This window comes from Beta vulgaris, chromosome 5 (genome assembly GCF_026745355.1).
Source record: "Beta vulgaris subsp. vulgaris cultivar EL10 chromosome 5, EL10.2, whole genome shotgun sequence".
Classification (NCBI taxonomy): domain Eukaryota; kingdom Viridiplantae; phylum Streptophyta; class Magnoliopsida; order Caryophyllales; family Amaranthaceae; genus Beta; species Beta vulgaris.
Window position 1 is genome coordinate 33,436,553 of NC_079206.1, and position 62,523 is coordinate 33,499,075.

The 62,523-nt window shown below is 36.0% G+C and overlaps 1 protein-coding gene and 2 long non-coding RNA genes across 5 annotated transcripts; 2 read left to right on the plus strand and 1 right to left on the minus strand.

Annotated features, from left to right (window-relative positions):
- Positions 1-4,631: 4,631 nt before the first annotated feature.
- LOC130591507 (uncharacterized) lies at positions 4,632-5,049 on the plus strand. The gene is made up of 2 exons (XR_008969258.1): positions 4,632-4,806; positions 4,998-5,049. It is a non-coding gene; the product is annotated as an uncharacterized LOC130591507 (long non-coding RNA).
- Positions 5,050-5,591: 542 nt separating this feature from the next.
- LOC130591561 (uncharacterized) lies at positions 5,592-6,809 on the plus strand. Its single transcript, XR_008969344.1, has 2 exons — positions 5,592-5,690; positions 6,615-6,809. It is a non-coding gene; the product is annotated as an uncharacterized LOC130591561 (long non-coding RNA).
- Positions 6,810-32,323: 25,514 nt separating this feature from the next.
- LOC104893771 (chaperone protein dnaJ 72) lies at positions 32,324-46,480 on the minus strand. Of its 3 annotated transcripts, XM_010679907.4 has the most exons (3): positions 45,723-46,432; positions 39,698-39,767; positions 32,324-32,957 (listed from the first exon to the last, which is right to left on the minus strand). In XM_010679907.4, exons 1-3 carry the CDS (start codon positions 46,148-46,150, stop codon positions 32,895-32,897), a joined length of 561 nt encoding a protein of 186 aa, XP_010678209.1. In that variant the 5' UTR covers positions 46,151-46,432; the 3' UTR covers positions 32,324-32,894. The 3 variants fall into 3 exon arrangements, with proteins under 3 accessions (XP_010678209.1, XP_010678210.1, XP_048500547.1); XM_010679908.4 differs by lacking the exon at positions 39,698-39,767 and having other exon boundaries at positions 45,723-46,475; XM_048644590.2 differs by lacking the exons at positions 32,324-32,957; positions 39,698-39,767 and adding an exon at positions 40,317-41,626 and having other exon boundaries at positions 45,723-46,480.
- Between the last annotated feature and the right edge of the window lie 16,043 nt (positions 46,481-62,523).

Sequence of the window (62,523 nt, forward strand, 5' to 3'; positions counted from 1 at the left end):
ATAGTGGTGTTTCACTTGTGGCGTCGTCTACACAATATGCAAGCTCGAAAGATAAGTCGCCTTTACATGCTGAAAGCAACGATTATGGGTGAATACAAGAATTTGGGAGCTGGACTACTGTACTTTTAATATTTGCCTCTTGTGTTGCACGTGGGTTGACAATAATCGACGTTGTGTAAGAAACGATGATCCTTGCGGTTTCACTCTTGTTGACCTTAGTCGTCTACGTGAAACTGAGGAGCCATTTGTAATTGCATCACAAGTCAAGCAAGTATTTTTTGTAACTGATCCTGCTGATCATAAGTGGTCAATTGTTGTACCTGGTAAAAGGAGTATCCTCGGTATTGGTGATGTTGATAATGAGGAAGAATATGATGCATTTGAGGACCTCCCCCCTTTTACCTATCCTGAAATTGTGTGGAAGATGATGTAAATATGTCGGAGAACTATATGCGTGTAGATCACACGGAAGGGATAATGTACTTGAGGATCCTGTGAAACGGCGGAAGTCAATAAATCATGAGACATAAACTCAGGTGTGTAATTTCTCCATTTCGGCCTATTTTGGCCTTTTCGCTCCCAAATCGTACTTATCGAGTGATTTAACCCCAAATTTTCTTTGAACATGATTATATGATGTATAATGTAACTAGTATGTAGATTTTAGGCTTAATTTGTTGTTGGTTGCATTTCGGGAACGAAAAGGCCATTTCCGGCCTATTTGCTATTTTGGCCTTTTCGCTCCCAAATGTACTTATCGAGTGATTTAACCCCAAATTTTCTTTGAACATGATTATATGATGTATAATGTAACTAGTATGTAGATTTTTAGGCTTTAATTTGTTGTTGGTTGCATTTCGGGAACGAAAAGGCCATTTCCGGCCTATTTGGCCTATTTTGGCCTTTCGCTCCCAAATGTACTTATCGAGTGATTTAACCCCAAATTTTCTTTGAACATGATTATATGATGTATAATGTAACTAGTATGTAGATTGTTAGGCTTTAATTTGTTGTTGGTTGCATTTCGGGAACGAAAAGGCCATTTCCGGCCTATTTGGCCTATTTTGGCCTTTTCGCTCCCAAAATGTACTTATAAAGTGATTTAACCCCAAATTTTCTTTGAACATGATTATATGATGTATAAGTAACTAGTATGTAGATTTTAGGCTTAATTGTTGTTGGTTGCATTTCGGGAACGAAAAGGCCTTTCCGCCTATTTGGCCTATTTTGGCCTTTTCGCTCCCAAATCGTACTTATCGAGTGATTTAACCCCAAATTTCTTTGAACATGATTATATGATGTATAATGTAACTAGTATGTAGATTTTAGGCTTAATTTGTTGTTGGTTGCATTTCGGGAACGAAAAGGCCATTTCCGGCCTAATTTGGCCTATTTTGGCCTTTTCGCTCCCAAATCGTACTTATCGAGTGATTTAACCCCAAATTTTCTTTGAACATGATTATATGATGTATAATGTAACTAGTATGTAGATTGTTAGGCTTAATTTGTTGTTGTTGCATTTCGGGAACGAAAAGGCCATTTCCGGCCTATTTCGGCCTATTTTGGCCTTTTCGCTCCCAAATCGTACTTATCGAGTGATTTAACCCCAAATTTTCTTTGAACATGATTATATGATGTATAATGTAACTAGTATGTAGATTGTTAGGCGTTAATTTGTTGTTGGTTGATTTCGGGAACGAAAAGGCCATTTCCGGCCTATTTCGGCCTATTTTGGCCTTTTCGCTCCCAAATCATACTTATCGAGTGATTTAACCCCAAATTTTCTTTGAACATGATTATATGATGTATAATGTAACTAGTATGTACATTGTTAGGCGTTAATTTGTTGTTGGTTGTATTTCGGGAACGAAAAGGCCATTTCCGGCCTATTTCGGCCTATTTTGGCCTTTTTGCTTCCCATGCCCACCCCCCTCCCCCACTCTACTGCCCACCCCCTCCCCCACTCTGCTGCCCAACCCTCCCCACCCTGTTGCACCCCTCCCCCACCGCTGCCCCCCCTTCCCCCCTCCCCCACCCTGCTGCACCTGCTGCACACTCCCCTCCCCCCTGCTGCACCCCCCTCCCCCACCTGCTGCACCCCCCCTCCCCACCTGCTGCACCCCTTCCCCCTTGCTGCCCCCCTTCCCCCCCCCCACCCTGCTGCACCCCCTGCTGCACACACCCCTCCCCACCTGCTGCCCCCTCCCCCCCAGCTGCACACCCCCCTCCCACCTGCTGCACCCCCCTTCCCCCACCTGCTGCACCTCCCACCTCTGCCCCCTTCCCCCCCTCCCACCCTGCTGCACCCCCTGCACACCCCCCTCCCACCCTGCTGCCCCCTTCCCCCTGCTGCACCCCTCCTCCCCTGCTGCACACCCCCCCTTCCCCCCTGCTGCCCCCCTCCCTGCTGCACCCCTTCCCCCTGCTGCACCCCCCTTCCCCACCTGCTGCCCCCTTCCCCTGCGCCCCCTCCCCACTGCTGCCCCCTTCCCCTGCTGCACCCCCTCGCGCCCTAAATGTTTTTTTTTTAATTAATTCGTATTTTTGTACAATTTCAGGGACATGGCGGAGGTGCATACGGATACGAGTGCGGAACACACTACCGAGGATGAGTGTTACGATCAGAGAAAGGAACAGCGGCAATTGGTTATGGCTCGCCGTGAAGAAAAAGGTTTGCAAAAGCCAAGTAAGAACTTGGACACGAAAAAGAGGAAAGGAAGGGGACCTACAAAGTCACTAGGGAAACACACCCTAATTACTTTGGATTACGATATTTGGGGAACCTTGTGGAAAGTGGCGTCAAAAGTATGCCATGCAAGTTGGGATTTGCATGCATAAGCTCTCCATTCTCCACTCATGGAAAGAGGTCCCCGAGACTTTGAAGAAGATGATTTGGGAAGATACTATGGTAAGATTCGCGTACATTACGTTTAGAATCTTAACACTTTAGTTAAATATACTATGTAATATTTACTAATTTGTGAAATGCGTTCTTTGTAGAATCAATTCATATTCCAAATGATGAAGCGAAGAAGGATTTGTTTCTATCCGCGGTTGCCCAGAGGTTCCGAGACTTCAAGGCCAAGCTAGTGTCGGGGTGGATCACGAAGAGGAGAAAAGTCGGGGAACAAAGAAGAAGAAGATCTACGACGGGGGACAACACCTTCTTCTGAGGCTTCACAAGGCACATATTTGAGGAGCCCTCCAAGCTTCCATATCAGATATGGAGGCATATCACAGCGAGGAGTGGTATGCATTTGTCAAACAAAAAACAACCCCAAAGCTATTGTAAGAATTTTTTACTAGCTAAGATTAAATACTTTTAGATCCAATATTATTGTATAACATCATATCTAACCTTTGTTTATATTTGTATGTTTCAGGCATATGGTTCTAAAAATAGCGCGAATGCAAAAGCTAGGAAGCACTATCACCATCTGGGTGCTCAGTCGTATGGTCAGGCGAGAGAATCGTGGATGTACAACCATTACCCCACGATTGCGTCGACCACGACATCGGGCACTAGCTCTACGACGACAGTTGCACAGCGGCAACCAGATAGAGCGCTCGATTGGTGGTGTTCCATGCATGGGGTTTGCAAAGGGACAGAGAGTCATACCTGATCCCGCAACAAAACAGATAGCTAATGCCATTGTAAGTACATATTATAAGTTTTTGATAAGGTTTACATAATAATATAACTTGTGCGCTCACGAGTATTTCTCTCTTATCCTTATGCAGATTGGCTTGAAGGAAAAGGAGGCAACTGTGAGTTCACTCCTAGAGGACAAGTTGATGCCTTACACGAGACTCTAGGACGGGACCAGTATGGACGTGTGAGGGGCGTAGGAGGTGTCCGCCTCGGGGTGAGAAAGGTGTATGGTGATCAATACACCTCTACGTCAAGATCCAGTGCCTCTAGTGTCAATTCAGCAGCTGCCATAGATGTGGAGGCTATGAAAGCCGAGTTCGGGAGGAGCTGAGAGCGGAGATGACTCAGAATTTCAACGCCATTTTGGCGCAGATGGGCTTACCGACTTTTGGTGCTTTCCGCAGGGCGGTGTTCCTGCGCAGCCTGTTCCTACGCAGCCTCATCCATATCCGGAGTTCACGGTAATCATTTAATATCACTAGTGTTCTTAAATATGTTGTTTCATAGACTAACTATAAATAGAGTTTTTTTTTAAAGGTAGAAACACCATGTGAGCTACTAAATCAAGGAGATGGTCATGGTAGTTTCATTATCGTGGCTTATGGATCTGTACAGCCCCCTAGGGACCGGGTACGATTGCACAACCAGCCAGTCGCTGATATTCACTATGTGGTCAGCGTTTCAGACATTGTGCCGGTTTCGAAGCATTTCCTCTTCCGCTGCCGAATGCAGGAGTTGTGTACAGTTATTGTCTGATGCCCTTGGCAGTTATATTCTATGGCCGCGTGCATTGGTGCGGTTATCAGATCAGGTACAATGTCTAACATAAGTATATACATATAGTTTTCTTTTATAGTTCCTATATATGATTGTCAGTAATATATTTTAATTTAACTAATTACTAGGGTTCGGGGAAGGCCGACAGGAAGGGAAAGAAGGTAGCTTCACCTCAGGGGGCCGACGTGCCCAAGTAAAATGTTTCTACGGCAAAGTCTCCACTCATTACGGATATGGAGGTGGTGCAAGGCCTTACTCAACCGTGCTTCTGGCTACATGAGTGCGTTAGCGATGCAGACGATGAAGCAATGATTGAGATTAAGTTGTCGGACCACCAATTCCACTACATTGAGGAAACATCGACCTTTATTTCTAAGGTTGATATTAAAGAATTCTTACTTGGGGACGAGTTGAATGTTTCCATGATACAAACATTCATGAGGTAATACTTTATTAGTATATTTAAATTAATAAATATACATATATGCCTTAATTAAGTAGTATTCAATCCAACTAATAATAACTTCTATAATAAGTAAGTTTTATTTGTATCAATATGAATTCTCAGGCTATTATACAATGATTTGAGGCGATCTAGTCAGCCAATGTTTGGTTGGTTATGTCCAAGCTTTGTACGAGACGAAGAGGAGGTGAAAGCATATCTCAAGGAATCTTTGAACGCATGTTCTCGTATTGGATATAAGATCATTCTTCTTCCTTACATTGAATCGTATGCTTCTTAAACTCACTTTTTAATTAATTAAATTGACCTACCTATTAGTTGTTCTACGATAAGAATAACATTTTTATTGTTGTAGGAACCATTGGACACTGATTGCAATATGTTTGTCACGTAACGAAGTCTACCACTTTGATTCTTTGCGTAAAGGAACAATACGGTCCTTACTAGTCAAATCATTGTTAAATAGGTAGCCTAATCGAAACTATATGCACACTTAGCTTATTAAATATTAAATGTACATCTAATCTTATAATAATCTATTGATGTAGTGTGATGAAGAAGGTAGTGCATCTGGACTTCGACAAGGAAAACCTCCTGTTTGGATTTAGTCGAGGTAGCATGAGTAATTTTTTGCATCCAAAATAGAAACACATAATACACATCTAACATGTCATTTATTGCATCTTTGGTGAATTTTAGTGTCCGGTACAAGAAGGTGGACTTGCGTGTGGGTATTACGTCATGAGGTTCATGCTCGATATCGTCAACTATTGCAAAGATGTTGGTGATCTTCGAAAGGTATGTAACTTTTAGGTTTCCAATTGTTGTTTGTTGCATTTCCGGCCTATTTTGACCTTTTAGGCCTCAAAATGTAGTTATGAAGTGATTTAACATCAAATTCTCTTTGAACATGATTATGAGGCATAATATAACTAGTATGTAGATTCTTAGGCTTGCATATGTTGTTGGTTGCATTTCGGGAACGAAAAGGCCATTTCCGGCCTATTTTGGCCTATTTTGGCCTTTTCGCTCCCAAAATGTACTTATGAAGTGATTTAACCCCAAATTCTCTTTGAACATGATTATATGAGGCATAATATAACTAGTATGTGGATTCTTAGGCTTGCATTTGTTGTTGGTTGCATTTTGGAACGAAAAGGTCATTTCCGGCCTATTTTGGCCTTTTCGCTCCCAAAATGTACTTATGGAGTGATTTAACCCCAATTCTCTTTGAACATGATTATATGAGGCATAATATAACTATATGTAGATTCTTAGGCTTGCATATGTTGTTGGTTGCATTTCGGGAACGAAAAGGCCATTTCCGGCCTATTTTGGCCTATTTTGGCCTTTTCGCTCCCAAAATGTACTTATGAAGTGATTTAACCCCAAATTCTCTTTGAACATGATTATATGAGGCATAATATAACTAGTATGTGGATGTTTAGGCTTAATTTGTTGTTGGTTGCATTTTGGGAACGAAAAGGTCATTTCCGGCCTATTTTGGCCTCTTCGCTCCCAAAATGTACTTATGGAGTGATTTAACCCAAAATTCTCTTTGAACATGATTATATGAGATATATTATAACTAGTGTGTATACTTTTAGGCTTGCATTTGATTTTGATTGAATTTCGGGAAGGTATATGTCATTTTTAGAAGTACTAACTATGGTAAAATGATGAATTATTATATGTATGTTTATTCCTTGATTGTTTTGCAAGGTTTATGCGAATTCCACACCACATTTGAGGAACTTCACCAAAGAAGAAATTGATGAAGTTCGGGATAAGTTGGCGTCCCACATTACCGATGATTGCTTAGGATGAGATTTAGCCCGAATGTAAAAGTTTCTATCAATCCTATGTACACTTTTTACATTATTAAATATATATGAAGTTAATTATTACCTTTCTCCACTTGTCATATATTATCGTATTTTAATTTCGCTTTTTTTTTGTCCAAGGGAGGTTTTGGGTGGGGGTGGGGTGGTGGGGTGGGGTGGCTGTGGATGGGGGTGCAGGGGTGGGCAGTGGGTGGGGGCTGGGCAGAGGCAGTGGGGTGGGGCTGGGGGTGGGCAGTGGGTGGGGAGTGGGGTGGCAGTGGGTGGGCTGGTGGGGTGGGCTGGTGGGTGGGGGGTGGGGGCTGGGGGTGGGGCAGTGGGTGGGCTGTGTGTGCAGGTCTGGAACAGCATGCAGCATGCAGCAGGGCTGTGTGTGCAGAATTATATACAAAAAAAAAAATAATAGGAGAAGGGCTGCGCTAGTTTGAAATAGCGCATCCCTTCTATGTAAGAAGGGCTGCGCTAGTTCAAACTAGCGCAGCCCTTCAAGTAAGAAGGGTTGCGCTAGTTTGAACTAGCGCAACCCTTCTATGTTTGAAGGGTTGCGCTAGTTCAAAAAGCGCAGCCCTTCTTTCATAGAAGGGCTGCCCTTTTATGAAAGAAAGGTTGCCCTTTTATGAAAGAAGGGCTGCGCTAGTTCTAAAAAGCGCAACCCTTCTTTCACAAAAGGGCTGCGCTTTTTAGAACTAGCGCAGCCCTTCTTTCTTGAAGGGCTGCGCTTTTTGTCAACTAGCGCATCCCTTCTTACTTAAAGGGCAGCGCTGGACTTGCGCAACCCTACTTGAAAAGTGAAGGGCTGCTATGGAAAGGGCTACCCTCAAAAAGCGCAGCCCTACATGCCATTTTCAGCGCAGCCCTACTTCTTTTTTCCACTAGTGAAACTCCATTAAACTAATGAAGACTTAATGGTGAAGAATACTTGGGGAGCAAGGTCTTCTAGAAGCCTTGGAGAGCAAGGAGATGAAGCTTGAGGAAGAAGATGAAATGTGTGGTCATGGTGATTTTTCATATTTAGGAAAATATTATAACTATACACTATATTATAATAAATAAAATATTGCACAACATTGCTTTTGAAATAATTCAAGTAACTATCTTTTAGAAAATAATCTTAACCATTATGGTTACGAAAAAATTTAGGACACAATTAAGCTAATAAACATAATTAGTATCTAATAAAACGAGATTAAGATTCGGGGTATTACAAGAAATTAACCAACAAATCAAAGAATAAGGAAGAGGAAGGGGCCGAAACAAGGAGCAGCACGCTGGCAACAATGGCGCACAAGGGGAAAACGTGATTGAAGAAGAAATGTTACTTGAAGAAGAAGAAAGAAAACTTGAGAGAGAAAGGAAGAAATCACGTGGAAGAGGAGAGAGTAAAGCGGGTCGGCTGGTATGAGGGAGGAGAGAGAAAATAAATCTTTGTGTTGTGAAAATAATTGGGTCTAAGGTATTTATAAAAAGGCTTTTCCTTTTTGGGTTAGGAAAAGGAGATTGGGTTCAAATCGAGTTTGATGATGAATATGATTAATGAATTAGAACTCCTAACATCAATATAAATCCTTTTCCTAATCTACGTAGAATTTTGGGTTTCTCAATCCCATTTAAACTTCTTTTCCAAATCAAATTAGTATTTCAAACATTTTTCAAAGCATGCCTAAACAAAATATTTTTAACTTCCTTAAATCTTTAAAATAATTCCTTTGACTTTCAAAATAGTCAATCCTCTTTAAATAATTAAATCATTTCAAACTAAATTATGTTTAAATATAAATATATAATTACTAAAATATATTTATAAAATCCATAAATTACAGGGGATTACAAGCAGAGTACTACATGATAATGCATAAACTTTCCTAACATGATACTAAAAAATAATATGCAGGAATAAATAATAATATAACAATATAACATTCTGAAGATAATTTCACTGAACTAAACTTTAACCATCTTTTTATTACTTTAATGGAATAGTTATTTGACCGAGTTGTCTAACTAAACTTGTTTTCACATAGGAAGACGAAATACGGGGCCGACTCCGTATTCCCGAATGACCTGCGATATCGAGGAACCTTTGAAAAATAGGAAAGGTGATCAATCCGTCAGAAAAAGCCATGGGTTACCACTATGTACTCCAACTCCTGATTGTCCAACTCTAGACGTGCACCTGTAACAGCCCTCCCTAGTTACAGGCTTACTTATGACTAACTCTAATTAATTAAATGAATAAGCTACTAATCAGAGATGCTGTTAGTACAGATTCCTAACCCCCTTGCCCTTGGAAGATTAAGAACCTGCATATATCTGAGCATAGTTTATGAAAATCCACTTAATATACTTAATTATTACATCGCAGTCTAAGTAGTTATAAGTTGAGTTCAAAATATAAGTTACATCCCATAATTAATTTATACAGAAACATCACGCAGCAGCAAAACATATATCACGAACTTTCCAAACTAAGTTTATCTTTGACCTTCAGCTTACTCCTGCAAAACAACTGAATCTGCCCCCACCCAGACAGGTTCAAAGGAACAAAAACAGTCAGCTTATGCTGGTACACAAGTCCCACTAGTTTACAAATATTAAGGTGGCGGAAAATAGACTTTAATGTTCAAATAGTATCATAATCCATGAATCTCGATATTTATTTGCTATAAAATATTATAATACTCCTCCTTCGTAATTAAGTAGCATAATGGCATTCATACAACATAACAAATAACTTTCCAAAAACAATACTTATACTTTTCCAAAACTCACTTAAATACACCGATACAAAATTCAAAATACTTTTAATTAGGGAAGGAACATAAATGGAACTTTTGAGGGACGTCTCCCTACTTTTATTTACTTCTCCTTGCAAGCCTTTCTAGGTCATGACCCTATATAACAGAGCAATACCCGCTCCGGAGCAATACCCGCTCTAATAACTCAAAGAGCAAACCCGCTCTACAATTATTGTTCATCACTACCAATGCAGTTACTTCCCTTAAAAATAGTCTTTAACTTTATACTTAATTATATCCAAAAACTTATTTTCCAATACTTGATCAACCAACTTAATAATCAACTTAGCTTAGTTATCAAAACAAGTTTCGAAAACACACTTGCTATGTCAAGTTCCGCTATATTTGGAATGATGACTTAACAACCATGAATCGAAATGATGTGATAGTTAAACAAGGTGATTAAAGGATGGTTTAACAAGATATGACAGTAGGTGAAAGGTTTGTAAAGTACTCTTAGCATAAGGAAGATTACTTCACACAAATAGAACATAGGTCCATTTAGATGGTTCTCGGTTTGGTGTTATTAACAATGGTCAGGCGATGAATTAATAGGACTTCTTGATTTAGCCAAGGTTTAGGATTCTCACTTATATATAGGTACATACAGTAGGGATTCATCAAGAGAAACACATCGAAAGGGTTCAAAAGCACAAAGGTTTACAAGTCCAAAAGTTGTTACGCGAATAGTTGAGTTTTTAGGTGTAGTTTTCTTCTCAAAAGAGGTTAGATTTAATCTACGAAAAAGATATGTTGCAAGGTCATTAAGCAGAAATATAAGTGTATTTACAGTAGGTTATCATGTAAGGGTAACAACAACGGAACCACTTAATACCATAACACAATCGAAATAGAAACACGGTTTAATCGGTTTTTAAGAGGAACTTGACATGCAATGGTTTTTGATTCGAAATCATCAATCATAAAGTATAATTAACATATTAAAATCACTTACTTATAACTCATTACCAATACAGTAAGTTCTCCACATAAAAACACATTCGTAGCTCAAAAATTTCCATAAACAAGTATTATGACAAAAATATAGAAACTAAGCTTTAACGGTGGTTCTTGTGTACCTTAATTCGGTATTTTAGGAAATTAAACCTTGCTTAGAAAATCGTACTACTCCTCCAGCAATCTTCTAAGACCTTAATATAAACATTCATCATCTTAAAGTTAGTAATGAACCCAAAGAAATCACATTTAAAACTGATATACCTCATGCATGCTGAAAATCAGCCATATCTCACCTTCCTTAGTTTTTCTTTGGCTTACAGGGATGAAACATCAAAACTAACACTTGCCCAGTATGAAGGACACCTTGAAGAATCTAGGGAAGTGTTTGCATGCAAAAATCAGAGCAAAGAACCAAGAGAAACAAGCTGCCAAAGAGCTCCCTGCTGGACGCCAGAAATGGCGTGAGGAGAGAGAGAAAGAAAAAGATGTGTTTTTGTGTTTGTATGTGGAATGATGTTGATGATACTGAATGAGGACCTTCCCGTCTCATATATACAGAATGGGTAAGGGTAAATTTGTCATTTTCGGTTTAGTAATAGGGGTAAAATCGTCCTTTCTCTTACTTATGCACTAATCAGATTTTTCTAAAGCTTCAACTTGGATTTTCTTCCTTAATTCCTACCTAATCCTTAATTATTCTTAGCTAAATTTCTCCAAAGTATACCACATATCTTAATGAAGGTATCTTAATCTAATCAACTCCTTAATCTTACTTCCTCGGCTAACACCTCGATATCAACTACTAACACAAATCCTATAATTCCGAGGCAATATTCAATGTTCCTATCATAACTCATAAATTACTTAATTATCACATAGCTCATGTTATCAGTTAACTAATAAACAAATTATCCACGTTAGCAACAAATTCATATAACATTTATTTACACTTTTAAAATTCGGAGCGTATCAATTACAATTTACTTAATCGTCATTAACTTACTTAATTACGGATTATTGATTCTAATATTAGCTTAATAATTCAGGCTATTACAGCACCAGTCTAAAGTTTATTACTATCCGAATTACACTTGACGTGATTTACAATTTATCACTTGTTATGACATACAAGTAACACAGAAATACAACATCAAACATTCACAACTGAACTTCGTTTTTATCTTAGGATTTAATAAGTGATCACACAACTTACAATCTAAGATTACTTCCTTTAATTCCAATTTTTCTTATTTGTTGAATCTAGCCAACAAACAATCTTACCTTTCAAAGGCATAAATCATCAACTTACCAAATAAGACCCACAGTTCTTATAAAGTTGTGAGATTAATAATATCAGGGAACACATGATTCAACATGCTTCAATCTCAACAAATATATTAATTCCTCATCTGAATTAATAGCTAAAGTTCCCAACCAACATGCTTACATCAATATTCCATACAAACATATAATAATCAACTCAAAATCATAATCAACATTTTTGCACACAGGCATAAAACATGTAAAATCTAATCATAATATAAATCACATATGAACTTACAAAGTCCCTATACATGATACTACAACTTTTCCTTCTTAAAATCATGATACTACATCACATAACACATAGGTATGTACGTACCTTGTGTAACTTTAATAACTTTAAAAGTCATCAACTAAATAATCTCCGCCTAAAACAACCAATATAATTCAAAGTCAATACTCTAAATAAAATCCAGCAACTTTAAAATACTTTAGATCCTCTTTAAAAATATTTAAAAGTTGTGGTTACCATTAAAACTTCAATTACTTATTTTACCTAGCATAGTACCACTATACTAGTAATTAAAATCCATAAAACTCCATTATTAAAACCCTTTCTAAAATTCCAACAACTTATGAAATTATAAAACTCTCTTTAAACATACGTAAACATGCTCAAATTCATAATTTACACCAATTGCATAGTTTATAACATGCTACTATGATTTTTCAATATTTAACACCCTAAAATCCATGCTTTGATAATCAAAAACTCAATCTAAAAATAATAATCAAATCTGAAATTTTATTCTTTTAATACATAATATATATAATTCAAGATTAATCATTAAAATAGTAAATTAAAGTTATCAATCATGATTAATTAGTACTAAACTAAAACATAAAAACATGATCTTTAATTAAAACTTGAGGAGGAAGAAAATAATTTTACCAACGAATCCAAGAACCAAGAGGGACAAGGCGCCGAAAAAGGTAAATCAGCACCGGCAGCAGTGGCACACAAGGAAGGACGATGGTTGTTGAGGTGTGGTGACGTTTCTTGGCAAAGAAGAAAGAGTTACGTGAAGAAGAAGAAATAAAAATCATGGGAAAAAAGAAAAAGTCACGTGGAAGAGGAAGAGAGAGAAAAACCGGCTGTTAGGAGTTGTGAGGAGAGAGAATAATTTTTGTGTGGTAAAATAATTGGGTCTAAGTATTTATAAAGAGGCTTCTCCTTTTGAGCTTAGGAAAAGAAGATTGGGTTTAAATAAAGTTTGATGATGAATAGGATTGATGAATTAGAATTCCTAAGATCAATAGAAATCGTTTTCCTAATCCACTTAGAATTTGGATTCGTCAAGCCCATTCAAGCTTTTTTTTTCCAAATCCAATTAGTATTTTAAACATTTTTCAAAGCATGCCTAAACAAAATATTTTAAATTCCTTAAATCCTTAAAATAACTCCCATGACTTTGAAAATAGTCAACCTTCTTTAAATAAATGAATCATTTCAAACTAAAATGTTTAAATATAAATATATAAATACTAAAATATATTTATAAAATCCATAAAATTACGGGGGATTACAAGTATGGCTCAAAACTTGAAAGAAAAACCTATATATATATTAAATTAGTTAATATACTTTAAAATTGTATAAGTATAAATAAAGATTTCACAACATACATATTCCTCATACAAATTATTTGTAATCATAGTAGAAGCGGATGATTAGAAGCATGTATCTCATCACGAAATAGCCGCATTCATCTTCTCCCGATTGTTGAGCACACTACACCAAATTTAAGCTATATATTAGAATAGGAAAAAAAATCCTAAATAGAATTATAAAATGTGTATCAAACACAAAACCACGAGAGTTTTACCCGCTTAATTATCCAAGTCAATTTAGTTCCTTTATTGGATCCTTCAAGGCGCGTGAATATGGTATATGAACTAGATACAAAAAATTTGCAATAATTAATTATTATAAACATTTATTAATTATTTTAAATATCATAAAATACATGTAAACTTATTAACATGTATATACAACAACTATTAACTTACGTTTTCAGCGGTATCTTGATAACTAAGGATCTATCTCTCTGAAGCGAATCAAATATATATACCGCTTTCTTGGATAGACAAATCATAAGAAGAATTCAATGTTCCCCAAAGCATGAAGCAAAATGTGATGTTCATATATATATAACCACAAGTTCATAAAGATAAAACAAAGTAAAGATTAATTTAACTAACATACTTTTAAATGTACGGATATATGATGTAACGCATATGTCGATTCGCTTTCATTGAACTTGCCATGATCACGACATCTGGTTGATTGCGTAGCATGCTCGCCAAAATCATACTTGAACACATGAAACCAATATTATTATCTTCATTCTCCTCAATCTCCTCTGCCAAGTACCTACACTCCAAATACTTATAGTTAGGAGAAACAATAAAAATAAATATCAATGTTAATTAGTTTAGAGTTTGATAAATCTCACATCATAAATACTTGTAAAATGGATCTATTAAGCCATGCTCCTGTGAGAAATTGAAAAACATCTTGTCGCGAGAGAATGGTCATCAGCTCACTATCATTGTCGAAGACGGTACCCTTCATAAATTGCATACTAAAAGGCTCACCTGAGGGTTGGTTGCAAAATATTCGGTGCATATCCTTGGCAATATCAGCCATCTCCTCTAGTGACAAGTCAATAAAAGGATCTACTTGCCTACGTGCAGACTCATCGGTGCAAAGATCACTACCAACTATTTTTTCCTTCTTCTTCTTCTTCTTCTTCTTCTTCTTCTTCTTCTTCTTCTTCTTCTTCTTCTTCTTCTTCTTCTTCTCTTCTTCTTCTTCTTCTTCTTCTTCTTCTTCTTCTTCTTCATCGCGCCTTCTTTATGTATATGTTCTTTATTCAATTCGACTTCTTTTTAATTTATATTATATAGGCATATAGATTATTTCATATATAAATCAAGATTACTTTGTATACAAATTAAAGATTACTTGGCATATATAAATCAAGATTTCTTAGTATATACATCGAGATTTCTTATTATATAAATCAAAATATCAAACATAAGTTACCTGAATATCTGAGACTAAAAATACTAACTCTTTCGACCATTCTATGAATGAACCCTCAACTTGACTGCGTTTCATGATGAATGGAGTAGGTAGTGGAACTGGAGCATCTGCACACTTCGCTAAAAAATCATCAACACTCACTTTCACGGTGGTAGGATGTGATGATGACTCCTTTCGTGGATGAACGGTACCCTCAGCTACAATGATCGGTCTGGAGATATCCGTTAATGCCAAACGACATGGAACTTGACTCTTAACATCCATTGAGAGCACAATATCATTAATTAAGTGTTTTAGAAGCATAATATCATAATATTAGAAGATATAAAATAAATATATACATGCAAGTTCACAAATGGATTATTGTCCCCCGAATGACAGCTACTAGGAGCAACTGGAGTGTGAGGATTTCGGAACACCACATCTTCCCTTGTTTCATTTGGTAATTGAAGACCTAATTGCGCCGCAAAAGCCACGAACCTTTCTTGAACTAATGCATCTATCTTCGAGTTCATCTCTTCCGTCATCTTTTCTCCAACTCTTTGGTTCATTCTAGCCTCAAACGCCTGCATTTCCTCATCATCCATGCTCTTACCCTTTGGTGCAGTACTACTCTGATCAGGATCTCCCCAAATAGATGTCTGCTACGTCCAACTGTTAACACACGCCTATGACGATCTTTCCTCTGCAAAGCACGTGATAAAGCATCATCCATCCGACCTGGAACAAACTCTCCTTCCTTTTCTTTCCTTTTCCAATCATCATGCGTCCAATTAAAAAATTTCGTATGATTAGTAAAATATGATTAATTAGACAAGAAGATATCATAAAAGTTGAAGAATGCTTACAATGGACTCTTTTATCTTTTGTTATCTTTTTTCGATCTCGCGAGAAGCCATTACAAAGTTCGATCCGATAAGGAGGAAATCACTAATGACGTAGAGGAGTCAACATATGATGTTGTAGAAGATGAAGGGATATACCCTTTGTGTTTCCAAACGGAAATCATCTTCGCATATGACTTTTGACCCAAAAAATGAGGATACTTATTGCCTGCCTGAGTCATTCTTGCCTTTTCACTTTAGCCTAATATAAAAACAAGTAACTAGTCAATATTCACAAAACAAATCATTATATAATTTCTTATGATTCTAACGTACATATTATATACCTTAAACTCCTTATAACTACACTTTTTCACAAATTGATCCCAAATATCTTGCATGATTAAAGGATAGAGCACATTTGGTTGCGTATCAAAGTCAGGCCCCTTCCTCGTTTTTGTGATCCATCTAGTCACCAATCTTGCCTTAAAATCTCTCCGCCGCTTATCACAAGTAGTCAAGACATCTCGTTTCTTCCTCGCATCCTCTTCTATTCCAAACTCTCTCTTCAATATACAAAAATGTACCAATAATACATGATTAGTATAATAAACATGATCCTAATTATATTAAAAGAATAGTTTTAAAAATACATAGGTTACTTACTTTAACATCTTCTTATAAAGTCTTTTTAATGCCTTCTAGAACATCATCCCAACTGTCGTACAAGATAGACACTTTGCTTCTACTGATTTTGCCGCAATATGTCTTGTAAGCACCAGCATAATCCCCAATCGGACGCATCAATTCATCCCATTGAAGTACTCTTTAGACCCCGGTTTGGAACGTATCCGTTTTGTAGGACCTCTTGGCTTGCTCACTTTAGAATCCTAGCAGCTCCATCAGTAATCTCGGGCTCAGAACGTGGGTGCTGATCACTAGATGCATCATGCATTATCTCATCTTCCATCACTACACCTGAAACCAAATACATGTTAAAGTCATCGATGCAGTACTATAAAATTATTTTAACAAAGCACAAAATATACAATTAAAAACTATAAACAATAGTAGTTGCAATAATATTACATATGTTACCTATTAATCAGTTTTTTCATTGACAACGTAAAATCCCTCATTACGGTCTCGACGAATGTAATTTGTGTCTAGATATTTCCCTAATGTACTTGGAATGACTACTAACGAAACAATGACTTCATTGAATTGTGTATCGTATTCTTCTTCATCGTGTACATCATCAATTTCAAGTATTCTCCTTTTTCCTTCAATGACAACAAACCATTTGGAATTGGCAGGGTCAACCATGTAGAATACTTGTTTTGCTTGTGATGCCAATATTAAGTCATCTTCATTATGCCCTAACCGGCTGATATTGACTAATGTAAATAAGTCATGTTCATCATTCTTTACACCACGACGAATATCAACCCACTCGCATTGGAAGAGCGGAATCTTGAACTCAACATAGTTAAGTTCTAAAATCTCTTCAATGAATCCGTAGTAAGACTTTGTTGTCTGAACAATCATTCTATCCCTTCTACTTTTATACTCTGATGACAAAGCCCCAACGTGACATCACTGTTTCGTATCATGGATTTGTCATCTTGCCGCTTAGTCTAAAATGAATAACCATTGATGTCATTGTAGACATGAAAATTTTATTAGTGTTTTACAATTAAAATAAATTAATTATTATTGAACTAAAATAAATATGATCATCCCAATTTAATTAATTTAGCTCACTCAAATAACATATCCAAATTAAATTAAACAAATATAATTTGGGTTCTTAAAATATTTGGGCTAGCTCATATGACTAGTCCGAATAAGGTGGTCAAATGAAAAAGGTAAAAAGATTTCAACGTCATAAACGAGCCCAAACCCATAAACTACCAAGTCCATGAAGGGATCTCCATTCCCTATAAATAGATCTCACATCTCTCAGTTGAGGGGATCGGAAAATTATTATTCTCAAGAGATCATAAAATTCTCTTAGAATCCTCCCTGCAAATAGTCAACAAGCACTTCAAATATGTGCGGACTGTTCAGATACACTCAAACATATTCGACCGAGATTCAAGCTTTTGTCAGCCATCATTCGAATACACTCAAATATAACTAAAATTCAATTTGACGTTGACAAAACGTCATCCCACACTCAACCTCAGGTTGACGTTGACGACACGTCAATCTATACTCAGCTCCACGTCGACACCAACACGTGTCACTCTCAAGCTACGAAACAGAATCAGAGGACTTAGTTTATTTTTCATTATAAACATTTTTTACAGAGATTGTACTCATCAATACATTATTGAAATATATTTTCTTTGTTACTTTGTTTCCTGTCTTATATATTTTGACTCGAAATTTGTGTATACAAATGTTTGTCACGCTCGATGGGACTATCTCTGCCTCTCATCTCTGTTTCGTCATCAACAATAAATCTGCGAAATGGCCTCAAGCAAGAACATCTCTCAATCTTCTGAAAACTCTGCCGACACCCCCACGAAAATATGTAACATTGGGTGACTTTATGGATGATATGACTCTTGGTTTTCGCACTAGAGGAATGAAAAAGGATGTTGTTATTGCCGCTGCTGCAAAGCTCCGAACTGCAAATGTTCCTACCAGATAAAGAAAGCTTTCTAAGTCTGCTGCTACTGAATCATCTATCACGCATGATTCATACATGGAACGTGAAACCCTTGTGTTTGGCTCAACCGCTTTGGCTGAACGCGAGTCATTGTTCATTTCTTCTCAAATATGGAAGTAACTCTCATCTGATAAGTCAGACAGGTTGACCGTCTGTACTAGCCCTCTCTTTGATCTACTCAATGTGGAGAGTGATAATGAAACAAGTGATGATATTGTTGACTCATTACCTTTAAAGATTTTCTACTTAGAGGAACCATTGCTATTTTCACAGTCAAACACTATTGCTATTATAGTGACCTCGGCTAAGACAGTTGAGGAACAAATTGTTGAAATGAATAGCCTACTCCAAAAATTAATGAAGGATGAAGAAGAAAAAGATGCTCAAATCCGACTCTAGAATGAAAAAATTGTTACCCTCAATAAGAAACTTGAGGAGGGTGACGCAGTATCAAGACTGGATGGGGGTGAAAGCGAAGGCGATAGTGGTGAAGACGCTCGCCGCCAGTCTACAGCTCGACAACTCGAGTTATTGATAGCTCACGCTGTCAAAAATTAAATCGAGGAAAGTTCTCAAGGCAGTCAATGTAAAGCCTTATACCTAAAGGATCGACAAGCTGCACATGCCACTTGGGTACCAGCCCTCCCAAGTTTCAGCAATTCGATGGGAAAGGAAATCCTAAGCTTCACATTGCTTACTTTGTGGAAACATGCAATAATGTCGATACCACATATGATTTCCAGGTCAAACAATTTGTTCGTTCTCTTAAAGGCATGGCCTTTGACTGGTACACAGATTTACCCTCACAATCCATCGACAGTTGGGATGAAATGGAGGAGGAATTCTAAACAGGTTCTATAGAACTCGACGTATTGTCAGTATGACTGAACTGACTAAGACTCACTAGTGAAAGGATGAGCTACTCATCGATTACATCAATCGTTGGCACACATTGAATCTAGAGTGTAAAGATCACCTAAATGATGTCTCTGCTATTGAGATGTGCATTCAAGGAATGGATTGAGACTTGCTTTATATCTTGCAAGGTATAAAGCCTAGGACTTTTCAAGAATTGGCTACGCAAGCTCATGACACATAGCTTACCATTGCCAGCAAGAGAAGCAAAAGTAACACTTCTTCAAAACACAAGAAAGAGAAGAAGGATTTTAAGAAAACTGACAAGACTACCAAAAGTTCGAGTAAGGAGTCGTTGTTGATCACGACTACCTCCTCGCCTGTCAAGATCTCTAGTAAGGCTCACACTGAAAATAAGAAGGGTTCATCTTCCAAAGAACCTAGGAAAAATAGGCCAGCCTTCAAAGCACTCCAAGCAAAGAAATATTCATTTCCAGACTCTGATTTATCAGGGATATTAGACGATTTGCTTGAAAACAAAGTCATTGAATTGCCCAAAGCTAAGCGTCCGGCAGAGATCGGTAGGACTTCCGACCCTTACTACTGTCGGTATCACAGGTTGATTAGTCATCCTATAGAAAAGTGTATAACACTCAAGGAGAGAATCATGCAACTTGCAAAGGATAAGAAGATTGTACTGGATTTTGATGATATTGTCGAAGCTAATCACGCCTTTGCGATTTTAGATTCTTATTAGGAGGCTCAAACTCTGCTGTCTGGGAGTTCAGAGCCAGTAATTGTACATGTGTTACGACCGGTTCTTCAAGTTTATGAGGTGCCATCTATTGAGTATAGTATCCCAACTAACAACCAACATGAAGAGGATGACAAAGGGTGGACGTTGCTCACTAGAAAGAGGCCTAGACGACAGTCCAAGCCTCAACCAAAGGTTGTTTGTCGTAAGAAGAAGCATAAAAAAAGGAAAGGCTCAAGATGCTCGAAAGGAAAGAAAAAGTCAAAAAAGCATACTGAACAACAAGTATTGTCCATTGACTTGCTTGAACAAGACCACTTACCCTGAACTTGAAAGAATCTTTCCTGAAGATTACTTACTACGGTTACTGTTAATGCTACCTCATTTGTTGAGAATAAGAAGAAAAAGAAGAAAGAAGGATAAGAGATGTTAAAGAAAATGAAAGTTTGTTAAAGTGATGTTCACATTCAAGGTCAGAGATAGATCCAAAGATATTATCTATCTTAGAAGCTCTTCCTACATGCATGCGATGGAGACAGGTCTTTCATTTGCCTCGAGAAATATGTCGACAGGTGGCTCTTGCACTTCAACACCCAGAACTATATCTTGACAAAGTGAAGGATGCTAGAGAGCTATAGAAAGTTCGGCTAAATGCACGTCATGTAATTTTGCCTTGGCCTTCACTGATGAAGACTTATTGTTGGGTTCAAAACCTCACGTCGACCCTTGTTCGTTTCTAGTTATATTTTCGGCCAGAGAGTGAATCGTATCTTAGTGGATGGAGGTCCAACTGTCAACATCATGCCAAAATCCACCATGACTGATTTAGGGGTCATTATGAAATATCTTTCTGATAGTCGTCTAATGATCCAGAGGTTCAATTTGAACAGTCTGCGTGCATAATACGTCTTAACCTTGTGATGGGAGAGTTAACATCATCTACTCTCTTCCATGTCATTGATACAAAGACGTCGTATAAATTGTTGCTTGGGCGACCTTGGTTACAGAAAATGGGTAGTCGCATCAACCCTTCATCAATGTCTGAAATTTTATCGAGGAGAGAGAAGAAAATAAATGGGGATGTCAAACCCTTTAGAATGGCAGATTCGTACTTTGTCGATGCTTGTTTTTTGAAGATGAAGAACCCTTGAGTGATTGGCATATAAAATTCCTTCAACATGAAAAAGGGGAACAAATAAAAATGGTGACAATCCCTCGTCTTCAAGCTCTAGCGAGTCAACCACCACTGATATGCAACAACAAAAATCAAGAAAAGGTCAAAAAGAAGAAGTTGTTGCTCAACCCATTAAAGTGATGAAGAATACAATAATGACACTAGTTTTGTGATACTTCCTAAATTGCGTCGTAAGGAAGGGGAGTCACCTTTTGCAGGGTGTGAGGTTATGAAAGTAGAGCCAAAGAAAGAAAAAGGAGTAGATAAGACTACTCTTCAATGTAAAAAGAAGTGGTTGTTCCTTTACCTAGAGGCAACCACAATCAAATTGTTAAGCCTCCAATCTCGGAATCTGTTGATCAATCTAGGAGAAAATGGCTTAACAAGGGTAAGTTTGACCCAAACGCTTATAAACTTTTGGTGAAGTCAGGTTATGACTTCGAAAACCTAGCGTCCATGGGAAATGTCATTGAGGTTGAGCCTCATGGAATTAATGACACACAAAAGAAATTGCAAGAGTATGACATTGAGGTACATCGAGAAAGTGGTTGGGATTTGAAAGCTCCAACACCCATCAAAATTTCCGCACGGCGTAGAGGGACAACTCTTCTTCACATATATTACTGCGAGGAAGTCGAAGAAAATGAGGTGATCAGAAGTGTGCCCGCAAAAATATCGGTCTTTGATCGATAGTTGCCTGTCGTAAAGGACCATACATCGGCTTTTGACAGACTTGGTGGAAACGAGCTAAATGAAGGTGCGAAACCAAAAACACAAACACCCTTGCAAAATTTTTTATTCTTTAAGAAGAAAGCATTTGTCTTTAAACGTCTTGGCGCATCGAACTCAATTGATAAACAACAAAGACGGTCGGTACTAAGTCACATCACAAGAGGAAAGATGAAGTTAAAGGCGAGGACGCACCTCAAAGTGTTATCCCATCTCGCATGAGGCATACACAGGTGGTAGACATCATTGAACATGCACCCTTCAAAGCCAAAGGTCGTGTCATAGTGTTAACAAATCAAAGGGATGTTGAATTTGTTTCTTCAAACCATATCACAGGGCATGAGGCTCCGAAAAGTGACAAGGAGATGGAAACAGATGAGGCTTTTAAAACTTTTGAAGATGGGGGGCAAGCCACCATTAATGAGTTAAAAGAGTTAAACCTTGGAACTCCAGAAGAGCCACGCCCTGTCTACGTCAGCGCTTTTCTTACCCAACAGGAAGAACAAAAATATTCCAAGTTACTCTCTGACTACACAAACGTCTTTGCATGGAGCTATAAGGAGATGTCAGGACTCGACCCAAAAGTCATTGTCCATCGTTTAGCCATCAAAAAGGGTGTTATTCTAAAGAAGCAATGCTAAAGACATTTCAGGCTAGAATTAATTCTTGAGATTGAGACAGAAGTAAACAAGCTCATTGATGCAGGATTTATTCGCGAAGTCAAGTATCTTACTTGGATAGCAAACGTTGTGCTTGTGCGAAATAAACATGGACAATTACGAGTTTGTGTGTACTTCTGCTACTTGAATGAGGCATGTCTAAAGGATGACTTTCGACTCCCAGTAACATAAATCATGATTGATGCCACCACTGGTCATGAGGCTTTGTCATTCATGGATTGTACTGCTGGATATAATTAAATTCACATGGCTCCTGAAGATCCAGGAGCAACTACATTTTGTACCCCTAAAGGGATATCCTGTTAAAAATTTATGCCTTTCGGCTTGAAAAATGTCGGAGCAACGCATCAACGTGCAATGCAGAAAAATTTTTAGGATATGATGCACCAAATTGTTGAGTGCTACGTAAATGACTTCGTGGTAAAGTCTAAGAAGAAGGAGAATCATCTACATGACCTCCGTAAAGTCTTTGAAAGACTGCAAAAATTCTAATTGAAAATGAACCCCCTCAAGTACGCATTTGGCGTCACCTCAGGAAAGTTTATAGGCTTCATTGTCAGACACAGGGGCATTGAAATTGACCAAGCAAAGATCAAGGTCATCCAAGAGATGCCTAAATCTAAGAACCTCAAGGAGTTGCTTGGCCTCCAAGGGCGTCTCGCTTACATTAGAAGGTTTATTTCCAATTTAGCAGGAAGGCGTCATCCTTTTAGCCATCTTGTGAAAAAGGATGCCCCATTCAAATGGGATGACTCATGTAAAAAGGCCTTCATAAGTATCAAGAAATACTTGTCTTCTGCCTCGTCTTTGGGGCACCAATTAAAGGAAAACCAGTCATCCTTTATATCGCAGTGCAAGAGCGATCACTGGGGGCAATGTGTGCTCAAGAGCAAGAAGATCATAAGGAGACAACTCTTTGCTACTCGAGTCGAACTTTGGTGGGTGCTGAATTGAATTACCCACCCATTGAAAAAATTTGCCTTGCTTTGATTTTTGCGGTCCAAAAATTAAGACATTACATGCAAGCACATACAGTTCATGTCATCTCGAGGTCTAACCCAATAAAATACATTCACTCAAGGCCCGTGTTTTCTGGTAAACTTGCAAAGTGGGCAATGCTTTTACAACAATATGACATTGTGTATGTTCCGCAAAAGGCTGTCAAGGGGCAAGTTATAGCAGACTTTTTCATAGACCATCCAGTCTCTGCAGAATGGGAGATATCAGATGATTTGTCAGGTGAAGACGTGTTTTTCATTGAAATACTCCCACCTTGGAAAATGTACTTTGACGGCGCCACTCAATCATGACGGTGCAAGAACTTGAGTTGTCTTCATTTCTCCAGAAAAGCACATACTGCCATACTCTTTTGTGCTACCTCAACTATGCTCCAATAATATGGTTGAGTACCAAGCACTCATAATAGGCCTCCAAATGGCAATTGAAATGGGACTTAGAGATGTAGACATTCACGAGGACTCCTAATTGGTCCTAAAAAAACTGTCTGGTGAATATGAAGTCAAAAAGAATGATCTAATCCCTTATCAAAGGCAAGCATCATAATTGCTTGAGAAACTCGATATCGTCAAGTTAGAACATATTCCAAGGAGTTCCAACAAGATGGTTGACGCGCTCGCTGGGTTTGCAGCCACTTTGGCACCGGAGACAGAAGACATAATATCTGTACCCGTTTGCAAACGATGGGTTGTCAATCCTGATGATGATGATGTTGATGAATATGCTGAAGAAGTCGACATAATCTCTGTCTATCAAATCGACAAGATTGGTGTGAACTAATTATTGATTATTTGGAACATAAAAATTTGACAAGTGATCCGAAATATAAGACAGAGATTCGTCATCGAGCCTCACAATTTATATATTATACGGGGACTCTCTATCGACGATCCTTCCATGGTCTTTGGTTAAGATGTCTCGGGGATGAAGAAGAAAAGCAAACCATGGAGGAAGCTCACTATGGAGTCTGTGGCGCTCATCAATCAGGTCCAAAACTGCATGATCGTCGACCTGATCATATAGGGCCCGACCCAAAAATCAGCGGGCTTTACGCTATAGTGAGGAGAGAGAAATCTGAAATTATTACCAAAATTCAAACAGAACCCTAGCTTCCAAGTTCCTAGCAGCCGTTTTTTATTTTTTCATCTTCATCCCACTGTCTTCTTCTTTTGATTTTTCATTCGGGTATGTTAAATGCTTAAGTTCTAATTCTTTATGAGTTATAACATGTTTATCTATATATATATATATTTTAAATTCTTAGTTTCTTGGTTTATTTTGTTCAATTTAATGGCTCGATTTTTGTTTGTTGCCGAATTTTTTAATTTTTTATTTTTTTTGTTGCTGAATTTTTTTATTTTTCGATTTTCGATTTTCGATTTTTCTTGTTGCTCGTTTCTTTTTATTTTTTGGTTTTTTTTTGTTGCTCGATTTTTGTATTGTTTGTAAGTTTGTTGAATTTATTTTATTGCTTATTTTTTTAATTGTATTATGTTACTTTCTTTATTCTTGCTTGCTATATGAATAATGCTCTTTCTATTTTTTGTAGAAAAATAATGCCATTTTGTTCATTAATAGTATTGGTTTTTTTTTTAATTTATGGCTATTTCTTTGCTTGTAGTAATATTATTAACTAGTGTTTTCAGTTTTAATAATGCTGTTTTTTTTTCAGTTTTAACAATGCTGTTTTTTTTAGTACGAAAAATGCTGATTTTTTCAATTTTAATAATGCTGTTTTTTTATGTACCAATAATGCTGTTTTTTTTCCAGTTTTAATAATGTAACACCCCGATAATTCTCTCTTTTCCAAAAATACTTTTCAAATATAAAACTTAGAGAATCATCAAAGCATTATCGCCCGTGTGATAACGTATCGGCTTATTCAGAATTTCGCAACGGAAAACATATAACTGAATTTTAGAATTGAAATTTCATAAATAATAAAGTTAACCTTAAAACCAAACAACAACGTTAACGTTACTTCAAACCAAACTTAACTATGAATGTATCAACTATAAAACAATAAAGAAATCAACATGCTACACAAGCTCTCCATTCCTAAAACCCCATGATGCATCATCTGTACACCTGTAGATGTTAATGTACTAGAGAACCTGCTCACCAAGAATGGGTCATTACAGGATCCATTAGGCAAAGCCATGATCAACACATACAAACAAAGAACGTAGTTAGCAAAGCTGGGTACTACATAATAATAATTAAACATTCCTAACATGATACTAATAAATATTAAGTAGAGATAAATAACAACATAACAATCTGTGTAACACCCCGATAATTCTCTCTTTTCCAAAATACCTTTTCAATATAAAACTTAGAGAATCATCTAAGTATTTATCGCCCGTGTGATAACGTATCGGCTTATTCAGAATTTTGCAGCGGAAAACATATAACTAAACTTTAGAATTGAAATATAATAAATAGTCAAAGTGACTTTAAAACCAAACAACATTGTCAACTTTATTTCAAACCAACTTAAATGTAAATATATCTACTATAAAACAATAAATAGATCAATCTGTTACACAAGCTCTCCATTCCCAAATTCGCATGATGCAACATCTGCACACCTGTAGATGTCAATGCACTAAAGAATCTGCTCACCAAGAATGGGTCATCATAGGATCAATAAGGCAATATCATGATCAACACATACAAACAAAGCACGTAGTCACCATAGCTAAGTACTACATAATAATAAATAAACATTCCTAGATTGATACTAATAAATATAAGCAAAGATAAATAACAACTTAACAATCTGCAGATAACTTTTACTGAACTAAATTTTAACAATCTTTTTATTACTTTAATGGAGTAGTCATTGGACTGAATTGTCTCATATAAAACCAGTCTCCCCTTTGAAAGATGAAATACGGGCGCGACTCCATATTCCTTAATAACCTACGATATCGTGGAATCTTTTAATAAAAATAGGAATGGTGATCAATCCAATTCAACGAAAAAGCCATGGCACGACCACCATGAACCCCAACTTATGATTGTCCAACTCCAGACGTGCATCAGTCTAAAGTTATTACTGTCCAAGTTTCACTTTACATAATTTACCAATTATTACTTGTTATGACACCCAGGCAATACAAATAATATATAATAAAACATTCATAACTTTATTCCTTCTTATCTTAAGATTAAATAAGTAATCATACAACTTACAGCCCAAGATTAATTTCTTCTTTAATCCAATCCTTCTTATTTGTTGAACCTAGCCAACAACCAACTTACCTTTCAAAGGCATAAATTATCAACTTACCAAATACGGTCCACAATCCTCATAGAGTAGTGAAATTAATTATATAAGGGAACACATGATTCAATCATGATCCAACTGATAAATATATTAATTCCTCGATGTGAATTAATAAATAAAGTATCCAGCCAACATGCTCGCATCAATATTCCATACAAACATTATATTAATCTCATAGTTAAATCTCATACTTAACATGTTCGCACACAGGCCTAAAACATGTAAAATCCTATCATAATAGAAATCATATACGAACTCACAAAGTTCCTATACATGATAATATATAACTTTTCCTTCTTAAAATCATGTTAGTACATCAAACATCACATAGGTATGTACGTACGTTGTGTAGACCAATTGACAGGCCACTTTTAACACTTTATAAGTCACTTACATAGTAATCTCGGCCTAAAACGACCAATAGAATTTATAATCAATACTCCAAATAAATTCCAGCAATTTGAAATACTTTAAATTCCCTTTAAAAATATTTGAAAGTTACTTTTATCATTAAAACTTGAATTACTCATATTCCCTAGCATAGTAGTACTATCCTAGTCATGAAACCCATAGAACTCCATTAATAACAACCTTTTTAAAATTCCTACAATTTATAAATTATTTAAACTCCCTTTAAACAAACTTAGACATGCTTAAATTCATAAGTTAAACAAATTTCATATTTTATAACATGCTACTATGATTTTCCAATCTTGAACACCTTAAAAATCTATGCTTTAATAATTAAAAATTCAATTTAAACATAATAATCAAATCTGAATTTTTATTCTTTCAATATATAAGTTATATAATCATAGATCCGTCAATAAAATAGTAAATCAAAGCTTCTAATCATAATTAGTACTTAAACAAAACATAAAAACATAATCTTTAATCAAAACTTGAGGAAGAAGAGAAGTAATCAAACTAACACAAGAAAAGAGAGGAAGAGGACCGCCGATCGTGGAAGGTGGCAACAGTGTCAGACAACAGCAATCAGCGGTGGTGGTCGGTGTGAAGTGGTAGTGGTGTTTCTTGTGGAGGAAGAAAATGTTTCTTGAAGGAAGAAGGAAGAAGAGAGAAATCATGTGGAAGGCAGAGGAGAGAGTGAATTTTTTTTTGTAGGTCAAATATTTGGGCTTAATGATATTTATAACAAAGCTTTCCTGTTGGGTTTAGGATAAGGTAATTGGATTCTAAGTAGGATAGAACAATGAATAGTATTGATGAATGAAATCCTAAGATTACTAGAAGTTCCTTTTCCTAGTCCAATTAGAATTTAGATTCCTCAAGCCCATTTAAAACCCCTTTCCAAATTAAATTAGTATTTCAAATATTTTTCAATGCATGCCTTACCAAAATATTTTAATTTCCTTAAAACTAAAAATAATTCCTTTGAATTTCAAAATACTCAACCTATTAAATAAAAAAATTACTTTAAGATAAATTATATATATATATATATATATATATATATATATATATATATATATATATATATATACACACACACACTAAAATTACTATCCAAGTTTCACTTTACATGATTTACCAATTATTACTTGTTATGAGACACAAGCAATACAAATAATATATAATCAAACATTCACAACTTTATTCCTTTATCTTAGTATTAAATAAGTTATCGTACAACTTACAACCCAAGATTAATTCCTTCTCTAATCCAATCCTTTTTGTTTGTTGAACCTAGCCAACAACCAACTTACCTTTCAAAGGTAGAAATATCAACTTACCAAATAAGGCCCACCGTCCTCATAGAATAGTAAAAATAATAATATAATAAGGGAACACATGATTCAATCATGATCCAACTAATAAATATATTAATTCCCCCATGTGAACTAATAAATAAAGTTCTTAACCAACATGCTTGCATTAATATTCCATAGAAACATGATATCAATCTCATAATTAAATATTCATACTTAACATGTTCGCACACAGGCATAAAACATGTGAAATCCAATCATAATAGCAATCATATATGAACTCACAAAAATCCTATACATGATAGTACATAACTTTCCTTCTTAAAATCATGATACTACATCAAGCAACACATAGGTATTTACGTACCTTGTGAAGGCAAATTGATAGGCCAGTTTTAACACTTTAGAAGTCACCTACAGAGTAATCTCCGCCTAAAACAACCAATAGAATTAGACTTGGTCATGAGTCGAGTCGGGCCTGTTCACGGGCTTGGGGAAATGGCGTGTCAGGTCGGGCCCAAGCCCGTGAATGGCGGGACGTGTCGAGCTGGGCCTGAAATTTCCAGTTTTTGTCCATGGCCCGGCCCAGGCCCACGGGACGGGCTCGCGCCTCCTGCGGGCCTGGCCCGTGTTTTATGTTGTTTTTTTGGATTTTTAAGAGTTTTAGGCTAAAAAACAAAGAAAAGGGGGGTTCGGTGCATGCTGATGCGGGCCTGAAATAAAATTTCTTACCCTGACAAGCCCGCGATCCACGTAGCAGACAATGGGCAGGGCCTCTAGCGGGCTCTTGCTAGACGGGCCTAAACTGTGTTGGGTCGGGCCGGCCCGCGTGCTGGTCAGACCCATGCCTACCTCTAAATAGAATTTATAATCCATACTCCAAATAAATTCCAGCAACTTTAAAATACTTAAATTCCCTTTAATATTCAAAAGTTGTTTTTATCATTAAAATATCAATTACTCATATTCGCTAGCATAGTACTACTATACTAGTCATGGAAACCCATAAAACTCCATTAATAACAATCATTTTAAAATTCCAGCAACTCATAAATTATTAAAACTCTCTTTAAACATACTGAAACATGCTTTATTTCATAAGTTAAACCAATTTCATAGTTTATAACATGCCACTATCATTTTCCAATCTTTAACACCCTACAAATCCATGCTTTGATAATTAAAAATCCAATTTTAACATAATAATGAAATCTGAATTTTATTCTTTCAATACATAATATATAGGGAAAATTCCTCAGGTACCCCTGAGGTTTCACGTAATTCCCAAATTACCCCCCATATTTGGGGAATTCCTCAAGTACCCCTAAGGTTTTTATTTGGGCTCAAGATACCCTTATTATGGACCGAACCCTAACGCCGTTAGGTTTTCCCTCTCTCTCTCTCCCCAATTTTCTCTCTCCTCCCATTCCCCCACCCACTGCCAACCCCCTCCCCCAGCCGGCGGGCAACAGCCGGCGACCACCACCCACTTCGGCGCCGCCTACCCTACCCCCTTTCCTTCGCCGGCCAAAATAGTAGCACCCAGGCGAACCCGCCCTCTCCCTTTCCCTTACCCTCGACACCCCACCCTCTCCCTTTCCCCTACCCTTGACACCCCCACCCTAGCCCTCCCTTTCCATTCTCAATTCCCCCACCCCACCCCACCCCGACACCACCCCATCCCCTCTTTCCCCCTATCGGAAATGGCCCCCCTTCTGTGTCTTCCATCGTGAGTCAACCCTCTCCCCTTCCCCACCTAAATACGCCAGCCCCTAACCCTTACACCCGCCCTAGAAACCACCCTAGGCACTACCCTAGGCTGTTGTTCTGGCCGGTGCCAACGCCGAGGGTGAGGGAATCGGGAATGAGGAAGGGAGGGGGTAGGGTCACCAGCGCCGGAGTGGGGGAGGGGGTTTCGCAGTAGGTGACGGAATAGGAGGAGAGAAGGAAAGCCTAACAACATTAGGGTTCCGTCCATAGTAAGGGTATCTTGAGCCCAAACACAAACCTCGGGGGTATCTGAGGTATTCCCCAAATGTAGGGGGGAATTTGATAATTACGCCAAACCTCAGGTGTACCGGCGCCGGAGTGTACCTGAGGTTTGGCGTGATTCCCAAATTACCCCCTACATTTGGGGAATTCCTCGTATACCCCCGAGGTTTGTGTTTGGGCTCAAGATACCCTTACTTTGGACGGAATCCTAATGCCGTTAGGCTTTCCTTCTCTCTCCTCTCATTCTGCCACCTACTGCCAAACCCCCCTCTCCCCCACTCCGGCGCCAGCGATCCTACCCCCTCGCTCCCATCCCCATTCCCGATTCCCTCACCCTCGGCGTTAGAGTCGGCCAAAACATCTTAACAGCAGGCTAGGGTGGTTTCGAGGGCGGGTTTAAGGGTTTGGGGCGGCGTATCTCGATGGGAAAGGGGAGGGGTTCGACTTACGATGGAGACAGGGAAGGGGGGGCCATTTCCAATAGAGGAAAAAGGGGGAAGGGGTGATGTCCGGGTGGGTGGGATGGGGGAATCGAGAATGGGGAAAGGAAGGGCTAGGGTGGGGTGTCGAGGGTGCGGGAAAGGGAGAGGTTGGGGTCGCCAGGGTGCTGCTGTTATGGCCAGCGAAGGGAGGGGGTAAGGCTGCTGGCGCCGGAATGGGTGGTGGTGCCGGCTGTTGACTGCCAGCTGGGGGAGGGGTGTTGGGGGGGGGGGAATGGGAGGAGGGAGAAAATTGGGGGGAGAGAGAGAAAAACCTAACGACGTTAGGATCCCATCCATAGTAAGGGTATCTCGAGCCCAAACACAAACCTCGGGGGTACATGAGGAATTCCCCAAATGTGGGGGGTAATTTGGGAATTACGCCAAACCTTAGGGGTATTTGAGGAAATTTATAATCATAGTTTCATCATTAAAACAGTAAATTAAAGCTTCTAATCATAATTAGTATTAAAAAAAACATAATCTTTAATCAAAACTTGAGGAACAAGAAAAGAAATCAAACCAACACACGAAATAGGGACCAAGAATCACCGATCGTGGAAGGTCGCAACAGCATCGGACAACAGCAGTCGACAGTGGTGGTCGCGTGAAGTGGTTATGGTGTTTTATGTGCAGGAATAAAGTGTTTCTTGAAGAAAAGGAAAGGAAGAAGGAAGAAAAAAAAAACTCACGTGGAGGGAGAAAGAGAGTGTTGGCCAATTTTTGTGTGGGAGGGACGAGAGAGAATTTTATGTGGGTAAATATTTGGGCTTAATGATATTTATAGGCAAGTTTTCATCTTGGTTTTAGGAAAGACAATTGGACCCTAAGTAGGATAGAACAATGAATAAGATTGATAACATTACTAGAAGTTCCTTTTCCATGTCCAATTAGTTTTTGGGTTACTCAAGCCTATTTAGAATCCTTTTTTTAAATCCAATTAGTATTTCAAATATTTTTCAAAGCATGCCTAACAAAATATTTTAACTTCCTTAAATATTAAAATATAATTCCTTTGACTTTCAAAATAGTCAACTTTTGAAATAAATATTTTTTTTTAATTTTAATAATATTTATATATCACAAACTTTTATATGAGGCGGGCCACACCTTCAACTAATGGTGTGACCACCCCTCCCCCTTTCCTCTCAACTCCCTTTTATCTCACTGTAGCCTTAATCAACCAGGCTCTAATACCATAAAGACAAAGTCACACAGAAATGCTAGGAGAATTTTCTCTCTCAATATGATCTCACTTCATTCATTCAACTTGATTAGCCAGCAAAGCAATACAAGGCATAAATAGCAAAATATTTGGTGTTCTAGTGACAGCTTTAGACTAGGAACTTTCTTAGGAAGCTACCAAATAAAAACGGTCACAAGGGACCACTAGCACAGAATTAGATGCGACAGTGCACACAGAGAATCAACCTAGGATCATGGGCTAGCAAATGATTACATCAGACTACTGGACCACATAACATATGGACCATTACATATATATATTTCTAAAAATAGGCCTAGAGCTAAAAATAGCTGATATAGTTGCTCTTTTCTCTTTAAAGGATGCACTGGTAGTAGTTATTTTGTATATACTATTAACATATACAGAATTGACCCGATGCCAAGAAAAAGAAACATATACACAATTGACTGCATTACTGCAACAACTTACAACCACCTCTCTAGCGTCTGTTAGTATTTACTGTTTAGGGGTAAGATTATCCATATTTCAGCTCCACAACATCCCTGCCAGCTGAACAGACCACGCCAAAATGCTTCTATTCAACTGTAAGAAGGCTTAAATTGTCAATAAGGGGCACCAAATTATCTATTGCTCGTCTTCACGCTCTTTATTCTTCTCAATAGACTTCATTGCTTCTTCAAATGATTTCTGAAAAACAAGTATTCCATAAGAACTGCGTCAACATGACATTATACAATTCCATCCCTAACATACCCAGATCAATTCACAACAGCAACAAAATTAACCAATATTTTTTCGCAGAAGCACATAGAAATAAACTGAGAATCAGTGGGCGTGTGCAACTTTAAAGAAGCTGACATGCAGGCATCTATTACTGGGAACGGAAACATGAAACAGATTAAATAGGTAGTCGTATTCCTGTGCAAGGCATTAGGATTTTGCTTAAGATGGCCAAATCTTAATTACAGAAAGGAACTTGGACAAGTGACCAGCCTGAGTGAAATGTAGCGTGATACTATAAATGGAGTGTCCAATACAAAGGTTCAATCTTACCTTTTCTATCCAACACGGTAATTTGAAACTGATATGGTGTCATTGGTAGTCTAACACCCAAAAAATCACATGAACTCTGCCAAAGTTCCTAACGCTCCTCTCTCTCTCTTCTTCCCCCCCCCCCCCCCCCCCATTTTTGGGGTTGGGGAGAGAGGAGGCACAAGGAGGGATGAGTGGGCTTGGTCAGTTGGGGAGGTTGGTCCACAGCCTGAGCGGAGACGATGCTTCATGCAGAGCTCAGGATGAAACAAAGATCATCCAGCCTCCAATCTAACAATAGAAAACTAGAGCACATTGCACAAAGACAATTTGTCTTTCTATACTATCACATAACAAGAAAGTGACATTTTACTTTATGCTGCGTTGAAACAACAAAAATTACTAAATTGATAATGCTCTTACCAAAAAATATTAAGATGCTAATTAATATCATGCCAAAACAAATAAAAATCAATCAGAAAATCAATGAGCTGCAGCCTGCAGATTAGTAGGCTTCAAAGATCAGCCTCGCTAAGAAATTCTAAGGTTTTTCAGTATTCCTTTATCCTGCTAGTGACTTCAAATTCCAGCATGAAAATTGTAAACAGCAAATGCACCTAAATCCTTATCTAATTGTGGTCATCAAAATAAACCTTTATGAGAGACAACTTATATAGTACTCCCTCTGTTTTTTTTATCTTTCTCACTTGGAATCTTGACACTATTCATGCATAGAGAGAATCTTCTCAAATGTTCTCAATTTATAAGAAAAAACATAGTCATGTGGGGTCTTGTTTGATTCGTCTCAATTAGTACTTTATTAATATTCAATCGTTATAATTTTTACTAATATATAATGAAAGATATTTAAGTTTTAAAACGCGCATTGGAAGACGCGCACAGAAAAGTAGGAATGATAAAAAAAAAAAAAAAAAACAGAGGGAGTATGACACAGAGGTACCAGTTTCTGTTACACCAAGAACATTCCGAGTACCGGGGTTGGGTTTTAGGATCATATTAGCCAAGAAGAGTCTAATCCAAGACTAATCTCAGCCACAACACAACTTGGTTTTAAAGTTAGAACAGGTGCATTAAAGCTAGTACATGAACAAAATTTTCAAACATATTCACTTTCATGTAGCTTGTCAGCAAATTGATAATCAATGGTGCATCCACAAGAATATTCATCCATACATTTGACTAGATGAAAAGAACTGCATGAAGGAATGACTAGCAAGAAGCTTAATTTACCTCAACATTGATCAATTTCTACTTCAGCTGACAGTGAAATACAACAGAGCAAGCAAAAACCAAAAAACTAGATAAAAATCAACTGATAACAGGTAAAAGACAATCAACTAACTCAGCTGTCCAGATTTTTACGATATTATAACCAGCTAAGACAATTAAATCAACTCAAATTTATGATATGATGTACAGATGGTTTGAATTGGTGAGAAGGGTGTTCTGTGTTTGACAAAAACAATCACAAACGAAGAGGTTTTCTAATATGCCAAATGAAGAAACGACAATCAAAGTTGACAAATGAAACATGTGGCAGAGGACAGGTTGCAGAAGATCTCACATGTCTGAGTAGGTGTACTTAGTGAAAGGCATCAGAGAGAAGTTTTATAATGGTGGAGTCCTCACTAGTACTCTCCCAAATTTCAACTTAAACCAAAAGTTTTTGTTCTATCACCATTAGAGGTGTTCACTAGGCCGGGTGCCCAATGGCAGCCCGAGCCCAGCCCATCAATAAAAGGGTTAGGGTTGTTTTTTTTAGTTTTTGAATGGGTTTCAGATGGGTTATTTATTAGTAGGGCTGGGTAAGGGCTTTTAAGGATTTTAAATGGGCTTTAAAGGGTTTAGAATGGGTACCCATTTTTTTTTATTTTTCAATTCCACTTTCTATTTCTTTCTCCTAATAACTCACGTCTATTTCATTTCTTTCATTTTCTCTCTCCTAAAACCCTAAATCCCTCTTTCAATTTCGATTTTTGTCCCTTTTATTTTCCCCAATTTTTCCCCAAATCATAAACCCTAAAATTCTCTCCCTCTTCTTTTCTCTGATTTTTTTTTTCGTTCCTCAATTTTAGGTAAGTCTAACCCTAAATACGAATTTCTGTTTCTTATGAAGATTAAAATGATTCAGAAAAGCTGAATTTCTGTTTTTCGCCATCAAAGGTACGTACATCTCATTTCTTGTTTATAATTTGAGTTTTTTTAAGGGGATAATCTTATGTTTTTTTTCGTGTAATTATGTCTATTTTATTTTGACTTGCTTTTTTTACTGGGTTTTACTTCACTATCTTAGATCTGCTGCTCACTATATTTTTCATCGTTTGTGAAAATGTTCATTTCATTTTGTTTTTCCGTGAGTTGATTTTAGTATTGGATCGAAATTATGTATAGTAGCAGCAATTTCTGCTACAGCTCAATAAAAGCTAATTCCTCCAAATTATGTTATAGTAGCAGCAATTTCTGCTACAGCTCAATAAACAGTAAACATGTGGTAGGAAATCATTTTGTTGATTCTTGGACAAGTGAGCTTTAATGAAGCTTAAATGGTAGGAAAAAAAAAATTCATTAACAGCATTTGAGCACACTCCGAATCGCAATCAAACAATTTTCTGGGATTAGATGATTTATCTGGTGTTAGATTATTATGATTTTAAATTGTAGAATGTAATGTGAATAATAAATCATTGGGTGCCAGATGTTATGATTTGTGTTGTTGATGTGAATATGGTATCTGTTATGTTTTATTTGTTGCACTAGACAGTTATATTTGATATGCAATTTCGACTTAATAATGTGCTATAGGTAATATTTGTAGCTTTAATTTGTTATACTTGCTGTAAGTCTCGATTCTAAGAAATGCTACTAAATCTTACTCTCCTGGTGGTATTTGTTATAGTATGCACTAACTCATGTTTTATGGATTTGTAGATCGATATGGACAGTGAACCATTGTCAAGGCCAACAGAGGATGGATATAGCGAGTATTCCGGTCCGGCACCCAAGAGGAAGAAGACATCGAAGGTGTGGCTTGAGTTAGTTGAAGGGATGAATGAAAAAGGTGAGAGAATAGCTACTTGTATTCATTGCAAACTTGGCTTAGCTGCTGGCCCTAATAGTGGAACATCTCATTTAAAGCGTCATCTATTGGAAAGTTGTTCGTTAAGACCTCTTGGACTTGCACTTGGGGAGGGGGGTACTAGTAGAGAAGAGGGTGAATTTGTGTTTGATATGAATGAGCTAAGAAAAGAAATTTTACTCTATATTGTGGAAGGGGCTCATCCTTTTTCAACAGTTGAAGAAAAAGGTTTCCGACGGATGATGTCTAAAGCAACCCCTCATTTTAAGACATGTAGTCGAGCTACCATCACTAGAGATCTTTTTTCATTATATTACTGTGATAGGGAGAAAGTAAAAAATATGTTAGTGAATGCTCCTGGCCGAATTTGTTTTACTACTGACAATTGGAGATCATCACATACTTGGCAACATTATATTTGCATTACGGCTCACTTTGTTGATTGTAATTGGAAATTACACAAGTTGATTCTTAGGTTTAGAGGCCTTTCACCCCCTATGATGGACAAAGCATTTCTGAGGAGATTTTCATGTTTTTAATTCAATGGAAAATAGAGCACAAAGTGTTAAGTGTGACAGTGGATAATGCTACTTATAATGATACAATGATTAGTCATTTGAAAACTCGTCTTTTCTTAAGGGGATTGTTGTTTAGTGATGGATCTTTTCTGCATATTAGATGTTGTGCACACATTATTAATTTGATTGTTCAATCTGGTTTGGATGTTATTGCAAGCATCTTAGACAACATTAGGAACTTAGTGAAAATGGTCACAAGATCTTCATCGAGAAGTAAAGAATTTTATGACACTGCTCAAAAGAACTTTGATTTGGATGTTAAGAGGAAACTTAATTTGGATATGAAAGTTCGTTGGAATTCCACTTTTAAGATGCTTGATAACATACTCTATTACAAGGATGTGTTTATTCATTTGGGGTTGGTGAGCTCTAATTTCAAGTTTTATGTGCCTCGAGAGTCGGAATGGGAAAACTTGTTTGTTTTTCACCGGTTCTTAAATATTTTCTATGATGTCACTTGTATGTTTTCGGCTGTTAATTCCCCGACCTCCAATTTGTACTTCAAGGGGGCGTGGATGGCTCACCGTTGCTTGATTGAGACGGCAAAAGGCCCACATATTTTTCTATCTAGTGCAGTGGAACCTATGTTAGTGAAGTTTGACAAGTATTGGTCCGAGTATAATGTGATCCTATCTTGTGCGGCCGTTCTTGACCCTAGATTTAAAATAAAGTTTGTGGAATATTGTTTGGTAAAGTTGTTTGGTGAAGAGGATGGTATGATACAAGTAGGAGAAATCTTAACTACTTTGAAAACTTTGTATAACGAATATAAATTGCAATCATCTATTTCTCCTATTGTTGCTCCTTCTCCTCCTAGTAGTGGGTTAGGCCAAAACTATTTTGAGGATTACAATAGCTACAATCCAAGAAGTATTAGTACGCAAATTGGAAAGTCACAACTTGATGTATATTTGGAGGATGAGGCACTTGACATGAACTCGGAATTGGATGTATTGGAATTTTGGCATCAAAATGCAATTCGATTTCCGGAGCTTTCAAAAATGGCAAGAGATCTACTAACAATTCCGGTTAGTACAGTAGCTTCTGAATCGGCTTTTAGCCTTGGAGGGAAAATTATATCTCCTACTAGGAGTTCATTGAAGCCAAAGACTGTGCAAGCACTAGTGTGTGTCCAAGATTGGCGCCGTGATGAGCATGGTATTTCTGTAGACTTGGAGTCTGACCCATATTCTTGTGACGAGGATTTAAATGAAGAAGAGGATGATGAGGATGATGATACTAGCCTTTTCCATTAGGTAAATTTCTCTTAAGTCTTGAATAAATTTCTCTAGTCTTCAATAACTTTTTTTTTGTGTGAATGTAGAAATATCTGATTTATACTATGCTTCCAATATGTTTGAAGTCCACAAAATAATTCTCTGATTTTTGATAGAGAACGAGAAATCGAGTGGAGATGAAGCCCGATGGAAATGGTCTAAGGTGTTATGGGTGTGTGAGATAGACTGAGTCGTTAGGGTTAAAAAAAACTTTGTTGAAACTCTTGGAACGTGCAGCTGGAGCTGATTTTTTTTCCAGTTTTTTGGCAAAGTAAATTTTATTAGCTAATTTCTAATCATGCTTAATGCAGGGCCCTATGGAGAAAGCCCCTGTTGAGAAAGTAGCCGAACCAGCAGTAGCTCCAAAGCCAACGTAGACTCTAATCTTAATTTGTCTAATTGCCTTCTGTAAACTAACATCTTTGCCAGTTTATTAATGTTTTTGAATTACTGTACTGCAGGCCAGCAAAGAAGACCAAGAGAAGAAGAAAAGTGAAGTCGAGTAGGTTTTGAGAGAAGGATCAGACTGGAAAATTTTTGTTTTGAAATTTTTGTTAATTTTTATTTCGTTGCACGACAAACATTTCCGTTTGCTATGTTTTATGTAGTTGCCAAGGATCTGAACTACTGCACAGTGCCAGTAATTTTGGTAATCTATTTGAAATTATGTAAGGAAATTGTGTGCAAGCATTAGGGATGAATGCTTACTTTTTGATCATATTCTGCAAATTGTTTGAGCTGTTGGATCAGGTTTAACTTCGTAGTTGTGTAGCTCCTGTTCCAATAGCTTCAAAGTTCAGTGGTTGTATTAGTAAAATTGCTTGTTTCATGTCATGTCACACAAAAAAATTACAAAATAATGGGCCGGGCCGGGCCGGGTCTCGTGGGCTTAAGCCCGGCCCGGCCCGATGTTGTTTTGACCATAGCCCGGCCCGGCCCGGCCCGGTTCACTTCGGCCCGACCCGGCCCGAACCCGGCCCGATGAACACCTCTAATCACCATATTCTAGTCACTTTGGAATACAATGAATAATTACTTGTCAATCTTGAATGCCAATGCAGCATTATTAAGTCCTTGACTACTTATCATTGTGCATAACCCTAACAAAGACACTTTACAAGCAGGGAGGGAGCATCCTTATTCAACATATGTAACATAAGATGATCCATCAAAGCGTACAACACCCATCTAAAGAAAAGGCCAGATTGTTAGAGATCACATTTTGCAATTCATCTTTTTTAACTATTCTGAGGGATGAATGGATCACCTTCGATTTGCAGTTTCAAATTCTCGCAATGGAGGATAATGATAAATGAGGAAGTTCGGGGCCTAGAAGATCATATTTGACATCTAAAAAAACCAGATATTAAATGGCTCTTGTTTACTACAATCAAGTTACATAGATATTAAATGGCTCTTGTTTACTACAATCAAGTTACATACCCCAGGATTTTGCATCTTCCACAGTGCCTCTCCACTCATGTCAATTGCTACTGTCCCACCTAGTATTATACTGCAAAAGTGGAACAGAAACAGCAACATCACTATGTTAGACAGCCAACAGTAATTGTTCAATGACAACCAACTTTGTATGGCAAAAGACTTGGTCGAAAGGTTTCAAGGAGAGAAGTTTTATGACCAATTTCTTTCGTTGACAAAGGCTTCAAAAGAGTATAATATTTCATGCATGCTGGACAGAGGTTAATGTTGACAAATGATGAAAGAAGATAAATAAGGATGGGAAACTTCACAAACTACAAAGAAATAAATTCCACACTTAGTGCTCTCGAATGTACTTCAGGTATAGTACAATGAGCGTGAAACCAAAAGGATGCTGAAAATAATGCGCTCTCTCCATAAGAAATATTAGCAGACACCCACTTTTTCATACATCTTGCCACTACAACAAATCACCAGCCGTGCCACTTGTTATGCCAAGGAAATTCAATAACCATGGTAATTTTTGCAACTTCAGATTTGGGACGATATAGCTTCGCGTCCCACTACAAACTAGAAAAGACAACAGTAATATATGCCACGGTCCTAAATGTTTGGTGGCAAATGGCAATCCAACAGTTGTGCCACAAATAAAGCCACTATGTACGAGCCCCCCTAAATCCCTTGCTCCGCTTCATTGCATGTTCATTCTTCCTATCCGGTTGTGTTCCTTTCAAAATTTGGTATGCCTTTTTTGTTAAATTTATGGCTTAGGTTTTATTCAATTTGTTTCCTTCTTCTACTATTGTGGGTTTTCTGAAGTTTTGAGAAAGATTAGAACCCTTTGGGAACAATTTTGAATGGACAACTTCACAAGAAAGGCTCTACAGACTACAGACTGTTAGCCATGTAGGAGTACATTATGCTTATCTCTCCATCAGGTAGTAGTCAGGTAACAACAAGGTACACAGATATATTCTGCTCATATTGTGGGTATTCACGTTCCTAATTGCATATTTTCCATTATTATACATTTTACTCCCCTCGTATTTTTTTAGTTGTTCCATGGTGTCTTTTAGCACTATTCACATACCTCACTTTGTCCATAATTTTTTTTTACTAATATGTAAAAATCAGATCTTAACATTTTTAATAAATTATTGGATCTGTGTCTATTATCAACTTTCTAAATATTAATGATCAAAATTGTGCATTGGCAAACATGAGAGTCAAAGTGAAACAACTTAAAAAGATGGAGGGAGTACATTACTAGGATTTGGGTTATCAATGCCTTGTTCTTCCTTCATCTGTGAAAAAATGTAAATCTAGGAGAACACAGTTTCTGTTAGCAAGTTTGGTGCACTGGTACAATATAGGATGGTGATTTTGTGTGTTGAGTCTAAGTGTCTGTTTGCTTTTCATTCGCAATCAATTAGGTTCCACCTTTTTCAGATCAAAATTCCAGACCTGAGTAGATCTGAGACGGACACTGATATGATCAGCAGCTCTTTGGTAACTTCCTTGCTATAATTCTGAGCGGCTACTACTGTGGTCTGATTGGTTTGCCCATGTCCTCTCAGAAGAAGATTTTGCGAAATTATGCTTGTTGAATATTATTCTTTTATTCATTAATTAGCTGTACATGGTTTAATTTTGGTGCAATTTTGTTTTTCATTTTGTCTTAACAATTTGCCGAGTTATGCTACTAGTGAATTTGAAATGGTAGCTTTTCATTGTTCCTTGTGTATCACTATCTTTTCTTACTGCTAATATTCGTGCTGCTATCTTCATCTGAATATCTGATCTTTGAACTATCTTTTCTTAATTTTGCATACACCTCAAGCTAGATTAACTATAACCAAAGCTTAAGAAAGTTCCTGATCTTGCTGCATTAGTCCTTCGAAATAGAGTCATAGAGCTTGATTGAGCCATGGACTGTTACAAAGAAGAAGCATTTTTCTGAAGTCTAAGATACTTGAAATTAAGACAGAAGACATGACTTCCAGTTGACTAACGGCTAATATTAACAATATAAACAATGAATACAAGAGTATTGCTTTGCTATAACAACTTAGAAGCCTTACTAAACATCTCATATTCTCATCACATTGTCGGATAGAAACTATTTACAGAGGATGAAAATCAAAGTAAACATCAATAAACTGAAGAATCATCCACTAAAAGCAGGACGTATCAAATTTTCTCTATCATATTTTCCAAGCGACACAAGATTTTGATTCTGCCATCTTGTTTCAAGATCCCAAGTTTCCTCCTTGCTTCTGGTTAAGGCTTTAGCAAGCACTCCAGTATTTGTATTATGTGTCTAGGATGTATATAAGGATGCTTAAGCCCATCTACACTTAACACTAATATATCAGCACAGTAAACGAAAAGTTCTGTATAAGCTGTAATGGCCTTATCTGTTGAACTTTGCTGCTCAAAGTACTGCTTAGATGGGTCAAAAGTACCATAAATTATGCCTTAAAATCTACTGTTGCTAAACCCAGCTAATTTTGTAAAACAGACCTGAACTCACTCAATGATATCAGGAGATTTCTATCCTGCCCACCTTGTTCCACAACCTAATTTTACCTTCTTGCTTTTGCTACTTGCTTCAGCAAGCAAGCTAGTATCTATATTATCTATCATCCTATCTAGGGCCTATCCAAGTACTTAGAATGGTTAAACCCAATCAGACATAATGTAACTTAAAAGATCTGGTTACAGTTATAATACAACAGTAAATCTACTGGGTAATCATTGTACTCTATAGATGATTATGCCTTCTCATGAAAATACCCGGATTGATAGTTCCATAGCTAACGAAACCATTAATAATTTAATATTGCTGACAGAGTTTCAAGGCTTCAAACTTTCAGTCTTTTATATTATCCTTTTTGATAATGTTGATTTGTTATTTTCATCCAGCGTGAACATTTCGTAGGTAAGTGTTATTTATGCTTCTTTCCATTTAAAATTTCGTATGCAGTAATGCCTAATGTATTTCTTTATAGTTTTCTTGTAGGTAAAAAGAACTTGGGAAAAGTTAAGATGATTATAAAAGATGAAGCAGAAGAAAAATATTCTTCATAATATTTGGGACTTAGCTAGTAAGGAAAAACGACGCAAAATTGATTATCCTTCGTACACAAGGTCTTTTTGTTGACAATGTCAAGACTCAAGACATGATTTAAAGTATATATTAGTGTATACATTTTTTTGTTATAATGGCATTTTTATTGTTCAACTTATATTTTAGTTTTTAAGCCTATTTCACCATGAACAATTTATAGAGAGCTCTAGTAGCCACAATAATTTCCATCGTCTGATCCACACTGTATTTGAGGCTAGGGAATTTTGTAGCCACAATTTTTATTTTTCTAGCCACAGGTGTAAGCATGAGTTGCTACTAGCATAATCAAGCATAGCCACAGCTGTGGCCATGGCTGGCTAATGAAAATTGTTTCCACAATCTGGATTTATTACTAGTATCATAACCAACCATAGGCACAGAATGTGGCCATGGCTGGGTGAAGTTGCTAGCCAAGACTAATTTCTTCTAGACACAATCGCACCTACGGCAAGGGATATTGTTCGTCACAAGCTAACATATGGAAAAATCTTAAATTTTTGTCACAACCTTGTTCTCTGTATGGCAAGTTTTTGGCCAGGATTACATGTACCACGTGAGTCTTACTTCCTACTTTTGCCATGAATAATTAAGTACTACCATGGCACAAGTATCAATTTGCAGTCACGCACAGGTATTTATTTCCAACCAAATCACGAACATAATAACAAACAAGGCTGCTCCAAGTCCAAACTACACCTCCCTTCCCTTATTCCCACAAGGAGTCAAGCAAGATGTTTGCAAGTGCTGTGAAATCATTGAAGGCCTCACTCCAAACACACTCAACTGCAATAAAAAATCTCTTCCATAAAAGTAAAGCAGCTTACTATTCAAAGCCAAATGGCAGCCCAACTTGTTCTTGCCGAAAACACACTTCCATTAATAATATATTGTCACTTAACACTACAGCCCATGCAAAAGTTGGAGTAAAATTGGGACCTTAGCCTATGATACTAAGGCAAAACAGAGTACAAGCTGGGTATTTGGTTTCCTTAGTTTACAGGGAGAAAAACTCCTAGAATCAAAGACCGCCAAACTCAAGAGAATTTGTAAATAAAAGTGACTCCATAATGCTCTGGTCATCAAACTCTCAAATCAGGGGACTCCTCCATAAATGAAAAGTGCAGACCCAGAGAAAAGGGAATATAGGTGGAAGGTGAAAATATAGAGATCAATGAGACGTACCAAAAGAAAACATAAGGGTCACTCCCCAACCAAAAGTTCCCTAAGAGCAACCCAATCCCTTTTACAACTTAATGTGTGATATAACAAGTCAAGACATAAAAGATCACTTTCCAGGGATCAAATTAGCATGTTCAAACCATTACTTTGAAGACTATACTAGCTTTCAATCACAATGGGCTAAATAAAATCAAAACCTATGGCAAAAACACCAAAGCCAAATATACCACGGTCCATGAAAGAGATGTTCTTGAGCAAAATTACTAAAAGTAGACCCATTATCTACTTTGAGCTCACAGACACAAATCACTACATGATATCTCCTCTCCTTCTAATTACGAAGCAAAGAAACCTCTCATGATTACACAAAATTGCCAAAGAGATAAGAATGAAAAAGAAGGCAGTCCACACCCCCACACTGAAAGGCACTCCAGCAAATCAAAAGTTCAAGACATGAGCATTGCTAACTTCTTTCACATTTGAATCCATCATACAAAACAAAAGTAATTCTATGATTAATAACATCCTCTTCCATGTCAGTAACATTGCTGATTACTTCCTAGTGGAGCATTATGCTATGAATTAATATTTAGGGGTAAGGGTAATTTAGGGAGTCTCTTTATTAGTTAGCTTGAGGGATAAGTTAGATAGTTTGTTAGAAAAAGTAGTATAAATATAGAGCAAAATAGAATGTGAAAATCATGTTGAATATTGATTAGAAAATTGGGCGAGCTCGTAGTAGTTCAATTGGGAGAGAATCAAGCCTCTCGAACGCTTGAATATCTTTACATTTTGCTGTATTTTTTCAGTTTGTCAATGAAATACTCATATTCTTCCTTATTTTCTACTGTTAATGGTGTCCAAGCAATGTTAGTTCATAGCACATTATCTAGCATGTCACATGAGCAAGAAGCAAAGAACTTCTCCTAGTATTCTCTACTTGACAATGTTTAATACTACTTAACATAATTCTTCCTCCAAATGATATCTAACATTCAGCTAAAGATGCTCAACCATCAAGTGTCTAATTTCATTGGAAAAGTTAGATAATCAGCCTTTAAAGCATAATGATAAAAATGCACCTTCACAATGAGGGGAATCCAGTGCAAGTGCCTAAATCCAATTGGCCTAACAACATCGCTAATATTGTAAGAGGCAGACTCTCCCATCAAGTGATTCCAAGTTCTTCTGCATCCAAGCCATTCTCTCTCCTAATTATTTCTGTAACTACTCTATCCTTCACAAAGAAAGCATTATTCTCTTTTACCATGCTTACATTAGCTCAGCACCTACATACACTTTATATACAGAGTTCCGACATAACGAAGCAAAACATCGTTCCTGTAGGTGGGCGGTCAAAAAGATACTTTCCCAAGAAAAATTATTCAATTAACAAAACTTCTTCATTCAAAATTCTTACTTGAATAATGTGATTCATGTCATAGTTACATTTTCCTATGCCCTGAAAAAGAATAAACCTTTTCCTCATGAAGAGAAACATATTTGCTAAACCACAACTCATCCACTAATTCACACAAGCAAACAACATATAATATTCCCCCTTGGTTCATAATCGTTCAATCAATCAATCCCAGTTTTGCACTATTCACATTCCTCAACTAATGTCTAAAGTCAATCAATTTGTGCATATCAAATTCAAAAACGCGAAAGCCAAACAACTAATAACGAACAAACAACATGAGAGAGAGAAAGGTATACCCGGCAAAGGCAATGTTGAGAAGGAAAGTACGAGTCGACATAAATCGGAAGATGGCGTCTAAGTTGGACACAAATCGATTGGCGTCGGAAGAAGAACGCGGAGGTCGACGATAAGAGCCACCGCGATGATAATAATTGGCATTATAGTTGTTATTGTAAGCATAACCAGTGTTACTGTAGAAATTTCCGCCATTGTATTTGTTGTTGTAGCGGCTTAAATTGTAAGCAGCGCGCTTACGATCATCGGTAAGAACTTCGTAAGCTTCAGAAACCTGCTTGAATTTAAGAGTAGCGGAATCTCTTGCAGATTTGGAGGATTGAACGTGTTTATCAGGATGAAATTGAATCGCTAATTTACGGAAAGCTTCTTTAATTTCATCTTTCGAAGCGTTATTTGTTACTCCCAGCGCTCTGTAATGATCCGCCATTTATGATCACACTTCGACGATTAAAGCCCTAAATTCGTTTGTGCTTCTTAATTTCATCTTTCGAAGGGGCATTTTTGTTAATCAGGAATTATGTTCTTGGGGTTGGTTTACAGCATCAATGCAGAAGTTCATGAATGTTAGAGAGGCAACGTGGTTTCATTTCCCCTCACTAAACTGTCTATGCAACATTTATATATTGATTTTTTCAGCATATATCCATAAAAGCTTCATAATCTTTTTTTTGGGCAATAAGCTTCACAATCTTCATATTTTTTTTTTTTTTTTTTTGACAAGGCACAATCTTCCTATACTCCTAAATACATTAAATAAGGAAAAGGATGAGAGAGAAAGCTAGTAAAAGACAGAAAAAACAACCCAAAGAACTCCCCGAGCTTCCCTCTTTTCATTCGATAAAACCCTAAGTACCAATCTCCTCTTCCCTCTTCAATTCGTTCCATCTCTTAATAAAATTTCATCATTTCTTGCTTTAATCATTAAGTCTCTTCTATGTAATGTGTGTCAGATTAGCTCAATCCCTCTTATACTCCTTCTGACTGTGGAGTGGCTTTTCCTTCATAATTATGAGCTAATTGTAGCTTGTAATAGTAGGGTTAGTTGTCCTTTATTGCTAAGATTTATGCTTTTCAGTATTAAAGGGGCTATTGGAGTCTCTGGTGGTTTGTACTTTTGTCCAAAAAAAAATTTCTTTTTCTAATTCTATGCCAATTCTAGGGTTTCAAAGTAAATTTGGGGGTTTTCCATTTTCTCTTTCTCTCCCTTCAATTAATGTGCTACAGAGTGTTGGTGTGTCTTGTGAGAGCATTAGTGTCTGTGTCGTGGTGTCCTTCAAGCTTCCTTGGCGTGTTGTTTGGTGGTGTTGTAGAGGTTTTGGATGCTTGAATCCCTTTGCATTTAATGTGATTGTAAGTATCATTTCTCTCTCTTTGGAGAAGAATTTTAGGCACAAGATTTTTTCAGAAAATTGTGATATATAAGGCAAGCGAAGGTAAATCATCTTATCATTTTGTTTTTCATTTCCATCCTATTTCTCTTCTATTGTAATTTCCCATAATTTTAAAGGATTTTATAAACATATTTTAGTATTTATATATTTATATTTAGCATTTATATATTTATATTTAAACATAAGTTAGTTTAAATGATTTGATTATTTAAAGAAGGTTGACTATTTCAAAAGTCAAATGAAATTATTTTAAGGATTTAAGAAAGTTTTATTTTATTTAGGCATGCTTTGAAAAAGGTTTGAAATACGAATTTGATTTGGAAAAGAAGTTTAAGTGGACTTGAGGAACCTAAATTCTAAGTAGATTAGGAGAAAGGAGTTATATTGATGTTAGGAGTTCTAATTCATTTTTCCTATTCACTAGGTTTTGACCCGTACAATATGCACGGAATTTTTTATTTATTTATAAATGTTATGACTTTATGATGTTTCTCCCAAAATCATGGGGGTGAATATTAGATCGTGATTTAAACTTTTTATAATCATATCGTTTATGAGGAATATTTTAAAACTGACTCATAACCCGTGCCTTCAATGACTGATGTAATTAATATTATCGTGCGGCGTTGATTGAAAAAGTATTTGATCTACCCATTACTTCACATTGAGGACCAAATAAAATCACAATTCACTCCATTATTGGGATTCAGTCATCCAACCACTTCTTTTCTCACTTTCTGCTGTCCCTACTGTTGACCCTTGAGTTTTGAAGATGACTTAACCACAAAAGACATAGTTTATTTTATTTATGTTGTTGCAAGGTAATTCCTTCTCGAGCTAAGAGAATACTTGGATGAAGATTAAAACGGATAATTAATCAAAATTAAAGTAAAGATGTTCGAGAGATGAAGAATCAAGCATGGAATGAAGTTAGAATTCATTAGGGTGTATTTATTATCTTCATGTTAAGGTTGAGTAAAAGCTTAACTAAGTTCGTGGTGAATTCTCAAAGGAACTTGGTTCTGTTCCCATGAAAGGAACAGACTTGGCACTATAGGAACAAGGTTAGGGAACAAGACTTAAAAATGATTTAGGAACACCTAAGAGTCTCTAAAGTTGTGCGCCTAACTCAAATATGCCCCCAATATATTTGTTAGAGTTTTAAGGGTTGTTTTAACTAAGATCCACTATTTTAGGAATTTAGTTTAAGTTTGTTAGGAAAAAGATTTTAAAAAGATTTTATGATTTTAATCTAATTGATTTTCAAATCTTATCTTTTTATCTTTTGTCTTTTATATTTTATTTAAAAGATTTTTTTTCAAAAATAATATCTTTCCGGTTTTTAAATGATTTCGGTTTTTAAAATATAAAATTATTTTTCGATTTTATCAAAGATATTTTAAAAAGATATTTTTCCTAAAATCTAGGTAAAGTAAATAATTTATTTTATTTCCTAAAAACTGGACTACACGCCTAAAAGATACTGCTACACGTTTTTTGTAGTTAGTGGATTTAGTGGCTTAGTTAATTATCCTCCAAGTATTTAATTAATTTAAATGAGTTTTGTGAAACCACGTTATATGTTATTGCTTCCCTTATGAAGTGAAGTAGTGGATTAGTGGGTTATTTACTTGACATGGAATATTAAATTTATTTAATTAATTAATTAAAATCATGGAGATCATGTGATAATGGTTTAATTAGTGGAGAACATGTCTTGTCTTAATTGGCTATAAATAGGCGCCTAATTCATTTGAACAAAGTGTGTCTGACTTAGCTAATTTGTCTTAGTTATCTAAAAGAGTCAGTGCCTTTTCCTTAAGAGAATTCATACTTACATTAATCGAGTTTATTACTCTTCCATTGGTTTTACAAAGTGTATTTTTGAGAAAAGGGTTTGAGTGAACTCTTGTAAGTGTGAGAAAGCTTTGAGTGAAGCAAGAGAAAGAGAAAGAGAAAGGAACTTCGAGTGAAGTTTGAGAGAAACGTCAGTTGTTGGGAACTGTCGTTGGGAACTTGAGTTGAGTGACTTAAGTTGAGAATCGAGAGAAAAGTAATAGGTTGTAATCAGAGTTGTTTTGGCCATTATAGTGGAAAGTTGTTTAAAATCCCTTGTGGTCGAGGTTGTTTCTTCCTACTAGGCCTAGGAAGTTTTTCCTCGAAAAATCTCTCGTGTTCCCATTGTTTGTTCCCAAGTTTACTTTTAATTCCGCAAAAAGTATAGCTTATTCTCTTATAATTCACCCCCCCTCTTATAGTGCTCATATTATACAACAATTGGTATCAGAGCGGGAACTCTAAAAATCAGGAAACCCTGTTGAGTTCAAGATCTTGAAAAATATGAATACTAGAGAGAAACTGGAAGAAGGGTACTCTACGCAGAGGCCACCAATGTTCAATGGTAAGTTTTACACTTACTGGAAGAACAGAATGGAGATCTTTATCAAAGCCGACAATTACCAGGTATGGAGAGTCATAGAGGTAGGTGATTTTGAAGTCACTACCACTAATGACAAGAATGAGGTAATTCCTAAATCTATATCTGATTTTGATAAAGCGATTTCGAAAAGATGGAAATTAATGCTCTTGCTATAAAACTGCTTCATTGTGGTCTTGGACCTATGAACACAATCGTGTCATGGGATGAAAACCGCAAAACAAATTTGGGATCTTCTTGAAGTCACTCATGAAGGTACGAGTGAAGTTAAGAGATCAAAAATAGATCTTTTGATGAACCAATATGAACTTTTTCAAATGAAATCAAAAGAGTCTATCCAAGACATGTTTACACGCTTTACTAATATTATTAATGAGCTAACATCTCTTGGAAAGTGATTACATCTGAGGAACAGTACGAAAGTTCCTAAGAGCCCTTCCTAGGGATCGATGGATGGCTAAGGTAACTGCCTTACAGGAAACTAAGGACTTTACAAGTTCAATTTGGAACAACTTGCTGGTTCCCTTATGACTCATGAGTTGCAATTGGACAATGAGAATGGAGACATGTCCAAGCAAAAATCGATTGCCTTAAAAGCTGATGAAAGTGAAGACTCAAAATGATGAAGAAGAATCCGCTCTCATGGTCCGAAAATTCAAAAGAATGTTTAGGAACATGAAGAATGGAGATTACAAAGGTAAGAATAAGAAATATTCTAACAAACTTGTTTGTCATAAGTGTGGCAGTTCTGAGCACTTCATCAAGGATTGTCCCCAATGGGAACAAGAAAAAGGCAAAGGAAGGGAACGAAGCAGAGATAGGAACAAGGAATACAAAATCCTATACTCGATCTGACATGAAGAAAGCTATGGTTGCTGCATGGGGAGACTCTGACTCCGAAGAAGAAGATGATCCTCAACCAAATGAGGAGACTGCAAACTTCTGTCTTATGGCTCTTGACAATTCCGAATCTGATGAAGAGATTGAATCTCTTGAGGCAAGTCTAGACACCATCAAAACTCGTCTTAATTCTTTAAGTAAAGAAAATTATTTGAGTTTATTGTTGACGCTGTAAATGATTGCAAAGATGAGACATTAAACTAAAACAATGTCAACATGCTTTAATGTTGCAAAGGAACATACCTCTTGGCTTAAAAGTGTTCGAATTGATATTGAGAAAAGATTTTTCGAGTTGTTTGACAAAAATCTTAAATTAAAAGAGGATTTCGAAAATCTTAAAAATGAGAACTACTTGTTAAGCTTGATTATCACAATAAAAGAGTTTGTTCCTGAAGTAAGTTCATTTGACATTAAGTCAGTTCCCTTGCAAAGTTTCAAATCTGAAATAAACGAATTGAAAAATCATGTTTCATTTTTGGAAATTGAAAATAATGAACTTGTAGGGGAACTGCACCAAATGAGAAATGAAAAGAAAATGCTACCTATTCCAAACTGGATTAAGAACCCTCAAACAAAACGAACGAAGGTCTTGGTTTTAATCACAAAAAGAAATTTGAAAAACCTAAAAAGAGAGTTGATTTACCAAGTGATAAAGTTTGTATGTTTTGTGGGAACACTGGTCATTTTAGGAACTCTTGTCCTAAAAGACTTGGTCGCATTAATGAGAACTTGGAAACAAGTAGAGTAATTTGGAAAAAGAAATCTATTGTTCCTGAAGGAAAGGAACCCAAGAAAGATTGGGTTCCTAACTCTAACAATTAGTTTTCTTGCAGGTTGGAGTGAGGGGGAACAACACATGGTACCTAGACAGTGGTTGTTCTAAGCATATGACTGGAGATAAATCAAGATTTCTCTCACTCTCAGCCTATAATGGTGGAAGTGTGACTTTTGGTGACAACAAGAAAGGTAACATAGTTGCCATGGGCAAAGTTGGTAAGTCATCGTCACATTCCATAGATAATGTTTTCCTAGTTGATGGATTAAAGCATAACTTGTTAAGTATTTCCCAATTCTGTGATAAGGGAACTGTGTGAAGTTTAATAGTGAAAAATGTTTAATTGTCAACAATAGCACAAAGGATTCTTTTGGAAGGAACAAGGAAAGGGAACACATATGTTGTGGATCTCAACCTTGTTCCCAAAAACAAATTCACATGCCTTAGTGTTATTGATGATGATTCATTTTATGGACAAGCGTCTAGGTCATGCTAGCTTTTCTTGCTTGACAAACTCGTTCTAAAGAACTAGTTTTAGGTTTACCTCATCTAAGTTTCATTTAGATCATGTTGTGATGCATGCGCTAAAGGTAAGCATGTTAGGTCCTCTTTCAAGTCCAAGAATGTGGTAAGTACCACAAGACCTTTAGAGTTAATTCATATGGATTTATGTGGACCTATGAGGATACAAAGTAGGAGTGGAAAGAAATAGTGTTTTTAATTGTAGATGACTTCTCTAGATTTACTTGGGTTATTTTTCTTTCTAGCAAGGACGAGACTTATGATGAGTTCCTTGTCTTTGCAAAGAAAGTTCAAAATTTGAGTGGTCAAAATGCTATCACCTTAGATCCGACCATGGAAAGAATTTGAAATTTAAGTTCTGACTTTAGAGAGACAATGGTTAGATCACAATTTCTCGCCCCTAGAACACCTCAACAAAATGGTGTTGTTGAAAGGAAGAATAGACTAGAAGAATGGCTAGGACTATGTTGATAGCTAGTGGTCTTCCTAAAACTTTTGGGCAGAAGCTGTGAATACTGCTTGTCATATTATAAATCTGGCCATGGTAAGACCTTTATTAAATAAAACTCCTATGAGCTGTATTTTGGTAAAAAGCCCAATATTACATATTTCAGAACATTTGGATGTAAATGTTTTGTTCATAATAATGGGAAACAAATTTTGGAAAATTTGATGCTAGAAGTGAAGAAGCTGTATTCTTAGGATATTCTTCTAGTAGCAAGCTTATAGAGTTATAATAAAAGGTCTATGTGTGTAGAAGAAAGTGTGCATGTTATTTTTGATGAAACAGATAAATTTGATGCAAGCACACAGGTTGAAGATGACTTCGAAATAGGATTGCAAAAGATCAAGTCTTATTGATGAGACTTTGGAAGACGAAGTCATGGGAACAAAGCCAAGGGAACAACATCCTGTTCCTGTTCCCAATGAGGAAGAAGAAGAACTAGTGATGATACAAGTGAATGAATCCACTATTGTTGAACCTGGTTCCCAAGAATCAGGGAAATGAAGATGATCAAGGAAACCAAGTTTCCATCCAGGATTTCCAACCAAAGCCTTGGAAAACTCATCGTTCCCATCCTGTGGAACTATAATCAGTGACATAAAAAGGGAACTCAAACGAGATCTCAATTGAAAAATTTTGTGCTTTTCATGCTTTTCTTTCTATGTTGGAACCTAGGAATCATGAAGAAGCTCTCACTGATGCTGATTGGATCGTAGCATGCAGGATGAACTTCATCAATTTGAAAGAAACAAAGTTTGGCACCTTGAACCTAACCTAAACATAACAAGGTTATTGGTTTAAAGTGGGTGTTTGAAACAAATTAGATGAGTTCGGAACATATTAAGAAACAAGGCCAGGTTAGTTGTGAAAGGATACAATCAACAGGAAGGCATTGATTATGAAGAAACTTTTGCTCCAGTTGCAAGATTGGAAGCAATTAGAATTTTCATATTTGCTGCTTCATGGGTTTTAAATTGTATCAAATGGATGTAAAATGTGCTTTTCTAAATGGTTATCTTAATGAGGAGGTTTGTAGAACAACCTCCAGGTTTTGAAATAAAGAATTTCCTAATCATGTCTTTAAGCTTGACAAAGCTCTTTATGGGTTAAAGCAAGCTCCAAGAGCATGGTATGAAAGACTTTCTAAGTTCCTTCTTGAAAATGAGTTTAAAAGAGGAAAATTGGATCGAACCTTGTTTTTAAAATCAAAAGGAAAACATTTATTAGTTGTTCAAATATATGTTGATGATATTATATTTGGTGCCACTAATGAATCTTTGTGCAAGGACTTTGCTAATCTCATGAGTAAAGAATTTGAAATGAGTATGATGGGTGAGCTCAACTTCTTCTTGGGGTTGCAAATCAAGCAAACAGAAGAAGGAATCTACATCCATCAACAAAAGTACATAAAGGAACTATTGAAAAAGTATGGTTTGGAAGCATCCAAAGTAATCATACACCTATGGGAATTCAACCAGATTGGATGAAGATTCTATAGGAACAAGTGTGGATCAAACCAAGTATCGAGGTATGATTGGCTCATTACTATATCTAACTGCAAGTCGTCCTGATATTGCTTTCAGTGTAGGATTATGTGCAAGGTTTCAAGCCAATCCAAAGGAATCTCATCTCACAGCTGTGAAGAGAATCCTAAGATACCTCAAGGGAACAGATGATTTAAGCCTATTCTATTCGAGAAGTGATACCTTTGAATTAAAGGATTTGCGGATGCTGACTATGCAGGAGATCTGGTCAATAGAAGAGTACATCAGGTATGGTTCAGTTCCTTAGTCATAGTTTAGTTTCTTGGAGCACCAAGAAGCAAAACACAGTTGCTTTATCTACAGCTGAAGGCTGAATATGTTGCAGCAGCAGATGTTGTTCCCAAATGCTATGGATAAAACAACAACTACGTGACTATGGAATTACTTTGAATGTGTTCCCATCTATTGTGATAATACTAGTGCTATTAGTATTTCTAAAGATCCCGTGCATCATTCAAGAGTCAAACACATCCATATTAGGCATCACTTTCTGAAAGATAATGTTGAAAAGGGTCTTATTAAAATGGAATTCTGTGAGACTGAACGTCAAATTGCAGACATTTTGACAAACCCTTAAATAGAGATAGGTTTGAGAAATTGAGACTTGAACTTGGCTTAATCAAGTTGAAATGATTGCTACAATATTTCCCCTTTGTGTTAATTCTTTGGCATTATGTTTGGATGTGCATATTCGATGTTTTTATTTGCTTAAATACATCACAATTCTTATATGATTATTTCATGTGTATAAGTAAAAATGTCTGAAAACTGCTCACCAATGTCCAATAATATTCCCCTTATTGTTCATAAGACAATTCTATGCCTTAAGTGATGACAAAGGATTAAAAGAATTAATGGTGTTCCAAAGTAGCAAAATTTCTTGTTTCCATTCATTGTTCCCAAACGTTGTTCCCAGCGTATTAAGTTTAGATTTTTTTTCTTCAAAATTCAAAAACCAAAAATATTCTGTTCAGATTTTTTCCTAAAAATCTGATTTTTATTTTCTCTTCTATATCTCTCAAGTTAGTTAATTATTTATAGAAGATTTTTTTTCAAAAACGTGTACATACACGGTTTATTTTTATTTATTTCTCTTCCTTAAAAAACAAAATTACTTTTTTTCTTTTCATAAAACCAAAACTCCACAAAACATGAACTCCAAAAACACTTCTCACTCTCTCTCCTCCCACAAACCGAAAAACCCTCTCATCCTCCATAAATTGAATCACCTACCCCATGGATATTCTCTCCAAATTCTCATCAAGAATTCTAAGAAAAAGAGAAACAAGAGAACGTTGAAATGGAGGTTGAAGACAACATGCAACAAGTGAGGGGGAATCGATGTTCCGAGAGAGGAACAACAAGATTGCTCAAAAAATCCACGGCATCTAGGTATTCATGGACTTTTATTGATGTTTCTTGGTGAAAAGAGTAAATTTTCGTCAATTGCTCAATATGATAAGTTTCAAGGTTGGGAACATCTTTTGTGAAATTGTTATGGAAATAGTTTGATTCCTAAATTATGGATGAATTTTGTGAAAACTTTTCCATGATGAAGAAGGATTGTTCACTTTGGTAAAGGAACCAAATTGATTTTAATGCTAAAATTTGGGTAAATTACTGGTGTTCCCGTGAGAGGAACTGATGTTTATTTCAAGAACAACGGGTTCCATATCCTTTTCGGATATCTCTTTTGATCAATTGATTGTTAATATGGTGGTCAAAAGGGAAAAACATTTCTTGATCAATCTTCTTTCTCCCTACCACAAAATTTTATTCACATCCTAAAGAAAGCTTATTGCCTCGTCTTTCTAAACGTGCTCAAGTTAGCATGTTGGATTGATTTATATTCATTGTTTAGCCTCTCATAAACACATAAACTTTCCCTCTTTAATGATTCAACACATGAGTCATTGTATTGAAAATGGTTTGTTGTTGGTATGGAGCTTAGTAACCGAAATCTTACTTAATTAATGTGAAAATTTCGGGAACTCAACCATTGGTGTATCTACGGGAAATATGTTGAATGTGCGTGCCTTGAATAATTAATGTTTGTGTTGTGAATGGAGAATAATCAAGGGAAGGGCTAACCTTGATGATGATGAGGATGATGAAGTATATGAGGATGTGGAAGAAGAAGAAGAAAAAGAAATGGAAGAGAAGAAAACAGAAAAATTCGAAAAAGAAAAAGAAAAGAAAAAGAAGAAGCTAAGAAGAAAGGGAAGAAGGTGGTTGAAGAGGTGGTGAAACCGGTTACAAAAGCACTGGAACTAGTCAAAGAGTTCAAAACATGAAAGTGCTAATTTTCCTTTGCTTGACACAGATGAAAGTTTTGAGGAAGATGAAGTTAGGGTGATTATAGGAAGATTATGAATCTAACCTTCCTCCTTCTAGGGAACAGACTCCTGTTCCTATGGAAACCAATCCTCCTTTTCCTCCATCTCCACAAAATCTTCACCTTCTACCTGCCACAAAATGATCCTATCCCTCCCTCTACCTCAAACCTCATGTTTGTTCCAAAGATAAGGAAACAGATGTTGTTCCCATTCCAGAGGAACAACCTGCTGTTCCCAAATCTAAGGAACAACAGCCGCACCAAATCCTTCTCAAAATGCTCCCTCTTCTTCTCAAAATCCTACCATTGGTTCTACATATACTCTAGCTCATGCTAGAAGGTTGGACTATTGTTTTCTTTGGTTATGGGTCATTCGGAATCTATGATGGAGTTTGCTACGGAAGCCAACGATTTGAATGGGTTAGTAAAAGGGGTAATGAACAAAGTTGACAAGACTTTGGAAAGACAACAAGTGATAATGGAACGACTCAGTGAACTTTCCTCCTCCATCCAAATGATGAACTCTCGGTTATTGAAGTTGGAAGATGATGTGCTCAAGAGTGATCATACCATGGCCGAAAATCATAAGGAGGTGATGGCTAAGCTTAATGATGTGGTGGAAGAAATCAAGCAACCTCCCTCTCCTAAACCTTAAATCTTTTCTTAGTTTAGTTTTGTGGGAACATGAACTTTTTAATCTTTGTCTTTTCTTTCTTTCTCTCTTAATCATGCTACGATGGAACTTGTTAATTTGATAATTCTAGTTTAATCTTTTTGCATGTGTGCGTCTAAATGAATGGCTAATATTCTTGGATTGCGGTTCTGAGAGTTGAATGCTTTATTTGCTTACTAGTTTTCCACCCGTGCAAAAATGCACGGGAAGTTTATTTTTTTTATTTATATCAAATAAGAATGTGTATATATTATGTTATACATGGTAAAACACTGCAAGTCTGCATGTAGCATTTATTGAAGAGGAAACACGAAAAAACCCTGTATCTCAACGAAGTGAATGAACATCACAAATGAATTATTAAATAACAATAATAATAAGAGTATTTTAAACACATTTTGAACCACGTCTTTGTACTATACATTTGTGATAACATTTGAGTTTTCACGCTCTTTATCAGCTATTAATGTTTTTCAAACCCTTTTTGCTAATAACTCTTGATATTGACAATATATATTTAAAATTATATAATACGTCCCTTGAAAGCATGGTGTATCTATATTTATATAAATATGTAATGAAATAGTATAAACATAAAAGTACAGCAGGCAACCAGCAAGTTGGGCTGGCAATCAGTTCAGGTTTGGTTGGATTTGCTTTCGGGTTTACTAAACATTTAATAAACAGGTTGACATACTCAACCCTGACCCGACCTATTTGATAAACGAATTACCCGTTTAACCCATTTAATCATAATTACAATTATCCAAAAAATTAATTATTTTCTTAAAAGTATATATGAGAGAGTTCACTGTTGAAAGTATACGTGTTTAATATTTCTTATAATAATTGTAACCCATTTTAGCAATATTTATTTTTTTAACCAAATTTTAGATTTATCAATATATTTTTCGAGAATTTTCTACATATATGTAAGTTAATAAAGTCAAAGCATGTCAATTTCGAGTCGAAAATGTCAACCTTAACCTACCTGTTTAATCAATGGGTTAGAAAATCGGTCAAAGTTCCAACCCCAACCTGCTTATTTTGGGTTAGGTTCGGATCGTACTTCGTATTGAGTTAGCTTTTGCAAACCCTACATAAAGTAGTGACATTATAATTTACCCTGTATAGTAAATGTAAATTAACAAAAAATCATAGAGAAAATACATTTTTCAATTTAATTTATTAAAAAAATAACCTGTAACTCATCTTATCAAATAGACAATAAATTTCATGTATATTGTAATATATAAATGAAATATATATTGTAATGTATAAATTTTTCTTCTAATATATACCTAAGAAATGAATATAGAAATATCAGTTATTAATGTTCTTCAAACCCTTTTTGCTAATAACTCTTGATATGACAAAATATATAACAAATTATATAATACGTCTCTTGAAATCATGGTGTATATATTTATATAAATATGTAATGAAATAGTATAAACATAAACGTACGTAGAGCAGGCAACCAAGTTGGGCTGGCAATCAGTTTAGGTTTGGTTGGATTTGCGTTTGGGTTTACTAAACATTTAATAAACAGGTTGAAATACTCAACCCTAACCCGACCTATTAATCATAATTATTATCATACAAAAAATTTAATGTATATTGTAATATATAAATGAAATATATATCGTAATGTATAAATTTTTCTTCTAATATATACCTAAGAAATAATATAGAAATATCCTACACGATATTATGATCTTGTAATGAGAATCGTATAAATAAAAATGGGTTTAACCTTAAACAAAAGAACTAAATGGCTTGTTATCTAAAATGATATGATATTGTATTGAGAATAGTCTAAAATTGGCTTACAACCCGTGCGATGCACTATACTGAAATATAAATTATCTATAATAATCAGTATTATTGTTATAATTATCCATATAAATGATTAAATGGTACTAAGTTAAAAGCACATACATTGCTTAGGTTAATTTAATTAACTTTAAGTAACATTTAGTGGTCAAACTTGCTTTAAGCTCACATAAATTTTCTTACAGTGAATCTAATTGTTTATATCAATATTGTTACATATTAAAAAAATATCTATTCCCCCTAAATAGCATGGTTTTTATTTGCGGGTCAGTAAAATATGTGCTGATAATTAATATTAATAACATATATCTAAGAAAAAATATGAAAACCCAAAATATTTCAATTTAGAAATTTAATATTTTGTGATATTTACATCAGAATCATGAAGTGATCATACACAACTAAATATTGAAATAATTTAAGAAAGATATAAATGAGAAATAAAAGATTAGATGGCTTTTAAAATTTGTTACTATTGACTTGCGAAATAATTTACATCTCGACTATTTGAGAAATAATTTGTATTAAGATTATCTGGACCCGTGCATAATGCACATGGATTTTTTTTAGTTCTCAAATAGTTTTTTTTATTCCAAAATTATTGGAATGACTACATTTAAAATTGAAAGATTATAGATTGTAAATTTATATTTCATGATATAATCTTTTCATTAGGGCTGTCAAAATTAAAGCTGATCCAATATGATAACCCGACTTGAATCTAACCTGAAAATTTCGGATTTTGGTTAAAATTTTCGACCTGAAAAAAAAGATGGGTCAGCCCAACCCGACCAGAAAAAAATAATGGGTTAGGTTCAGGTTGAATTTTTGAACCTCAAAACAACTCGAATAATCTGACTTTGAAATGGGGTCAAATTCAAGGCAGGCCAACCTATGTTTATCTAACTTGTATTAGACCAAACTCGTTTCTTGAATATTCTAAATTTGATTAAGTTGGCATATGAATTCAAAACTCACTCAATATGTTGAATTATTGCAATGATTAAATTTAAAGTCAGGTCATTTTGGGTTGGTTTCGGGTCAATCTGAAATCGAAAAGGTCGTCAACTTCTAATTTTCGACCTGAAACCAGAATCAAGTCAAGTTTGGATTAGTGGTAAGTGACCCGAAATAGAAATCAGGTGAACTTGAAATTAATCCAACTCGAACTTATTACTACCCCTACATTATTAATGTAGACAAATGACATGTAAAGATAATTATTGTATACTACAATAATATCTAATAATAATGTATTCTAGTGGAGTAATAATTAAGCAATATAAAAAGTTGTGAAAATTATCAATCCCGCAACTCCAAAATAAATTGTTTACATTATAAATCAAAATCTACGACTACGGGTAAGTTACATAAATGGTAATGTAAAATGGTAAGTTATATCGATATTAACATTTTTTTTTTTGAAAGAGTATATCAATATTAACATTATTTATTATTAGTTAGAAATTGTGCCGGAATTATAACGAACTAATATGATTGTAAAGCAATTCCATTTGCTGAGTTAAACTTACCAAATTTATAAGATTGTAATTGATCCATTTTACACATGGCACTAAAAAAATGAGAATAAGTATAGTGATGACATGTGGCGAAATGAGTAATAGCCTGACACATAGGCAATTTTAACTTTGCTTTATATATAGATATAGATACTAACCAAGGTGTTTCTCACAAGTTTAGTGGTGTGATGTGTTTTAGTAGATAAATTCATCTTTTTGAAATCAAGGACTAATGTTTTTGAAGATGCCAAAGGGGGAAAGAGAAAGGCAATCAGAGTAAAAAATTTTTGTCATGGATTATGGTCTCATGTTTCTTCTTTACAAAATAAAATAACGAGTCTATAATAATTAATTTAACTTGGTTGCATAACTTGGTTGCATACTTTGTTAAAATAGTTTTATATGACTTATGTGTATTATATTTTATTATTTTATATGCCTTTTGTTGCCATCTTCAAAGAGGGGGAAATTGTTGACCCTTGAGTTTTGAAGATGACTTAACCACAAAAGACATAGTGTATTTTATTTATGTTGTTGCAAGGTAATTCATTCTCGAGCTAAGAGAATACTTGGTTGAAGATTAAAACGGAGAATTAATCAAGATTGAAGTAAAGATGTTCGAGAGATGAAGAATCAAGCATGGAATGAAGATTAGAATACATTAGGGTGTATTTATTATCTTCATGTTAAGGTTGAGTAAAAGCTTAATTAAGTTCGTGGTGAATTTTCAAAGGAACTTGGTTCTGTTCCCATGAAAGGAACAGACTTGACACTATAGGAACAAGGTTAGGGAACAAGACTTAAAAATGATTTAGGAACACCTCAGAGTCTCTAAAGTTGTGCGCCTAACTCAAATATGCACCCAATATATTTGTTAGAGTTTTTAGGGTTGTTTTAACTAAGATCTACTCCCTCTGTTTTTTTTTATCGTTCTCACTTAGAATCTTGACACTATTCATACTTAGAGAGAATCTTCTCAATTTTTTTCAATTTATAAGAAAAAATATAATCATGTGGGATCTTGTTTGATTCGTCTCAATTAGTACATTATTAATATTCAATCGTTATGATTTTTACTAATATATGATGAAAGATATTTAAGTTCAAAGATGTGCTTTGGAAGATGTGTAAATGGAAAGTGAGAAAGATAAAAAAAAACAGAGGGAGTACTATTTTAGGAATTTAGTTTAAGTTTGTTAGGAAAAAAATTTTAAAAAGATTTTCTGATTTTAATCTAACTGATTTTCAAATCTTATCTTTTTATCTTTTTATCTTTTATATTTTATTTAAAAGATTTTTTTTTCAAAAATAATATCTTTCCGGCTTTTAAATGATTTCGGTTTTTAAAATATAAAATTGTTTTTCGATTTTATCAAAGATATTTTAAAAAGATATTTTTCGTAAAAACTAGGTAAAGTAAATAATTTATTTTATTTCCTAAAAACTGGACTATACGCCTAAAAGATACTGCTACACGTTTTTTGTAGTTAGTGGATTTAGTGGCTTAGTTAATTATCCTCCAAGTATTTAATTAATTTAAATGAGTTTAATTATTCTTCAAGTTTTGTGAAACCACGTAATATGTTACTGCTTCCCTTATGAAGTGAAGTAGTGGATTAGTGGGTTATTTACTTGACATGGAATATTAAATTTATTTAATTAATTAATTAAAATCATGGAGATCATGTGATAATGGTTTAATTAGTGGAGAACATGCCTTGTCTTTATTGTCTATAAATAGGCGCCTAATTCATTTGAACAAAGTGTGTCTGACTTAGCTAATTTGTCTTAGTTATCTAAAAGAGTCAGTGCCTTTTCCTGATTAATCGAGTTTATTACTCTTACATTATTTTACAAAGTGTATTTTTGAGAAAAGGGTTTGAGTGAACTCTTGTAAGTGTGAGAAGCTTTGAGTGAAGCAAGAGAAAGACAAAGAGAAAGAGAAAGAGAAAGAGAAAGAAAAAGGAACTTCGAGTGAAGTTTGAGAGGAACGTCAGTTGTGGGAACTGTCGTTGGGAACTTGAGTTGAGTGACTTAAGTTGAGAATGGAGAGAAAAGTAATAGGTTGTAATCAGAGTTGTTTTGGCCTACTATAGTGGAAAGTTGTTTTAAAATCCCTTGTGGTCGAGGTTGTTTCTTCCTACTAGGCCTAGGAAGTTTTTCCTCGCTAAATCTCTCGTGTTCCCATTGTTTGTTCCCAAGCTTACTTTTAATTCCGCAAAAAGTATAGCTTATTCTCTTACTATAATTCACCCCCCTCTTATAGTGCTCATATTATACAACACCTACTTTCCACAGTCCCTCTCACCTCCACTCTTTTGTTATCTTGAGATTCCGTGATCTTTATCACAAAGAAAATTTC

Coding starts and splice junctions, on each gene's coding strand:
- LOC104893771 (XM_010679907.4), bottom strand. CDS start 46,150: ATGGCGGATCATTACAGAGCGCTGGGAGTAACAAATAACGCTTCGAAA. Junction 39,768..45,722: donor CTCAACATTGCCTTTGCCGG/GTATACCTTTCT, acceptor CCACTTTTGCAG/TATAATACTAGGTGGGACAG. Junction 32,958..39,697: donor GGAAGATGCAAAATCCTGGG/GTATGTAACTTG, acceptor CTTGTTTTTCAG/AAATCATTTGAAGAAGCAAT.